This window comes from Stegodyphus dumicola, chromosome 3, assembly GCF_044657685.1.
Source record: "Stegodyphus dumicola isolate Sdum_Otavi_A_Nest chromosome 3, ASM4465768v1".
NCBI lineage: Eukaryota > Metazoa > Arthropoda > Arachnida > Araneae > Eresidae > Stegodyphus > Stegodyphus dumicola.
Genome location: NC_140770.1, coordinates 266,989,898 through 267,061,986, shown reverse-complemented (window position 1 = coordinate 267,061,986; position 72,089 = coordinate 266,989,898). Strand labels below are relative to the sequence as shown.

Below are 72,089 nucleotides of genomic sequence, written 5' to 3'. Positions count from 1 at the left end.
AAGCGGTGAGGAGAGAGAAAATATCTTATAATTGTACCTTCATCATTTTTCGATTTAGGACAAAGGCGCACATGCGGAAAACAAATTCTGTGCTGAAGATTTAAGTTGAGGATTTCAAAGAAGTTTCCAGAGCAGTACAATGAGATTCACATGGTAATTACTTGCTTTACTTGGGAACATCTGTCGCTCTTCAGGACTTCCTATAGTTTCGTTTCATAGTCCCTTTAAATATAAATTTTATGCATTATTTTATCTTTAGTTCAGAAACGTCTCCTTAAGTATTCACGCAAAACATTTTATTATGATACATAGGATTTTATTTATCAGAAATTGCATTTTGACAAAATTTAGCAATCTTGTAAAAGCGTCATTTAAAATGTCTGGTAATAAAATTTTCTTTGATGTAGCCATTCGGGAATACCATAAAACGTACTGCAAACAAATACGATAGTAGGTAAAACAGAAGCTTAGAATTTTCAAATACAATGTGTAATCTTTAAATGTCTTACGAAATTCTTCCTTTTTGATGCATTATCCTCTAAACTTCCACGGGACGCAGACTGATTGTGAATTTTATTACCTGTTCATAAAGACAAAATGCTGACTCAATATCTAACAAAAGCTATGCATGTTTTACGATAGCATATAAACTTCACTTTCTCTTTTTTAAAGGTTACGCTTTCGTTCTTCCTTTCTCAATAGACTTAAAATCTTTTTTATACTTTTTCCCAATCAATTGGATATATCAAGAGGATATCGACATGTCTATGTTTTTGAAAGATTTCCATATAACACCTTAGTGAGTTAAGATGTTTTCCTATTATCGTTTAAGTTGATTTGTTTACTATAGGAAATGCGGTTTCTGGTGAAATTTAAGAGTTAATGTGGTTGAGATTTTGTAAACTGTGTAAGAGTAATTTTTTTATTTATTACTGATATCTTTCCATGTTTATGCTTCAGGTCTTGCAAATTATAGCAGACACATGGTTTATATAAGTCTATCAAAAGTTATAAGGAATTTTCTCCTTCCTTTCAGCATGCCTTCGTGGTGTAACTATACCATATTCGACGCGTTTCCAGAAGTCTAGGTTCGAGTCCCTGGGAGGGTCTTACACATTTTTTCACATCTTCTGCTTCAAAATACCCTAATGGCTCTACGGTGGCGCCCAAATTAAAGGTGGTCGACGATAATTCCTCACCATCAAGATAGCCTTCAAAAGGGGGAGAATGTAAGGTATTTTCTCCCTTCTTTTCGCAATCCTTCATGGATTAATTGGAGGTATACTCGATGTGTATTCGAGAGGTCCAGGCTTCGAATCCCGGGAAGAGCACATTTTTCACACATTTCACTGTACATTTTTCACATCTCCTGCTTCAAAATATCCTAATGGCTCTCCAAATTATTTACAAAATAAAAGAAAAGTGGAGAAAATTACTTTTGCTGTAAAAGGGCGGTAATAGGTTACGAACTGTTTTCTTTGAAATAAAATACTTAAAAATATAAAAAATTTTAGATTTCATCAAAAATCTATTAAAATTTTAGACTGACTACACTACGATAGCATGCTAAAAAGGCGAGACAAATACCTTATAAATTTGGATTGACGTTTCTTATTTCAGTCATATTGTTATGAGCCGTGGTTACTTTCAGCACAAAGTTGTACCGTTATTTTCAAAGTTCTGTAGGAAAAAAAAAAAAAAAAGAAGGTTGTTTTACAACCTTTGTTGCTGTATCTCAGACTTAGTGATAACTTGCTGTACATCTGTTAGACTTACTAAGTAGTGGTACAAAACCAAGTATAACGATATAGATTAGAACTTGTAGAGCATCATTTCATTTCCAACCAGTTATTTTAAGAACCTTTCCTATCAAATCCCATTTCATTTTCATGGCAGAATTCAAATTTCCACCACGACCGGGATTCAAATTAGGTGGAAGAAGGAAGTATTTAAAGGAATGTTTTGGAGGTTAAAATCAGAGAGTGTTCTACCTGCTTGAAAGTCACGTTTCTAGTTTTGATTCTTTAGCGATTAGAATTCTGAGGAGTTGAGTTATTCTTGTTATTAGGCTTATTAACGTCGACTTTGAATCAGAGCCAGTTTGCGCGACAGTGAAACTATCAAGCCGTTAGGCTATACTTGACTTCATCAATTTTTAATTTATTCATTACCTATTGAGTTAAGCCAAAAGTGTTGGCTTTTTTAAGCCCGAGTTGGTGCCGACTGTTAATTGATCACTCAGGAGCGGTTTTCGTCTAGATACACGAGCATAATATCTAAAATTTCTTTTTTAATTACTTTCTAATTGTTCTAAAGAAAAAACATCTTTTCTCGTAGATTTACTAGTTCTTACTCATGTTCTTCGATGATCTCCCAAAACGATACTTGTTTTCTATAGCTACAGAATATTTAATTTTTTCTACATTATACTGCATATGCTGTACAGTAACATGAATTTATTTTCCATACTTCCTACATCACTTCGAGTTTTTCCAGAATAATAATATAATAAGCTAATAATAATTTTATTATTATCTTATTATAAAATTATTAAATTAATTATTATTCATTTATTTTTATTATCTTATTATAATATAATAAGATAATAATAATTTTATTACCTTATTATATTATAATTATTTAATTATTGTATTATAATTATAATATAATAAGATAATAATAATTTTATTACCTTATTATATTATAATTATTTAATTATTGTATTATAATTATAATATAATAAGATAATAATAATTTTATTACCTTATTATATTATAATTATTTAATCATTGTATTATAATAATATATTATATTATAATAAGATAATAAAAATAAATGAATAATAATTAATTTAATAATTTTATAATAAGATAATAATGAATAATTTTATAATAAGATTTTTGAGATCAAATAACGCTTTACTTGTTTCGGTGCTCATTTTCACAAAATATAAAGGATTCGCATAAGCAACTTGTAAAGTAATGATTTGGTTACGCTGTAGGATCTAGTCTTCTTTGTTAATATGCACTGTAACAAGTTCTACTTGAAAGTCTATGTTACAACTTCTCGCAAAATCTCGAAGGTGACGGAATGGTTTGCAGATGAAGGGTGTCAAAGACCCTTCATTTGAACTGAATAGTTTACAGAGGGCACGGACATACGTGTTTACACAGTCACCAAACTCTTGTGGTGAGGAACTTAAAACGTAAAGTAATCATTGAATTCAAAGATAAATAGTAGTGCAAGAATACACAATTCGATTTAACCGAAGGTTTACTTAGAAACCTACACCGGTGATATAATATTTTGGTTGGCAAGGGTAAGAAACCGAGATTCAAAGTTCAACCGCTGGTAGAACTAATAACGTGTGCTCTCAATAGAGAGACCACGCTCTAACTAACCTTTCCGCTGCCTCAGTTTAAATACTCTCTCGTTCATTCTAACTAATTTGTACCCTGGCGAAGAAACGCTAGAGAAATCAGAAGGAACAGGAAAGCCTAACAAATTAAAATAACTATTGTAAAACTGCAATAATTTGGTGATATTTTGGTAATGGAGAGAGTTATGACCACAAATGACTGTACATACCGAAATTGTTCTGATTTTATATTTTATTCAATACAACATTCAAAATATTTTGTTTTCAGCACAACTTTTGTCATAATTTCTTAACCTTGCTTATTACAGAAATCAGCCTTTCATCCCTTGATTTCCATCACTTGGGTCGATAAAATGAGTATCAAGTTCTCTTGGGGACTAAACACCGGGGTCCTGCGACAAGCTGACCACTTGTTCAGAGCATATGCTTACTCACCCCGGGGCCCACGGTCAAGAAAGCAGATTTCGGGGCACTGCAGGCCTTGGCCCATTAGGGTTGTTACGCCAATGAGATTTTTTAGTTTATTACAGAAAAATTTTACACATTTTATGCACGTGCACTAATAACTATAAATTGCCTTCCTTTGAATGCAGGATTTTCTATAGTGTAAATAACAATGCTTTTTATGTGTAACGTGATAAATTCGCATTATCTTCATTCATGTTTTACACATAATATTTTACACCTCATTTTGTGTTTTACAAATCATTAAAAATGCAGACTTTCAGCGACGATTTAGTTTGCCAATGCAAATATTAAAAAAGAATACATCACCAAGAAAGGATATAAGTGTACAGAAAGGATAATTGTAAACTGTAGACGTTCGTATCAGTCCTATTGTGTCATCCATTCTGATGAGATTTAGATGCATTTTTCTATTCTGATATACCTCACGGTGCAATTATGTTACTTTGATAATAAAATGTTAGATGCGATAAAAAGTGAAATTTTAAAAAAAGAATACTTTGTTTTTCACTATTTTATTATTTTTGAATGTCTTAATAAGTATTATTATGTTAATTTATCACTTTGACAGGAAATGTACCTAGGTTCCAGCATTTGAGTTTTCCTGTTATTTTGAAATGTATTACAAGCAATTTGTTAGCAAATTAGTCTAAAATAAATTAGCTTTAATGTTTTATAAATAGGGTATAGATACTTTTTACTCTTTATTATAAAGAAGTTTCTTTAGAATGTAAAGTATTAAGTTTTTAAAAAAATGGAACATCTACTATAAACACAGAAATGCTTCTTTTCCAAAATAGCAAGACATAGTTTCCTCTATAATTTTGATTCAAACGTGTCCAGCCGACATTATCTAATTAGTATGCGTCATACTCACGTGTCTTATTCAAAATTGCTTACTCAAAAAATGCTCTTTTAAAAGTAATTGTCATAATATCTTGGTGCATTCTCATGTGTTTGAAAGTGTTTCGTTTTTACTGTGCAATTTAATATAGTTAAGTTATTAGTTATTCCATACTGACCTGACTTAAATAGAATGCTTTAAACTTACAATTATAAGACATTCCTTCTATAATGCCGTAATTTTAAGATTTATGTATTTGTCGATCTCCAAATTGCATTCAGTTTCTTCACTACGTCATATATTTAGTGCACATTTTTTATACTTAGCCTTATAAGACACATTGCTTCACATTTTCAAACTTAATCCAAGCAAATCTGTTTGTTCTACACAAAACTATATTAAAAGTTCGTTTATTCAGAAAGAAATTATTAGCAAGTAGAAGGGAAGTGCTCATCCACAAAAAAGCAGCGCTCGTTTATGAAAGATATTTGAAGTATGTGTGCAGTCCGAATCACTTTTCATCCTGAAGAAAAAATGAAAAGAGCAATCAGAATTTGTCTGTGCTTTATATCAATGCGTAAAGGTCTGGTTGGAACTGATGTCACAGAAAATCGACCGAGAAAGAAACCACATTCGATACTGCAAACGAAATCTAATGGGCTTAATTAAATGGCAACAGCGGATGCTAATCAGTCTTCGTAAGGCTGCCAACATGGGATAATAAAAGAAGAATTAAAATTGAATTTGCAGGGCGTAAATCAGTAATCAGGCGGAATTCCGCTTTCTCTCTTAAGGCAGGTGAAAATATTCTAATTACATTTCTGTTGATTCAACGAGTATTTGATGGTTTGTTGAAGCATTTTACAACGCAGGCTTTGTTACTTGGAAATTCTGAATAAAACTGCAAATACTAGAACTTGAAAGAAATTTTGTAGAAAATTTTCCATCCTACATTTAATCAAAAGTCTCCGAAGACGAAATATTATATCTATTAAGGTTGTTCACCTCTTTCTCAGAGCACAGAAACAAAGCAAAATAACAAAATTGCCCTCATGCATAAATTTATCACTTTTAAAATTTTACTTTAAGTACATTCCACCATTTTTTCATCTATTTCAAACTAGAACATTGTTCCAAAAGCCCGTTATAAAAGTGCAATGGTGATTAGGAAACATTTCGGAATTCAACTCAAATACTCTTGGCGAAAAAAATGCAGTTGTAGGTTTCATGATACAATGTTAAAGGTGATAGATTAGGAAGGTTCTGATAAATTTCTATTTAATTATTTAGATTTTTATAAAGAAGTAAAAAAAAAATATTAGTAAACAGAGATGAAGGATGCTTTCTCCGTCTGATAAATATTTCGTAGAACTATCTCTGTTTTACCAAAAGAATATTTTAAACCATATACACCTAATGTTCTGTTATTGAAGTATCGGTTATATTGAAGTTGTTGATACGCGACAATTGAAAGTTCTAATAACATAGAATGAATAAACACAGGAATGGAATCTGTTAAGGCATTTACAGAAGAATAAACAAATTTAAACTTTTGCCTACTAGAGTGGATATGATGCACCAAAGTGTTAATCTGTATGCAATAGTTGTAGATTTGTCAACAATTTAAAAGTGTTTAGGCGTGGCTTAGACTAATTTTTTTTACCATAGCAGATATATTTGTTTACATTTAAAACTTAGCAGAATAGTGAATTAAGTTGGTTTCTGCTCGTTCAGTGTCATTTTGTTGATTAGGACCAAAAGGAAATTTTGAGTTTTGTGCACCGAAAAATCTGCTTTCTTGCATGCTGGCTGAATTGCTTGTTTTTGCGTAGAAATTCTTATTTTAATTGCAAAATTTTTTTAAATTGTTTTAAATGTATTTTGTGTTTTATGTTTTTCAATTTTTAATGCAGATATTTTGTGGCTTTATGTACATTTACTTTGCCGCTAAGTGAGAACTGAATTCATTGAATGAGAAAATCTATCTCTAATGAAATTCGAGGAAATAAGTTTAAATGAAGTGCAGGGAAAAATGCGCATAATTTAATATTCCGTACCAGTAAATCACGTGGTGTCTGTATCAGATTTTTTTATTTAGTATGTATTTTTAGAATTTTATTTTATATTAGATATGTGGGTATATCTGGAATGCTTTTCCTAAGAAATATGGCTTAGTGCTTATCTCATTGAAAAGAAGATATATTTATTTGTAAAAGATGCTAACCAAGGTTTATATACTTGATAAAATCTCGCTTCTTCAAGAAACATTTAAAAAGAAAATTTCTTATGAGGACAGTAGAAACCTTCATGTAAAGGGAATGTATTTACTTCTCCCAAAAGGAAGTAATTTTGTCCAAAACTAGGAATGATATGGAGTTTGCAATCTTTGAAATGTTATACGTTTCAGCTTGCTATTTTAGTGATCTTACTAAATTTGGAAACCTACCTAAACTAATTCAGCTTTTTAATTTTTGAGAACTTAACTAATCTAAGTTAACTTCTTACCAAATTTGGCAATTAGCTTTCTTATATTTTTTTAACATGAAAGAAATCTTTTCAACTACCATCAAAAATGTTGAATATGTAATTTGTGAGAATAATAACAGGAAGGCTAAGAGCAGCGGCAAAAAGATATAGAAATGTTATTGAAATTTGGTTTTTGACGGTTTAAAGAAAAACATACCCATGCTCGTGCATGAGATTTTTACATACATCTTCTCAACAAGAAACCGTAAAGGAATAGGTTTTAAAGAAGTGTTTTCTTTCTTATGTTAAATAAACAAAGTTCTCAAAAGAGCAAACAAGCTTAGAGTTTCCAAGTGAGGATTGCAAAAGTTCTTTCTTGCTAAGAAATCTGATAAAATGAGCAACTTTCTTCGTTCGGATGTTATAAATTTCAATAATATATGCCAAAGGCGCTTTCTAAGTACGAGTTCATGATATTATGGGTGGGATATGTAAAACATTTCCCAGTGGTCAAAACACATTCAGGAAAATATATTGTTTCTAATTCTGTAAAAATTAGCTATGAGTTCTTTGACAATAACAACTGAAACGTAAAAATGCTAAATTTATCTCACAGTTTGCAATCTAACGATCCTTAAGGGCATTTAAGATCCTGATGCTGCTGCATGCTCTTTACATATGTGCTTTTGACCACAGACCATAGATATACGCTTTATGACCGAAACGTTTGCACAAGTGCTATGTTGCTGTCTCCGTGAAATTAAGCCCACAGGCACAAGTGGATGTAGAATTTCGGACGCGGCGAATCGGCGAGGAGAAATCGGAGGCAAGAGGGGTGATCGAGAGGTGGAAGATAGGTGAGAGATGTATTACATCTCTCAAGGACTGCAGGAGCGGCAGACCACAGGTGCCATCTTCCTTGATGTAGCTAAGGCCTTTGATCGTGTCTGGCTGGAGGGCCTCATGCACAAAATTATCTCTCTGGGATTCCCAGATTAAATTACAGCCATCACTTACTCCTATCTTAAGGATAGACACTTTGTCGTTCGTGTAAACAACACATACTCAACCTCACGGGCTATGAGGGCTGGGGTCCCGCAAGGGAGCCTTCTTGGGCCCATCTACTATAATATCTACACGAACGACATCCCACAAACACCACACACCACCCTGGCTATGTACGCCGACGACACGGCAATACTCTCAAAAAATACATCTCCTGGTCCAGTTATACAAGCACTCCAATCTCACATCCACACACTCGAGTCCTGGCTCACTGCCTCGAAATTCAAAATCAATGTGGACAAGTCGGAGGCGATCTGGTTTACGAAAAGAGTCAACATTGACTCGGAAGACTCCATCCTCATGTATAACACCCCTGTACAGTGGACTAGGCAAGCCCGATACCTAGGCATTACTTTAGATAGGCGACTCACATGGACCCCACACATCACACAGCTTATTGCCAAGTTCCGTGCTCGTAAACGAACACTTACCCCCTTAATTAGCCGGAACTCCGTTCTCTCTATTGATAATAAGCTGCTCATTTACAAAACCCTTTTGCGTCCCATACTTTCTTATGCCTGCCCTGTTTGGGGATATACCAACCATACCAATATTAATAAACTGCAAGTCTTGCAGAATGTTACGCTTCGACAACTATCCAGAAGCCTTTGGTTTATAAGAAATACGGCCATTCATGAGGAGTTGGAAATACCAACTATTTCAAATTATTTTGCACTCCTTGCAGAAAAATTTTACCAAAATATTCCTAATGTTAACAATAGCTCAATTACTGTACCTCACTATGACTACTCACACGATATTAATAGCAAGCGGCCGCTTGCGATTCTAAGATTTCTAAATTAGTTCAATTTTTATAACCTAATTATGTAAACACCCTCCCTTACTTGAGCTTTGTTTTGTTTTGATTTGATTTCTTCTGATATGACTTGATTTGTACTGACTCGCTGCCTGACTTAATCTCTGTATATAGTGTACATATTTCCTACTTTATGTCTTATGTATGTTTTCCTTATTATGTATTATTTAATTACCTATGGAATATTATGTATTTATGTTTACTCAACTGTGCTATGATGAGTGGTCACACGGACTCTTATTCAGACTAGTGATAGGCAATTTCTTTTTCACTACGCCATTGCACACTTACCTCCGTCTAAGGCATATCAGCTACTGGTGTTTCTTCAGGACTCTTATCATCGGTTCTTGTACGAACTCATAGTGCTCGAATTTTCTATTCAACTGCTCGATGATCAAAGAATCGAAAATCGCACACATCTTATCCCGGGATAGCGTTGTCACGCGGGTACCCACTTTGCGAAAACTCATCGAGTTTGCCTGAGCCGAAGATCTGTAAAAATAGAAGTAATCCAAGAACCTGACTGGACTGGGTGGAAAGAATGTCATGAAATAAGTGTATGTAATAATAAACTAAAACCGATGTTCTAATACAGTGACAATAATGAATGATGCGTTATGCAAGCAATAAAATGCAATTAATCATAAAAGTGAAAGTAAATCAAAAAATTTTATGTGCACTCTATACATGATATGCAACTATCATTGAGGTAGACTTGGGTGACAAAATGCTGGTCACAATCGGTGATTCTGGTCAGCAGCAAGAGCCCTGATAAATTTATCTTTTTTCAGGATTTCGTAACTGAAAATGAGTAATTCAAAATGTTACTTGTAATAGCTTTGTTGAAGAAGTTATGGTTAGTCCTCTTTGACTAGACATTAATTTCTTCCATTTTTAAATCTCTGTGTAAACGTTCGTTGCGATTCAGGTAATCAGAGACAGTAATTATACCAAGAAATTTATTTTGTACAATTTGGAGTTGATGAGTTAGGTTATTAGAAGTAGCGTTCCAGGCGAGAGCGTTTTGTTCTGAGATTCAGATTGTAATAATTTCCTATTACAGGGAAAAACATATTTATAATTCCTAGTGCCTTAATTTGCTAGTGCATAGTGCCTTACTGCAAACACTACTGATGTAATGAGTCCAAGAGAAATTTTGAGTGCTGATAATATCTAAGTATTTAGCTCTATTGACAATAGGAAAAGGCTCATTAAATAAAAATAAGTTTCTAATTTGGGTGAGTTTTACTGAGGATGACAAGTTGAGGTTTACTAGCGTTGATCTTGACTCCACAGCTCGTGTACTAGTCTTCAATGGAGTGAAATTTAGGAATGGACGATTAATTAGCTTTGATAGATTTAATGGCGGTAGCTGTATCATCGCCATCACAAGATAGCATTGAATAATTAATCGTCCATTCCTGGGTGAGAAAAATCTAAGATATAAACAAGATAAAGCACGGGACCATGGATACTGCCTTGCAGAACGCTTGATTGAATTAGCATCGTATCCGAAGTTTCGCTGCCTTGCGCAAAGTAGACATGTGCTTTTGGTTAAGCGGAAAAAAATAATAATTTTGAAACAAAAGCTTTTATACCCATACTACTATAGTCTGCTGCTTTAAAACAGGCACTTCAAAGTCATTGCAAGACTTCCTCTCCCAATTTACAATCGCAACTCGTGTCTTCATTATCGCATAGCATTTATTGTTTTCACATCATCTGAAACTGTAGGTTAAGTCCTTCAGATCAGGACCTTAAGATTTTCATGCAACCTAACACGCTGTTGTCCCACGGTTATAAGTCTATTCGAGAGACGGAAACTAACCTAGAACTTCGTATTTTAAAATAGCAAAGTATAGGACAGTAGAAGAATTTTTTCCCTTTCGATATTCATTTTGAACAAAGTAAGTTTTGGAAAACTGTCCTCACATAGTTCAATGTCTTTTCTTATTGTAAAGCACATGTTTTTGTAAAGTACAAGATATGGAGCTCAAACGTTCGGAACAAAACAGTGGTCGTAATAAATGTTATGGGAAAATGAACAGTGGGAAAACTAAATTATTACCATAACATAGTGGCAAAACCTGCTGTAGTCTACTTCATTTTTATTTCAGGGTAATCACAAATTACTAATATAATGGAACGCAGTAAGTATCATCAAAATAAAGAAAAACATAGATTGAAAAGATTGAAATTAATCACTCTTTGAAAAGGAGAAATCTTGCGATCACGAACCGAGACAACCCATAAATCCACTCCCTTTAACAAATGTAAGGCTCCTGTAAGGCATTTCGAATATTGGGCTCAACATAAGGATTATCATGAAGAATTCGATCCCAAGAAAGACTATTTGATAAATGACGTGTCAAAATAGTTTTTCATTCCGCAAATCTAAAAACGTTTCCATTAGCTCTGTTTCATAACAAAACAGTCAAAATTCCAATATTAAACCTATTCTACCAACTATCAAAAGATACAATTATTTTCCACAATGTAAGATAAAACTGAGATAGAGAAAACAATAACATCTATTTTCAGGTATTAATAAAAATAATTCTACCATTTTTGAAAATTTAACTCTATATTTAACACATCACATTAACAAAGTGCTATATTAATCCTTAAAATTCTTACTCAAAACGAGCAGTAAATATCTTATATACCCCCTTTTAAAAACCACTGGGGTTAAGGGACCCAGCCGCCAAATCCTGGTGGTGAAGAATCATCATCCACCATCATTTTTAGTTCGGGCGCCACTGTAGAGACATTAGGTATTTTTAAAGCAGGAGTACATGAGAAATGAGCAATGCCCTCGCCGGGACTCGAACTTGGACCACTCGAATACGCGCCGACTCTGCTATCGTTACACCGCGAAGGCATACAGAAAAGAGGGACAAAATACACACACAAATTTTTGTATCACTGCAGTCTTCGTGCAAGGCAGTAGCGGCAAGTGGTAAATTCGCAGAATGCTAGTAGTTTGACCTGGGTTCGTTTCCAGCGAACGTACTTGCTGCATGGACGCTTTGCTAACTTTCAGGAGCCAGTTTCCGTCGAAAGTCCTCCACAAAGATATACCTCCACTTCGGCAGACTGCTCCCGCGTGCTTTGCCATAATTAAATTAACTAAACCAAACTCGTCTTTCAAAGCGGTAACTATATTTTTTTTACAGTCTTTACCGTCTCCATTTACAATGTTGCCAAAATTAAAACGAAATAATGGTTTTGGTTTCGAAAAGGAGATAAAAATTTTTGTGTAACACGTTAAAAGTACCTAAGAAAAGTCCTATTTAAAAGCTCGCTATAAACCAGAGTATGTAATCATGCCTCTCAGGCGCTGTAACCGTTATCCGGTATTCGCTTAAAAGAGATTTTCTACACTTATTTTCAGTACTGTATTATAATTTTCAATAATGATTCATTACCATCAAGCTGAAAATATTAATAAATTACGAGTGTCAGAAAACCGCTTGAGTTGTAATTGAGTTCTGAGGTTTATTGGTCATCTATTTAATACCTTCGGTAACTAACCATTTCTTTCATTCCCAGGTGTCACATTATTGTTTTCGCTGTTAGGGATGAGGTGACGATGGAATTTATTGCCTGTTAGCTCCAAGAGCCATCGATTACGTGTAGTATTTACCCTGTCACTCAATAAAGATTGGAGAAGAGCAGTGGCGCCATCTGGGGAGAAACCACAGTATCTTCCTTTCTAATTTCTGGATGGGATTCAAAATTAAAACTTGGAACGATAAAATAGGCAAACGAAAATGAGTATTAGATGTCCGGATAATAATTTCGAATATTTTTGAAACGTTTTGCACCTTATATCTAAATGTTATAATTTTATGAATTAATCCTCATTAATCTAATTTTTAGGAAAAAATTCGAATAAATGAAGGCTATTTATTTGCTATATTATAAAAATGCTAAATTCCTTGAGAGATTTTGAAATATGTAATAACTCATCGTTATAAATTTGAATTAGAAAATTTTCAGTTCTTCATCTGTTTAAAGTAAAATCAATCAAATATTAAAGGTAAGTTAATTTTCTGTCCAAATGCTCTAAAAATTCAATTGTTTGAGGTCCGAAGAAATTTTTTAGCATTTATTTTGTAGCGAATTATATGAAATATGGAGTTATATAATAAATATGGGATATTTTATTAATTACATATTAGACAAATCCTTATATAAGTTATCATTGAGGTATATAGTAAATCACGTGATTTTGATTTATATGATTACATTATTATTAAAAATATAGCAATATAAATAATGATAGATATACTCAGAAAGAAAAATCCATTTCATAGAGTACATAAAAAATTAATATGGAACCTATGTAAGTTCTTTATTAATACATGCATTGCACTCATTTGAGAGATAACTAGCATATACACATACATATATAAATTTTAAATTGCACGGTTTTAATCAAATGTTTTAACAAGCAAAATATATATTTCTAGCTACAATAATGTTCTTGGTTATATGTGTCTAAAGTAAACGCATGACGAACAATTAAATAAAATTTACTGAGATATTGACAGGATTTTTAGGGACAATTAAAGTGACAGCATGTTTTCGAATTAATCATGAAATGCAATGCTTTTAAATTTCTGTTCAATAATTTTGATTAAAAAAAAATATAATCTTTACTCATATCTGACGACGGATACTGTAACAGCCATAGTTATTTTTTTCCCTAGAACATATAATTAAAACTATGTATTTCAAATAATTTTTTTTTTTTTTTTTTACTCCAAAGGGACAATTTGCTCGGAAGGAATATTAATTTCATTTTGGCATTTTGCGTGTTTTCACTATAAGCGGCAAAGCACCTTTCTAAATTGTTGCCACCAAATATTACAGCCCTCTATTATGTTTAAAGAATCTGCATAAATGTATGTATGTTTCTCGCATTGTGATAAAACCGACGGTACCTAGAGCCATCCAATTTTGAATAACGTACGTCTCCACCGAATATGGGCATCTGGAAGCCCAAATTTGAAAGTAGTCTGTAAAGCATTTATGAGTTTTTGATTAACAAACTCAATGATTTCAAAGTGAGGAATGGCAACACTGTACGAAAAAAAAAAAAAAAAAACATTTTTATCTCCAGCGCGGGAGACTGTGTATCAGGAATTCTAAAAATAGGCTCATTTTAAAATTATTTTGCGATATTGCTGTTGAATTGAATTTTAAGGTTTAGGTGTGAAGAACACGATATTTAATAAATAAATGTAACATGCAAAACATAAAAAAGCCCTTTGGGCGTAGTGTAAAATCTGAAAGCTTTCGGATTTTTTTTATTAGTTTTATTTTATTTTATTTCCTAATCGGTAACACATGACAAAAGACGAGAACATCGGACACCTGGTGGCTAATATTGACAAAAAGCCTTCGTCCGGCGCTGTTTTACAGCCACCTTGTTTTCAACGAAAGAAAATATGTAAACTATATTGTACGTATGTTTTGTTCACTTTTCTAATAAACCGATGATTTTCTCAAAAAGACTCAGACATTGGTTTACTAGAAAAGTAGACAAAACACAAATACAATGTAGTTTACATCTGTTCTTTCGTTGAAAACTACGTGCAAAAATCACTTCTATTCTCGCATTAGCATACTAGTGAATTAAGTCAATTTGTGCACCAATTTCTGTGTCTTTTTGTCAATCAAGTGGGACCAAAATTCAGTCTCGTGCATAGAAAATTTTGTCTTCCTGCCTACTGACCAAGTTGCTTGATTTTGCGAAAAACTCTATTTTTAATTGTAATTTTTTTTTTTTTTTTTTTTAACTGTATTTGGTGTTTTAGGTTTTCTGTATTTTGAAACTTCTAATGAAGGTGCTTTGAGTTTTTAATGCATTTTTGCCTTGCCGCGAAGTGGAACTAAATTTATTGAATAAGAAATATATCTCTAATGAAACTCGAGGAAATACGTATAAATGAAATGCTGCAAAAATGTGTATAATTTAATAAGCCGTACACGAAATTCGTATGGTTTCCATATAAGATATTTTGAATGAAGATGAGCACTTTCAGATTTAAAAGAGGAGGTGCTATTATTAATTTATTATTATAAAAGTATATATTTTATATTTTACCTATATACATACATACAGGGTGGTTATAATTAAAGTGACCCTATTCAGACCGCTGTAGAACCCGTTCTGCCTATCGGATTTTGATGAAACTTAGTATATACATTATATGGACTCGGAGCAAAGATTTCTGCAATAAAAAAGTAGTTTAAATTTTGACCACCAGATGGCAATTTTCAAAAATCCCTTATGCAAATTAGTCGAATATCATGCAACTAATCATGCCTTTACAAAAGAAATATCGATCTTTACTGGTAAAATTGTTTTATCAGAAATGCAGCTATAGGTTAGCCTGCAGTGCGTGAATATCGTCGTTTAAAAGGATTGCGAAAAGATGTCGAAGAATGGTTTGAAGAAGATTATGAAATTTGAAGAGACTGAAGACTTGGATGTGCTGCCAGGTAAAAGACGGAAACAGAGTGCGAATGAAACTGTCGAAAAACGTCGCTACTGATATGGTTGAAAGAGCCTCTAATTCCCTCTATCCTTTAGAAAGTGGTCGATCGCTATCAATTAAGTCGTTGATTCCTTGGTTGACAGTACAAAATATCCTGCGATCCATTTTAAAATGATATCCGTATAAGATCCACTTAGTGCAAATGCTGCAACCTCAAGATCTCCAAACACGCTCTGAATTTGCTTGTCGATTTTTGGCGAGAAGGGATGATGATGATGCATGGCTTCTATGGTCAGATGAGGCGCACTTTTCTTAAGATGGAGCTGTGAATAATCAAAATTGCCGCATATGGGGTGCTTCACTCCCTAATGTCCTGCACCAACAACGACTGCATTCTGATTATGTGACTGCATGGTGTGGATTTACTGCTGATTTTATCCTAGGATAGATAGTACTTTGAAACTCTCAATCTTCAAGGTTCTAAAACGTGCTCTGTCGCGAGTGCACGGTACAGCGAACTCCTTCGACAGCAAGTCATTCCTGCTTTACAGGAACGACACTTTTTGCAGACCACTGTCTTCATGCAAGATGGAGCAACTCCCCACATTGAGCGCCGAGTCAAAGAACTGCTTCGTGTTATTTTTGGAGAGAATAGTGTAATACCCACAATTTGTTTCGGATGCCTGACCTCCTCGTTCACCGGACTTAAATCCCTGTAACATCTGGTTGTGGGAATTCCTAAAAGACCATGTTTATGGAGGAGGGATTAGGATTTTACCTGAGTTGAAAGCCAGCATACATGTCATCATGCTGAAATCCCTCGAGAGTTACTTCGCGCTACCACTCAACACGTTATAATGCACTTTCAATACGTAATTGATATCAAGGGAGCACACAATTGAGCACATTCTGTAACTGAATAAAATTTAATGATTTTGGCAGACTTTTCTTCCTTCTTTAGGTGCCACACTTCCTCCATGATGGTCAAATTTTGAACTATATTTTTATAGCAGAAATCGTTTCTCTATGATCATTATAACGTTATAAGGTATTTCTCTCGCTTTCCTAGCGTGCCTTCGTGGTGTAGTGGTTCTGCACGCTGGGCCGGTATTCCAGAGGTCCGTGGTTTGATTCCCGGCGAAGGCGATTGTTCATTTTTCATTTCTCCGGCTTTTCCCATTAACCTATTGTCTCTACAGTGGCTCCCGAACTAAAAAGGTGTTGGATGAGGATTCTCCACACCCAGGATTTGGGGATTGGGTTCCCTAGAAACCCCAGTCGCCCTTTAAAAGGGGCAGTATATAAGGTATTTCTCCTGCCTTCTTGGTGTGCCTTTGTGGTGTGGTGATCTGCATGCTGGGCACGTATTCCAGAGGTTCGCGGTTCGATTTCCGGCGAAGGCGTTGCATATTTTTCATCTTTCCTGCTTCCAAAATGCCTAATGTCTCTACAACAGCACATAAAAGTGTACTGGAGAAAGAGATAATGCCATATAAATCTTGAAGTCTTATTTAGTTCTTTTTCCTCTTGATAACTGGCCTTTATTTGATAACTGTAAAATTTGGGTTTCACTGCCTTATCGAAATATATTTAATGAAATGATTTTTTTAGAAATATTGCAGTAATATATTGTAAAGGTCAATGCAAGAAAGACGCAAAATGCGAAATGCCTCTGCCGGGATTCAAGCACCGAACCTCCCGATTGCCAGCCGAATGTGCTATCCATTTACACTACGAAGGAAAGCGGTGAGGAGAGAGAAAATATCTTATAATTGTACCTTCATCATTTTTCGATTTAGGACAAAGGCGCACATGCGGAAAACAAATTCTGTGCTGAAGATTTAAGTTGAGGATTTCAAAGAAGTTTCCAGAGCAGTACAATGAGATTCACATGGTAATTACTTGCTTTACTTGGGAACATCTGTCGCTCTTCAGGACTTCCTATAGTTTCGTTTCATAGTCCCTTTAAATATAAATTTTATGCATTATTTTATCTTTAGTTCAGAAACGTCTCCTTAAGTATTCACGCAAAACATTTTATTATGATACATAGGATTTTATTTATCAGAAATTGCATTTTGACAAAATTTAGCAATCTTGTAAAAGCGTCATTTAAAATGTCTGGTAATAAAATTTTCTTTGATGTAGCCATTCGGGAATACCATAAAACGTACTGCAAACAAATACGATAGTAGGTAAAACAGAAGCTTAGAATTTTCAAATACAATGTGTAATCTTTAAATGTCTTACGAAATTCTTCCTTTTTGATGCATTATCCTCTAAACTTCCACGGGACGCAGACTGATTGTGAATTTTATTACCTGTTCATAAAGACAAAATGCTGACTCAATATCTAACAAAAGCTATGCATGTTTTACGATAGCATATAAACTTCACTTTCTCTTTTTTAAAGGTTACGCTTTCGTTCTTCCTTTCTCAATAGACTTAAAATCTTTTTTATACTTTTTCCCAATCAATTGGATATATCAAGAGGATATCGACATGTCTATGTTTTTGAAAGATTTCCATATAACACCTTAGTGAGTTAAGATGTTTTCCTATTATCGTTTAAGTTGATTTGTTTACTATAGGAAATGCGGTTTCTGGTGAAATTTAAGAGTTAATGTGGTTGAGATTTTGTAAACTGTGTAAGAGTAATTTTTTTATTTATTACTGATATCTTTCCATGTTTATGCTTCAGGTCTTGCAAATTATAGCAGACACATGGTTTATATAAGTCTATCAAAAGTTATAAGGAATTTTCTCCTTCCTTTCAGCATGCCTTCGTGGTGTAACTATACCATATTCGACGCGTTTCCAGAAGTCTAGGTTCGAGTCCCTGGGAGGGTCTTACACATTTTTTCACATCTTCTGCTTCAAAATACCCTAATGGCTCTACGGTGGCGCCCAAATTAAAGGTGGTCGACGATAATTCCTCACCATCAAGATAGCCTTCAAAAGGGGGAGAATGTAAGGTATTTTCTCCCTTCTTTTCGCAATCCTTCATGGATTAATTGGAGGTATACTCGATGTGTATTCGAGAGGTCCAGGCTTCGAATCCCGGGAAGAGCACATTTTTCACACATTTCACTGTACATTTTTCACATCTCCTGCTTCAAAATATCCTAATGGCTCTCCAAATTATTTACAAAATAAAAGAAAAGTGGAGAAAATTACTTTTGCTGTAAAAGGGCGGTAATAGGTTACGAACTGTTTTCTTTGAAATAAAATACTTAAAAATATAAAAAATTTTAGATTTCATCAAAAATCTATTAAAATTTTAGACTGACTACACTACGATAGCATGCTAAAAAGGCGAGACAAATACCTTATAAATTTGGATTGACGTTTCTTATTTCAGTCATATTGTTATGAGCCGTGGTTACTTTCAGCACAAAGTTGTACCGTTATTTTCAAAGTTCTGTAGGAAAAAAAAAAAAAAAAGAAGGTTGTTTTACAACCTTTGTTGCTGTATCTCAGACTTAGTGATAACTTGCTGTACATCTGTTAGACTTACTAAGTAGTGGTACAAAACCAAGTATAACGATATAGATTAGAACTTGTAGAGCATCATTTCATTTCCAACCAGTTATTTTAAGAACCTTTCCTATCAAATCCCATTTCATTTTCATGGCAGAATTCAAATTTCCACCACGACCGGGATTCAAATTAGGTGGAAGAAGGAAGTATTTAAAGGAATGTTTTGGAGGTTAAAATCAGAGAGTGTTCTACCTGCTTGAAAGTCACGTTTCTAGTTTTGATTCTTTAGCGATTAGAATTCTGAGGAGTTGAGTTATTCTTGTTATTAGGCTTATTAACGTCGACTTTGAATCAGAGCCAGTTTGCGCGACAGTGAAACTATCAAGCCGTTAGGCTATACTTGACTTCATCAATTTTTAATTTATTCATTACCTATTGAGTTAAGCCAAAAGTGTTGGCTTTTTTAAGCCCGAGTTGGTGCCGACTGTTAATTGATCACTCAGGAGCGGTTTTCGTCTAGATACACGAGCATAATATCTAAAATTTCTTTTTTAATTACTTTCTAATTGTTCTAAAGAAAAAACATCTTTTCTCGTAGATTTACTAGTTCTTACTCATGTTCTTCGATGATCTCCCAAAACGATACTTGTTTTCTATAGCTACAGAATATTTAATTTTTTCTACATTATACTGCATATGCTGTACAGTAACATGAATTTATTTTCCATACTTCCTACATCACTTCGAGTTTTTCCAGAATAATAATATAATAAGCTAATAATAATTTTATTATTATCTTATTATAAAATTATTAAATTAATTATTATTCATTTATTTTTATTATCTTATTATAATATAATAAGATAATAATAATTTTATTACCTTATTATATTATAATTATTTAATTATTGTATTATAATTATAATATAATAAGATAATAATAATTTTATTACCTTATTATATTATAATTATTTAATTATTGTATTATAATTATAATATAATAAGATAATAATAATTTTATTACCTTATTATATTATAATTATTTAATCATTGTATTATAATAATATATTATATTATAATAAGATAATAAAAATAAATGAATAATAATTAATTTAATAATTTTATAATAAGATAATAATGAATAATTTTATAATAAGATTTTTGAGATCAAATAACGCTTTACTTGTTTCGGTGCTCATTTTCACAAAATATAAAGGATTCGCATAAGCAACTTGTAAAGTAATGATTTGGTTACGCTGTAGGATCTAGTCTTCTTTGTTAATATGCACTGTAACAAGTTCTACTTGAAAGTCTATGTTACAACTTCTCGCAAAATCTCGAAGGTGACGGAATGGTTTGCAGATGAAGGGTGTCAAAGACCCTTCATTTGAACTGAATAGTTTACAGAGGGCACGGACATACGTGTTTACACAGTCACCAAACTCTTGTGGTGAGGAACTTAAAACGTAAAGTAATCATTGAATTCAAAGATAAATAGTAGTGCAAGAATACACAATTCGATTTAACCGAAGGTTTACTTAGAAACCTACACCGGTGATATAATATTTTGGTTGGCAAGGGTAAGAAACCGAGATTCAAAGTTCAACCGCTGGTAGAACTAATAACGTGTGCTCTCAATAGAGAGACCACGCTCTAACTAACCTTTCCGCTGCCTCAGTTTAAATACTCTCTCGTTCATTCTAACTAATTTGTACCCTGGCGAAGAAACGCTAGAGAAATCAGAAGGAACAGGAAAGCCTAACAAATTAAAATAACTATTGTAAAACTGCAATAATTTGGTGATATTTTGGTAATGGAGAGAGTTATGACCACAAATGACTGTACATACCGAAATTGTTCTGATTTTATATTTTATTCAATACAACATTCAAAATATTTTGTTTTCAGCACAACTTTTGTCATAATTTCTTAACCTTGCTTATTACAGAAATCAGCCTTTCATCCCTTGATTTCCATCACTTGGGTCGATAAAATGAGTATCAAGTTCTCTTGGGGACTAAACACCGGGGTCCTGCGACAAGCTGACCACTTGTTCAGAGCATATGCTTACTCACCCCGGGGCCCACGGTCAAGAAAGCAGATTTCGGGGCACTGCAGGCCTTGGCCCATTAGGGTTGTTACGCCAATGAGATTTTTTAGTTTATTACAGAAAAATTTTACACATTTTATGCACGTGCACTAATAACTATAAATTGCCTTCCTTTGAATGCAGGATTTTCTATAGTGTAAATAACAATGCTTTTTATGTGTAACGTGATAAATTCGCATTATCTTCATTCATGTTTTACACATAATATTTTACACCTCATTTTGTGTTTTACAAATCATTAAAAATGCAGACTTTCAGCGACGATTTAGTTTGCCAATGCAAATATTAAAAAAGAATACATCACCAAGAAAGGATATAAGTGTACAGAAAGGATAATTGTAAACTGTAGACGTTCGTATCAGTCCTATTGTGTCATCCATTCTGATGAGATTTAGATGCATTTTTCTATTCTGATATACCTCACGGTGCAATTATGTTACTTTGATAATAAAATGTTAGATGCGATAAAAAGTGAAATTTTAAAAAAAGAATACTTTGTTTTTCACTATTTTATTATTTTTGAATGTCTTAATAAGTATTATTATGTTAATTTATCACTTTGACAGGAAATGTACCTAGGTTCCAGCATTTGAGTTTTCCTGTTATTTTGAAATGTATTACAAGCAATTTGTTAGCAAATTAGTCTAAAATAAATTAGCTTTAATGTTTTATAAATAGGGTATAGATACTTTTTACTCTTTATTATAAAGAAGTTTCTTTAGAATGTAAAGTATTAAGTTTTTAAAAAAATGGAACATCTACTATAAACACAGAAATGCTTCTTTTCCAAAATAGCAAGACATAGTTTCCTCTATAATTTTGATTCAAACGTGTCCAGCCGACATTATCTAATTAGTATGCGTCATACTCACGTGTCTTATTCAAAATTGCTTACTCAAAAAATGCTCTTTTAAAAGTAATTGTCATAATATCTTGGTGCATTCTCATGTGTTTGAAAGTGTTTCGTTTTTACTGTGCAATTTAATATAGTTAAGTTATTAGTTATTCCATACTGACCTGACTTAAATAGAATGCTTTAAACTTACAATTATAAGACATTCCTTCTATAATGCCGTAATTTTAAGATTTATGTATTTGTCGATCTCCAAATTGCATTCAGTTTCTTCACTACGTCATATATTTAGTGCACATTTTTTATACTTAGCCTTATAAGACACATTGCTTCACATTTTCAAACTTAATCCAAGCAAATCTGTTTGTTCTACACAAAACTATATTAAAAGTTCGTTTATTCAGAAAGAAATTATTAGCAAGTAGAAGGGAAGTGCTCATCCACAAAAAAGCAGCGCTCGTTTATGAAAGATATTTGAAGTATGTGTGCAGTCCGAATCACTTTTCATCCTGAAGAAAAAATGAAAAGAGCAATCAGAATTTGTCTGTGCTTTATATCAATGCGTAAAGGTCTGGTTGGAACTGATGTCACAGAAAATCGACCGAGAAAGAAACCACATTCGATACTGCAAACGAAATCTAATGGGCTTAATTAAATGGCAACAGCGGATGCTAATCAGTCTTCGTAAGGCTGCCAACATGGGATAATAAAAGAAGAATTAAAATTGAATTTGCAGGGCGTAAATCAGTAATCAGGCGGAATTCCGCTTTCTCTCTTAAGGCAGGTGAAAATATTCTAATTACATTTCTGTTGATTCAACGAGTATTTGATGGTTTGTTGAAGCATTTTACAACGCAGGCTTTGTTACTTGGAAATTCTGAATAAAACTGCAAATACTAGAACTTGAAAGAAATTTTGTAGAAAATTTTCCATCCTACATTTAATCAAAAGTCTCCGAAGACGAAATATTATATCTATTAAGGTTGTTCACCTCTTTCTCAGAGCACAGAAACAAAGCAAAATAACAAAATTGCCCTCATGCATAAATTTATCACTTTTAAAATTTTACTTTAAGTACATTCCACCATTTTTTCATCTATTTCAAACTAGAACATTGTTCCAAAAGCCCGTTATAAAAGTGCAATGGTGATTAGGAAACATTTCGGAATTCAACTCAAATACTCTTGGCGAAAAAAATGCAGTTGTAGGTTTCATGATACAATGTTAAAGGTGATAGATTAGGAAGGTTCTGATAAATTTCTATTTAATTATTTAGATTTTTATAAAGAAGTAAAAAAAAAATATTAGTAAACAGAGATGAAGGATGCTTTCTCCGTCTGATAAATATTTCGTAGAACTATCTCTGTTTTACCAAAAGAATATTTTAAACCATATACACCTAATGTTCTGTTATTGAAGTATCGGTTATATTGAAGTTGTTGATACGCGAGCAAATGTTGTGGTAAATCACGCATGTCTGCTCCATCAAGGTGTATGGTAATACCTAATGCAAAACGTTAATCAGTGCTGCATATACTGGCCTGCAAAAACTTTGTGAAAATTGGATCTGTTTTTCTGTAATCTGGAACACCGTATAACTTATTGAGGGGTAAAATTATTTTTCCCTTTGAATTTTTTTTTCATTATTTTTACTGAACCTAAATAAATTTCGTGCATAAATTCGACATTTGTAATTTCCTGCCTCAATAATTTAATTATTGGGAATATATTCTTGTTGATGAATAAATTCATCTTAATTGCAGAATATCTGAGTTCTAAAGAATTATTCCGTAGTTTTCTCTTAAAAATTAAGCAATATGTTCTTGTTTCCGAATAAGCTTATAGCTTGGTTCAATACTAATTTAATTTCATCATCATCCTGTAGATTTCGCATTGCGAAAACAGACGATATGGTCCACTACTAAACTGTCCCCTTCTGTGCATTTCGAACCAGAATAAAGTGAAAGTAGTCAGATAGTTACGAGATCATACGTTTCTGTCAATCCAATAATAGAAAAGAGTTATTTTCGTAATATCCTAATATTCTACAAATTGGAAAAGAAAGAGAAAAATTGAACTTTTTTTCTTTTAATGTAAAGCAATGAGGAAAACTCATTTGTTCGTGCACTGGTTTCCGGTGTTTTGCTTTGACTTTGTTTCAACAGTTTGCACAAGTACTTTTTGCAAATGCCAGCAACTGCAACTGTTCCGTCTTCCATGATTTAAAGAGATTCTTACTGCTAGACATTTGAATAAACCTACCCTATAATTTCCCATAGAATAACAACTATTATATTATTTAACATTGTACTGATTTTATCTGTAGAAGCTACAGCTTTGCCTAGCTAGGGTTGCTCTATTCTTATCAAGCAAGAGATTTAAACGAGAAATAAAGTATGCATCTCTTCGGATTACGCCTTTCTATAATTACCAAAGGATGTGTGGTCCCTGGTGATTTGAATTCATTGGGTTAACAATGAATTGCTCAATTTCAAGGTAATTAACGAACTGGGATACTTATCGAAACCCCCACGGTCCTCGATAAGAATGCCTTAATTTTGATGAACATTTGGAGCTGAAACTTTTGAGAAGTACATGACTTCGGGGAAAAGTGAACTATATGTGCCACTAATGAAAAACGCATGAATTTTTATTATGAACTTACTGTAGGTATACCTTTATTTTAAACCTTTCAAATTTGGGTTCATTAGATGTATTCTAAACTCTGAGAAGAGCGGGGAAAAGCATAGAAGATGAAGCTAGAACTTATATTTTTAGGATTTTATACTTAGCGTGTTCTTATGCTTATATGCAAAATTCTACTAACTCTTGTTTTACCTGGTTTAAGAAATGAAGATTGGTTTTTACCGTAAAGTTTAGATTAACCTCTACACGATTTTGAATAACTATGTTTAGATTTTTATTTAGGCTAAAATAACACGCCCAATATTGATTATTGGAAAAGTCAAACAACAAGATTCAGCGTAATATTTGTAAATTTTGCAGGACTAGTTCAAGAACTAGACTCCTATCAATAAAATTCCCAGTTCCATACTAAAGACCCTATTTCGGTTATGAACTCCTGGGGTATTTACAGGATTTCTTGCCATTGTGGTTTAATTTACATTGGTCAAACTAAGAGAGCCTTAAAACGTCGCGTTAAGGAACATGAGGAAACATATGTTAAGCAAACGGAAACACAGAAATCCATTGTTGCCCAGCACTGTTGGTCGGAAAATCACACTTTCCATTTTTGTTTTGCAGCCAAAATTAATCAAAACCATCTTCCATTGGTGAATTAGATTTTATAGAGGCCTTTCATATTAAAGAAAAAAAATTGTTCTAGTTAATGTTGAACATAGAAAATGCCGTTGTTCTCAAAAAATATTTATTACAAAGTAATACGTTGAGATACACGCAGAGTTACAAAAAGAGAAAAATACAAAGCAAAGTTACATGCGACATGCAGATTTACAACCAGATATAAGCAGAGAGTGAAAACCAAGTTCCAAGTTACACTTATGCCGAGATTATCAAGCATTCTGCTTGATGTGTTCCGGCTGTAATCAGATGTTTGCTCTTTGGGCGCTGAAAAGAGAATAAGTTTGAAGTGTGAGTCCAGAAGGGCAGGAGCTAATGGCGAAGGGACGTGACCAGTTGTCACGTGGGCTGCAAGCTGACTTATCATTAGTTGCGAGTCTTCTGAGGAATACCTCGATAAAATTGCAATTAAATACATTACAAAACATATATGAAAGTAGAAATAGTAAAATTAATTATATAAATCAGTCTTCTAAATTATTTACATATGCATATTAGTCCAAGTACGTCAGGAGATAAACACAAGGCACGGGAAGGAAGAGCTCGTAATCTAAGATGAGGCTCAGAGGCTTGCTGCTTGAGTTTGGTGTCACTGAAAGTAGATACTATCGTGATCATTATTTAATAGACACTAATTAAGTGGGAAAGTCTTGATTTTCCTTAATCAGGTAAGCAGCATAAGGCCTGAGAAATCTATCTTCGGCAAGTATCTCGTAGTGAAACAAGTTAAAGTTCATAAGATGTTCACAATTTACCGCACCATTGAAGAAACTTGCATTAATCTTGCGAATAAATTGATTTAATGGTTCAATTTTCATGTCTGTATGCAATACTTCGTTTCTGACATAATAGTGGGCATTTGTGCTAATCCTAAGGAACTTGTTCTTCACTTTCTGGAGTTTCTCTATATCTTTTTCAGTGGCAGCAACCCAGGCTGGCGCCGCATATGTCATAATTGGTCTGATGGTACTAAGATAAATTAGTCTTTTCTTATACAGATCCAATTTTGAAAATTTTCCTATAATTGGGTAGAGACATTTCATGACTCTTAGTGCATGGTTACGAACATTCTCAGTATGGGCAGTCCAGGTAAGTCGATTATTGATAGTTATGCCAAGATATTTCGCTTTATTGACAATTGGCACTGGTTCGTTAAACAGTAACAGTTCCTTTTTAAGGGTGGTATTCCTCTTTCTTTTTCTGACAATGAGGAGTTGGGATTTTTGTGCATTAATCCGGACTTTCCAGCGTTTGCACTAGTTTTCAATGTAAGGGACGTTTTCCTATAGTTTTTTAATTGCATGATTAAGATTCGCTGACTTCACCGCGACAGCAGTGTCGTCAGCATAGCATGCAAGTATTGCATTATTATTGCAGTGGATTTTCGGGAAATCTGCGACGTAGAACGAGTAGAGTATCGGACCTAAAACTGATCCCTGAGGAATACCGCTCAGCATGATTCTTTTAGTAGAGAGGGAGTTTCCAACGGAGACTTTAAAATTCCTATTTGATATGAAAGAAAGTAGCACAAGAATGAGTTCTCTTTCAAAATCAAGATCGATCAATTTGCAAACTAGCCCCTCATGCCAAACGCGGTCGAAAGCCTTCGCCACGTCTAGCATGAGGACAACTGTATTCAAATTATTGTGAAGTGCTTGCCCCACAAAGTCAGTAATTCTTACTAATTGTTTGGTGGTCGATAGATGTTCACGGAAACCAAATTACTCCGCTGGTAGCTTTTGAAGATGCAATTTCATACGGGCAAGTAAAATTCTTTCGTAAAGTTTAGAAAGTCCAGGCAGGAGGCTGATAGGTCGGAAACCATCTGTTTGCATATGATCTTTCCCTTGTTTGGGGATCATAATAATTTTGGCCGTCTTCCATTGTTGTGGAAAGCAAGAGTGAGTCATGCAAGCGTTAAAGATAGAAGTAATCTTGCATATAACATTGATAGGCAGGTTTTTCATGGCAGTGTTTGTGATGCCGTCAAGCCCCGGGGCTTTTTTGGTCTTCAATTTTTTAATGAGGGACTGAACTTCGGATGGAGTTGCAAGCTTCATTAAATTATTAGCTGTATGTGAATTAAGCCAGTCCTTCACTTTGGAGAGCGTGTGCAGTTCAAAATCAGCATCGACGGGCCAGCATTTTGGCGAAAATTGATCTTCTAGGTGAGAAGCAAACATAGCTGCCTTTTCTTGGTCTGAAGTCACAACCTTATTATTGAAGTGCAGTGGTCGGTTACTGGTGTACGTAGTTTTTACATTTTTGATGAAATTCCAAAATGTACCATTTTTGGCATCCAAATTCAGCATTTTTTCTTGCCATAATTCCTTCTTATATTGTTTAATATGTTTCTGTATTTCTTTACTGATCTTATTAATTTCCCTCTTGACTGGTGGAGACCAGGTCACGTGATAACGTTTGCTTAACCTATTTCGCTGCTGCATTAGCGAACGAATATTTGAGGGAAATTTATAATAAAGTTTCTCTCTATCATTAATTATATCACTTGCCTCTACAGTGGCGGAGAGTGAAAACGTTTACAGAGGTCATATATATAACTTTACAACAGATCATGGTTTAACTAATCATAAACAAGACACAATAAAACAACCAATCAAAAATAACATAAAGAATGGGATTAAGTTCCGGAATAGTTCGGACCTGACCGAAAGCTAATGCATCGGATGTGACAGAAAGCTATACTTACTTTTAACCAGTAAGAATGAGATTACAAATATCTCAACAGTTAACGACCCAATTCCAGTCCATATTTACCTTCAGCTTTTAAAGAAATGTTTAAAAGAATTATGTTTTAGTTTTCTTATTTCATCAATAGATGGCGTCAGCAGCTTTAACTTCTTTCCAATCAATCTTATCTTGTCACCATTTCTTATCTCGTCATTTGTACTTAGGCAGCTGCAAATGCTTTATATCAATAAAGGTGACAAAATGGGAAAATAAACATTTAAAAGACCGTCGTTTGTTGAACAAACATATTATTACGAATTTTGCATATATTTAAATAATTTTAGTGAAATTATATGTAAAATTCTGCTGACTCTTGTATAATGTAGCATAAAAAGCCTTAACAGATTGAAGCTTCTCCGAAAAATAAAGTTACAAGGGCAAGTCCATTACCCATTAAGGTAAATGGGCTTTTTTTGGCGATGGTTCTGGCGAATAAATTTTGTCGTGAGATTTCGAGAGGAACTGCCAGATTCTTGACATTTTGGTCCGTTTCCTGTGCTATTGTAATTGGTCTGATTCCCACATGTAACAGTAATTGTATCTAGACCTACATGTAACTGTATATGCATAGCGGCAATAATTACTTTTTTACTTCCTTGTACGAAGTAAAAAGGAAATATTATAATCGCGAAAAATTACGGGTATCATATTTTAATGAAAATATCCATTTTGACCGCTACCGAATGCAATTTAACGATGTTTTTGCGTGACATCCGAATAAGGACTAAATAAAGAACTCTTCCTCCCAAAAAAAAAATTGTAAAAATGATTTAAAATGAATTCTGAAGAGAAGTTTTCATGGTCTATGCGTACGGACGTATGTATGTATATATCTCGCATAACTCGAAAACGAGTAGCCTCAGAACGTTGAAATTTTGTATATAGGACTGCTATAACATGTAGATGTGCACCTCGTATTTTGGTTGCAATCGGCCGCACCAAACGTTTATAAATATATTTATATATGTATCCACTCTGTTACTCGGCTCAGTGATCTCAGTTTCTTTGTTCTTATATGTTTTTAAATTGTGCATTTTTTGCCTCAAAAATGATTGAATTATGCTGTTCTTATCTTCCGGTTGAGGTTTTCATGCCTGTAGTAAACCTGCATGCAATATTTGTATAATTATCAACAATTTAAAAGTTGCTTAAGTGCGGCTAAGCCTAATTATTTTTGCCATGGTGGCCATGTTTGTTTACATTTGAAACTAAGCAGAATAGTGGATTTGTTGCCGATGTAGAGAAACTAAGCTTCGCAACAACAAAGATAACGCCTTTTTTATTATTGCGAATTAAATCATGCTTAATCCATTTTGGAATTTATTCGAGGAAATAAGTGTTTAAGATTTACTTCGTAATTTTTAATATATATATTTTTATGTATTTTTGCCTTGTCGAAAGGAGAGAACGGAATTAATTGAATGAGAATTACTGAATTGTCTGTAAAAAACTTTTTTTTTTTTGGTTTAAATTTTTTTATACATCGTTTTAGATTTATTATAGTATTTGAATAGAACATGTGGAAATTATTAGACAATTCGTCAGATGGTATAAAATTTGCGCATTGTGAGTTATAATATCTAGCACTTCGTAACCGAGGGGTAATAATGCCTCTGGACTCAGTTTTTGAGTGGGACGAGATCGCGAACCGCAGTCGAACTCTAATTTTTACACTGGGACTTGTAAATATTTCATTTATCTCATCTTATTAATCGGATTTTTACTTTTATTTTAATATGCATTGTGTATTTTTAAGTTTCTTTATTTTTAATCATGATATTTTTTCAAATATCTACTGAATTAATTACGATGTACTGCTGTTTATCTATTGGCTCCTCTAGATCAGATGACTTCTTCCAAGACATTGCTTATCTCACAATATAGGCCTATATTGCTTTATCTATTGACATTTTGCCAAAGAAGTTACTCCGAATTTTCTGGAAATTACGAACATAAACCTAGGACCTTTTACCACGAAGTGATATATAGAAGTTAATGTCGAAAGACTGCAAACTTCTTACATGCCTGAGGATCTGTTATCTGTTATAAAATGAATGAGATTTAATGCTGCTAAGTGATCCTAGCGCCAGAGTACCTCTACAGTAAACAAATATAGTGAATTTTAAAGACTGCATTTATACTTTTGTGGTTTATGCACTATTGACGAAGTAGATTTAATTCAATCCAATACGTTTAAATGAAATGCAGGGGAAATGCGTATAATTTAACACTTCGGACAAGGAAGTCATGTGGTGTACACATCAGATTGTTTTCTTAAATGATAACTACTCATTGTCTCCATCATATTGAGAAGAGCTGTACGAGTACTTTTTGGAGTTGCAGATATGTAAACTATTTCTTTTAGGGACATAAGTTTTATCAAGCAGTCATCGGTTCTGTGTGCATTCAATTCATTACGGACCCCAACACTCGTTAGCATATGCATATAATCTAAAAGTAGAAATGTGGTCACATTAAATATTTTTGAACGTTTTGGATAGTTTGTTTAAAGCGACACAGATAATAAATGAAGAAAACTTTTTCATCTGTGTAATTAAGCACGTATCCACACATACATATATACAATAATGCAAACTTAACAATATTCATGGCGTAGAATGTTGAAGCATACTGAAAAGCAAACCTAGCAGCCGAGGCAGTCATCTTTTTTATTTCAATTGACATTTGCGGCCATAATTCACATGCAACTCTAATTCATATTTCTGATATTTTTGCGATACGAAGAGAGCAGCGAAGTAGCGTCTTAGCGAGCAAAGAGATGGAAATAAAGTGCGTAGTTATACAATGTGCAAGCTCATTAAAAGAAAGTTTCAGTTTAAGTTCCGAATGAGCTACATCGTAAACGCTAAGCAAAATATATAATATGGATTGATCTAGAAATGACGCAGTCCAGCAGTATTTTTAGAACATAGAAATGGAATACTCAAATTAAAAATGAGGAATTGAGAGGCTATTGCTAATGTAATTTGTAATTTTGATTTGTATATTTTTTATATTACACACACACATGCACACAAACATATTGTTACGAAATGTACAAGCGCGGTAAGATGCTTCCCCGCAAAGCGGTTTTAAGGTTGCCACAAAATGGCAAGGGAAGTCAGGGTTGCAATATTTGACGAGAAATCGCCCACTTGGCGACATTTGACGAAAAAATTGGCGATATACCATGGACGGTTGGAGAACCTTCTGGAACGAATTCTTATTGGTTTAGCCCAGAATGTTCTCGAACACAAGCCGAAAGCTATATAAACCCTGTTAGTCCGCAGTCAGTTAGTGAGTATGTGCCTCGTCGAGTGCGAGATAGTGTCTCGAATTAGTCAGTCCGTACGAAATCGATCGTGTTGACAGCCGGGCAGCGAGTGCCGAGTGTGTCGTCGAGTGCACCGAAGGAGTCTCTTAGTGTATCGCGGTTAGTGCATCGTCGAGTGCACCGAAGGAGTCTCTTAGTGTATCGCGGTTAGTGCATCGAGAGAGCGTGTTGAGCTCCAGGAACGACTGAACCGAAGAGTCGAGAGCCGTGCTCTGTGTGTCGTCGAGTGCATCTCGAGTTGTAGCGTGGAGAGTCTCGAGAGTACGTGGAGTTCCGAGAACGACCGAACAGAGTCGGGAGTTGTACTTTGGTGCTTTGCACTGAAGCTGTCTCCACCGTCATTGCCTGAAAGTGTGAAGGTTGTGTTGCTGATTGTTTATAGATCTACGACTACTGTAAAAGTGTTTAGAAGCTGTCCTGATTAATATTGGCCAATAAAGTGTGTTTAGATACTTCATCAAGTGTTGTCGTTATTCAGTCCAAATCCACACGAACCCCGTACGAACGTGAAGGCAGAAAATAACGTAACAACTGGTGTCAGAAAAGAAAAACGCAACAATATATATATATATATATATAGTTGAAATAATAAGAAAACTTACCATATACCATCTCCAAGGAGCACAAATTCAATTTAAAACCATGAAGGAAAAAATGTTAGTCAGAATTTAAATTAATATTTTAAATAGTAATTTCAAATTCTTGTTTAAAAATTTGCTAAGAAAAATCCTAAATCGCAAAAGTACTGAAACCAAAAATAATTTCTAAAGATTAAGATTAATTCTAAAGTCATAGGCTTTTTAATATACTTTTAATTGCTTTATTTTGAAAAAAATATATATCTATGTATATTATATACATATATGGTGATGATCATTTTGAAATGTCGCTAGTGCTTATAACACATGTTAAAGTACACGAAAAGGATCCGTAAGGAAGAATAAACTTCGATGTAGGAGAGTTGCAAGAAGACGCAGTCATAACAGTTTTAAATATTACTCCTTTTATTGCAGTTAATCATCCTGCTTATTCCAGAACATTTACATTTCTTATACTTTTGCAGTAAGAAGCGAGCTGCGCGGCAGCAGGCTATGAAGGCAACTAGGCTATGAAGCAAGAGCGAAGTGAATTAATTGTGTTCAGAAAGAAATATTCATTTAGAATGGGTTAGTTTTTATTTCAGTACAACTTGATAGTTAATAAAGCTTTAATCAGTCATATATACTTGTATATCATCCCTTCCATTTTGCCATCTTTCTGGTAAATTCATGACTCCGCATTCATAGAACTTCTGGTCTTTAGCAGCAAAAACCTCAACCAGGTGCTGTATGAGGTCATCATTATGACTGAAATTTTATCATTTAAGAAGTTTTCGAATTTCGTTGATCATTTAAGAAGGTTTTCATTATTACTGAAATTTTATCATTTAAGAAGTTTTTTTTTTTTTTAAACTTCGAAATAAATGATAATCCAATGGTGCGAAAATTGGGCCATGAAGAGGGATGTGACATCATTATCCAAACCAAGCTCCAGTAATTTCGTACGTGTTGCTAAGGATGTATGAAGCGTCGCATTTTTTTATCGTGGTGAAACACGATTCCTTTGTCATTTGCAAATACTAGCCTTTTCTCTTGTATTGCTTCTTTTAGTTTCATAAGTTGTTGGCGGTAAACATGAGTTGATCTTTTGGAAGCGGATCTTGGAAGTAGTTCAAAATACACTAGAGACCTTTATATTGAGTTGGAGCATAAGGCGCCAAAGGGAAGCCAAGCTTCAAGAAGAAGAAGAAGAAGACCTTTGTAATCGTGCTACCAAATTGGTAGCACGATCTTTTTCTGATGTAATTTAGCTTTCGATTTAACTTGTGCTGATTCATGATACTTGGATCATGATCATTTTAGATTTATGTTATTGTATACGATCCAATTTTCATCATGAGAGATAATTCATTTCAAAAAAAGGTAGAGAGCATTACCTTGGAAATGCGTATAACAAAATATTGATTCCGTGCGTCCTTTTGTCAAGGAAACTTCGTTCAATTCATGTGGAAGCCATATTATAGAGATTCTTAAGGAGTTGAAGACATCTTATGTGATTTTCAGTTGCTGTATCTGATAGATTTAACCTTTTAGTACTCTCTCGTATAGTTATAAAAAGATTCGTTCAATTATGGTTTTAATTTTGTCATCATCAACATCATCAGAAGGTCGATGTAAACGTTGGCCAATTTCAAGTTAAAAATCTCCAGAATGACATTATATAAACCAATTTTGATATATGCTTTCCATTAAGCAATAACCACCATAAACTTTACATATCTCATAATGAGCCTCAGCCGCTTTATTGCCTTTACGAAAATTAATTAAAATATGTCCAAAATGTTTATTTTTGCAATCTAGGTCAAAACTGACAGTAAACTGAACGGTCTAATAACAAAATGAACACAAAGCTATCTATTTGTTCAAACCGAAATTAATGTGTCATTTGCAGAAAAACTGGAGTATTTCAGCAATATTTCCCCGTACATTGTTTTCACCATGTTCATATTTTTTTAATCTACTGATAACGGTCTCTTTACCCTAAAAACCAAATGCTGTGATTTCCAACCATGTTGTTATCTTTCCTGTACTAATCCATACATTCACTTCAATTTACTATTTCTCTTAAGGTATATTTTAATTTTATAACAGTTATTTTAATTTGGAAAGTCTTTCCTAACAATTCTTGTTGCCTCTTATAAATCCCTACAAGAATGAGTTTTAGAATCGCGGTGAATTCAAGTGAGTTAGAAGAAGTATTTAAGGAATGTTCAACTGACTTCGAGACACGGCTAAGAATTCTAGTAGCCCGTGTTTGACTAGTAGCCCGTGGGCTAAGTCTCTTTTGAAGCTATTCTGCTCGGCCGCATTATTACGTGATATTACTTCTGATATTCGCTAGCTAGTTTAAATTTAGGACCAACTACGTTAGATACTTGTCTTTAGCTTCGGCTAAGTCTCCCTTTTAGTTAGTTATAATTTAGTTTCTTATTTCTTAATCTGAATTAAAGCTCGAGTAGAGGCTTTGTTGTAAGCCCGAAAAAGGGACCGACAGTTATTCTTACTTGAGTGAAATAAAGGGTACTTTAACCCTTCTAGAGTGTACATCTTTAATTATTTGAAAATTAGGCTGTAAGTCACTACACATTTCAATAGGTTCCTCAACAGTTATCTTAGACAAAAGAAATGAGGAACTCTACATGGGAATAATAGTAACGGAATAAAAATAATTAATGTAAAGGAAGATTATTATAGGCATAATTATAGCATTTTTGGCTAAAATATAATATTTCCAAATACTTGAACGCGCGCTTTTTTTTTCTAATTACAGTTAGAGGTTATATTTTAAACATTTGATATTCAAAATGAATATATTACAATACAAGACTAATGTTCTTATAAAAAAAAAGTCTTGAATTTTCACATATGATTAACTGTATTATTTCAAACTATATCATTGGTATTATAATGATAATCCAGTAACTAGCATTTTCATGCATAGAAAAAAAAAGTAAAAACAAAAGGTACTGAAATAAAATATTTCTACTGAAGTCAAATTTATTGAAACTTAACTATATGTTTGATTTAAATTTTCTAAAATCTAAAACATTTCATTATATTTTAAAAACATATCATTATGTTTTAAAACAACGTCCCTAACAATATTAAAACTTTTCTTTTACCTTCCTTAGTAAATAATAAAACACATTTGTCACATCCTGCATTTAGGTAAATATCAAAGTTCTTGGTTTATACATAGACCGGAACTTTATTTCTAGGGATGTTCGAAGTGGAAGGTTTCTCTCATCATCTCCCTTTCTTCTTTGGTTTGAGTCTTTCTAACGAATTTAGTGAAAGAGTTTTGCAGTTCCAAAATGTCATGTTCTCCACATAGGTATCGAAAGTAGTCCGATTTGCGTAAAAGTTTAAGCATCACATGGCGAGCTTCAGGACTGCAAGAATCATGAATTTCCTTCAACAACCAGTGGACGGCTAGAGATGTTTTTCTGCAAAGAAATATCATGCAAAAGTGAATAGAATATAATTAGGAAATATGGCTAACACAGTACATAATCTTTCAAAGATTTAAGTACCTATCAAAGAGCAATACCTTTGCATTTGTTGTCGATTATAGATAATTGAGATAAATTGGTCTCTGTGAAGAAAGTAAAATTCTCATACATTACACAACTAAATAACACCATTTAAAAATACGTTATTCTAATACAGACAAAAACCATGTGAAAAACATGTGAGCTGAGTATCTCTTCAAGTGAATTTAAATGTGTACATATATATGTGAGTTGTTTAGTGTTCTCAAGCTGAACGAGCTGATAATTATTGCTCACATTTTAAGTTTATGAAATTAAACTGAGTTTGCAATAAATTTAAAAGTGTTCTGCAGTGGGACAAGCAAAAGCGAAGAAGAATTTTGGGTCATTTGGCTTAGATTCATAAATCAGATGTTTTGGAATCTTATGTGAATGAAAAAAGTTAAAACTTGTGTGTTTACGTAGCTGCGGTTTGCATTAACTACTTGTATTTATAATTATCAACCTATAAAAGATAGCAAAAGATTTTTAAAATAATTAGAATAATAATTAGACTTATTATGAAACAAAATTATGCAATTTATATGCCGATAATGATTGTTTTGCTGCATGTAAAGGAGGAAGTCTGTCTTAACAGGAGCAGGTTCTCTAAATTAGCAAATCGAAGCTTAAAATTCTAACCTATGAAATTTGTTTTACTTATTTATTTTATATTTAACATAAAAGTGTGTGAGTGAAACTCTTACAAGCATTCTCGATTTTCCGCTTTTTCATGATCACTTCTTTCCTGGAATGGACTTTCAGTTGAAGCTTCTGTCTTCTCTCTATAAGCATTATATGTATCATTGGCTTCTTCCAAGTAGAAGGAAAAATAATCATCCACTACTTTCCTTATGCACTCATCGTTGGCAGCGTAATCTACACGAAAAGGTGAAATAAAAGAATGAACCCAACAAGCACTGAAATTACCAAAAACATAACAACATACAACAAGATTTTAAAATAGGATATAGCGTGTTAAAAATTATTTTATATAATTTTTCGCTCCAAAATAAGTAATTTTAAAATGCAGGCTATAAAATCCAAAGAGATAAATAAGAAGATAATTTTAAGCTGTTTATTTTGTACCAAACTGACTAAGTTATAGAATTACGAACTTTATTTTCTAGTTTTAATATTTTGCAGATACTTATGAAAATTATTATTTAGATAGGTTGGTGAATTATGCTATGAATTATATTATTTACAGACTATTATTAATAGACTAGATTAAAGATATAATAAAAACTATGCACATTGGTTTTAAATTGCTTAGTTTGGCAAGAAATGCATAAATGTAATTCAAAAATTGAATATAAAGAATCGAAAGTTAAATGTGAAGAATTTCTTTTTTGTCTAATGGCAGCTCCAATGAGAACTGGTAATTTACCAGACTTCATACATGATAACGAACGAAGTTTTAGGGTTGTTATTAATTTTTACTTCCTTGAAGGAAGTAAAGGAAGAATTGTAATTTCGAAAAATTTCAGATATCATATTTCAACGAAAATACCTATTTTGCCTACTTTCGAATTGATGTGAACAATTTATTTTTGAGTGACACATTTATACGTACGGATATACGAAGGAAATCTATTTTTTCGAAAACACAGATTGTAAAATGGAATCAGAAGGGACCTTTTCGGGGCGTCTGTACATGCATATGTACGTAGGTAGGTATCTGGCATAACTCAAAAATGATTAGCTGCAAAGTGTTGAAATTTTGTATATAGGACTGCTACAACATATAGTATTGCACCTAGACATTTTGTTGCAATCGGCTTCCCAAAATGTACACATATCCACCCAACCTTTTGCTGGCTTGGTGAGGTCTGATTTTTACTCTTAAATTTTGGTAAATTGTGCATTTTGTGATTTGAAAGTGGTTGAATTTTGTTGTTCTTACGTTCCGGTTAAGGGTTTTATACATTTACTTAATCTGCATGCAGTTGTTTTCGAATTATCAACAATTTAGAAGTGGCGCTAGGCCTAACGGGGCCGCCATTTGTTTGAGACTCTTAGTAAAATAGTGAATTAAGTTAGTTTTGTGCATCAACTTTATTGCTGTTCTACCCAGTGGGACAAGCAAAAGTTAACTTTCAGTTTTGTGAACGGAAAATGTGGACTTCCTGTCTGTTGGCCGAACTGCCTACTTTAACGTAGAATCTCTAATTTAAAATGTAAAAAAATAACTGTATTTAATCGTCTTTTTAACTTTGATTTTATTCAAAGCTAGTCTGTTGTAGAGAAATTTATAATGGGGGTCTAGAAAAGTGTCGTTGGCCACTTATTTCAATTTACACTAAACATTAAAACACCTCTCCAGGATATTTTCCCAGGTATTAAGAGGTATTCCGAAGTCTGTCTTTTTTTACTAAAACGGTTTTAATTTTAAACTCCAAAAACGCAAAAATTATCAACAAAATATTCCATACCACTCTTTAATGAAACATTTTCACAAAAAAAAAATATATATACCGAAGTGGGAGTAATATTACTCAAAATACAATCGCCATTTCGTCCATAGAAACGTCAAGAAAATGTAAATTCATAGAAGGTTCAAAAAGTTAGTAAACGACCTTTTTTGATTGTAGAAAGGATAAAAAAACTGGAAGGCAAATTAAGCACGATCAACAGCATCCAAAACGATCGACGTCAAACGATCGATGTCAAAAACTATCGACTCAAGTTTATCTTTATTTCTATCTCTACATAAAATAAAAGAAAGAGTCTGTGTGTCTTTCGTTCGTGTTGCGCGTAAGGTAGTAGAGCCAGGGATACGAAATGTGGTATATAGGTGCATCTAGAGAAGAGCCAATGCATCTCGAAGCGATTTTTTCAAAATTAGAATCAATTTTTTTTTAAATTTTATTTTTTTTTTTTTTTTTTGGATTTTATCGCATCATTTTGAATCGTTTCATTCTTTTAGAAATGTAGTTTTGGGAACCGTTTTTCATTCAATTGTATGCAGGCCTGCTTGCTGTTGATAATCAGCACTGTTGCCACTTGGAGAAATGAGGGCGATCACTCTGTGCAGTTTTTAAATTTAATGTTTCTCTTGGATACTGGACGTTCGTTAAGAGAAGGCAACGGGAAGTTGGTTAATTTATTGATTAGGATAATTAATATTTGTATTAGGGAATATTGCTTATTTTGCTGTTATTTTGTTATATGTAATAATTTTTTTTTATGAAGTTGTTCTGCAAAGTAAAATTCTGCGCAGTTTTTAAAATTTAACGTTCGGTATTCCCCTCAGGCATTTTTTCGGTACATATAAAAGCCAGACGAAGACTGGCAGCGTAATTCTAACGTAAGAGGAATTAAGTTAAGAAACGATTGAATACGTATTCTCGTTATTTATTCTCTATAATTTTTATAATTACTGTGGTACAATTAAGCGTACCACAGAGATTGTTTTAATTTTCTAATTGTTATTTTAATTTTGAAACCCTTTCCTTTAAATTCTTGCTTTCTACCTACAACTCCCTGCCGGAATGAGATTTCAGTATCGCGTTTTATGTAAATCAAGCAGAACCAGTATTTATGGGGGAAGTTCATTCTCTTCCGTAAAAGAGCTCAGAAGTTAGTAGAAGGTTAGTACGAGCCACGTAATTACTTTAAACCTATCTTATTACGAACGCCGTAGTTTTACGTGCCGTGTAGTATTTGCAGGTGAGGTTTAATTACGGACAATCTCGTTTACTTATATTTGAATAACTTAGGCTTAAGTTTAACTAGCTAGAATTAGTTTTCTTTTGTCTTAAGTTAAAACCCAAGTGGGGGTTTTCCTGTAAGCCCGAGAAGGTGCCATCTGTCAATGTATCTTTGAATGAATAAAAGGGCATTTTAACGCATCTTTGTTCTTATATTTTATACTTTCGAGGAAACTAGTGAATTGTCGCTAGACACTCCTATAAAAGTTCTTGTGGCCAAGAACACGTAAATTAACTAGAACTCTATCGTACAAAAGAAGGAGATTAAAAACGAAATCAGTAACTCGGGATGCAGTGGGCTATATCTATTATTATGAAGGAAAAAAAATCTGATGTGTACAGCACATGACTTTCTTGTACGGAATATTAAATCAAGCGCATTTTTTCTTGCATTTCATTTAAACTTATTGGATTGAATTAAATCTATTTCGCCGACAGCGCATAAACCATCACAGAATAAATCCATCACAGCTCTCTATTTAAAATTCATTGTATTTCTTTACAATAGCGACACTCTGGCGCTAGGTTCATTTAACAGCGTTACATTTCAGTCATTTTATAACTCGGAATGCAAAAATTTATATCATCTGAAAAATTATCAAATCATTGCCACATGTTCTATTCAAATATTATAACAAATCTAAATCGATTAAGAAAAAAAAAAAAAAAAAAAAAGAAAAAAAAAAAAAAAAAGAAACTGTTCTTCACGGACGGTTCAATATTTCTCATTCAATTAATTCAGTTCTCACTTCACGACAAGGCAAAAGAACATAAAAACTCAAAATATTTATATTAAAAATTACGAAATAAATCTTAAACACTTATTTCCTAGAATAAATTCCAGACTGAATTAAGTGTGATTTAATTCGCAATTAGAAAAGAAGGCATTATCTTTGTTTTTGCGAAGCTTAGGTTCTCTAGATTGGCAACATATGCACTATTCTTCTAAGTTTCAAATGTAAACAAATATGGCCACCATGGCAAAAATAATTAGGCTTAGCCGCACTTAAACAACTTTTAAATTGTTGATAATTCTACAAATATTGCATGCAGCTTTACTACAGGCATAAAAATCTCAACCGGAAGATAAGAACAACATAATTCAATCATTTTTAAAGCAACAAATACGCAATTTTTTAAGGAAATAAGAATAAAGAAACTGAGATCACCGAGAAACAGAGCTGATATATATATGTCATAATAAGAGCAAAAGGAAAGAACGGAACACTGTAGATGCGTGATTAGACCCATATTGAAGAAGAATTTGATTGCGTAGTATGCTACTAATGCTAACTTGGTAATATCTAAAGAACTTGGCAGTCGAAGCAGTTTTAATTCCATTTTTATTTCCAATTGGTATTTGTGGCCACAATCACTTGGCACTCTAGTCGTGCCTTTCCACAGAAGATTTACATTTTTGATATTGTTGAGATAGAAAGCAGGCCAGCGAAATTACATCTTAGCAGAGTAGAGGGCAAAAGCTGAAGTGCGTAGTTATGAAAGATGGAAGCACGCGAAGAGAAAAGTTTCGGTTTACAATTCGGTGATTGGTTGTCAAGAGGCATCTGGTATTAACGGTTACGTAAGATCGCATGATTAATCTGAATGACGCAATGCAGATAAGTTAATACTATTTTAGAATAGAGAGGAAGAATTAATGTTTTATAGTTTAATCTATAATTTTGATTCATATATTTTTATCTTAAATTAATAACTGTAATGTTTTCAGTTATTCCAACACATCGTGGGCGAATGGTGAGGCTATTCCATTACACGTTCTGGCAGATGGTTGACGAAGCTGGGATGATTGAAGTACGGAGAAAAATGACGACTCAGGACTTTTCACTTTTAACAGCAAGCATATCTTTATTTTAATTTATAGCAGATGACTTTTTCCAGATGAAGTTAATCAAATAACTTATTCAGTAATTGAACTATTAGATACGACTGACTTTAAACTTTAATACATCATAACGTTCTAACAAAGAAAGAGGAGCATAGCGGAAGCGTTAGCAGGACGAAGGCGAGAAGGCATCTGTCTAGGAGAACTTATGACTCAGCATTTATATGAATGGTTATGTAACAGAGTAGCTTCTAGAAAAATGTAGAAAACTTATGACGCAGCATTTATATGAGGAGGTTATGTAATAGGCGTGAATGTTCTAGCAGGTACTGGGTTAGGGGACGATCCTGAATTGCAGAAAATTAATTAAAGGTTGCTGGTTCGCAAAGAGCAAAGCCATCGTATTTTTTTTATATTTTACATATATATATATATATATTATATATCTACATATATTTATATGCATTTCTGAGAATCTGTCTTACCTTTGTGAAGGCTCGATTCTGAATCACAGAGATCGAGCAATACTCCATGCAAATTCTTATAACCATGAGGCTGGAAAAAAATTCCACGTCCTTTTTCAGCACATGTCCTGTCATAATGTCCCAGGCACTCTACGTAATCAATGTATCGTCTGAAAAAAAGAAAATAGTTATATAACAAAGAAACTGTATAAAATAATAGTTACCATAAACATGAAGAAAAAACAACTGATTCTTCAAACTTCTCTAAAATATGAAATTTGTAATGATGTTATACACTTGTGTAAATGTTTCCATGCATTTGTGTTGTCTTGTTATGATTCTTGTTATGTTTGAGAAATTCAGATTTTTATTGCAAGGGGCTTTGTCCCTGAAGAACTATTGTTTTCGTTTTGCGATTTTGCGTCGGACTTTTATAAATCTTGGTTCACTTATCAAACTGTTGCCACTAAATGTTAGAATCCTGCATTATATTTGAAGAAATTAAATAATGAAAAATCTGCATTAAATGCACGTATATTTCTCGCATTGTCATAAAACAACGGTACGTAAACATCGAATTTTGAATGTCTTAATCCTACTGCGAATAAGGGCATATCGAAGCCCAAATTTGAAATTTGGAATTTGTTTTATTATCGATTTCATATTTTGTAAAACTTTAACGAATTTTTGATTAACAAACTCAAGATTTTCAAAACAAAAAATGGCAACGTTGTACAGAAAAAATATTTTTATTTCCAGCGCCGGAAATTCTAATGATATATGCTCAATTTAAAACTATTCTGCGATATTGCTCTTGAGCTGAGTTTTATAGTTTATGCGCGAAGAACGTGATATTTAATAAATAAAGATAGCAAACAAAATGTAAAGTCTGGAACCTTTCAGATTCTTTTTTTAAGAATTTTTAATTTATATAAACAAATTAATGAGATTATGAAACGTATAAAACTTCCTTAATAGTTTACAATTTTCAGTAAATTTTTTATCATTTGCTTTATTAATTGATGTGTTTAAAAAGTTACAGCTAAAAATGAGGAACCTTAAGAACTGGTAAGCGAATTATAGCTTAGTTCAGTAGACAGAGAGCACAACTCAAGAAAGGTTAAATACCCTTTATTATTGAAAATAAATTTAATAGTCGACTCCTTCTGGGAGTTTACAGCAGAGCCTCTACTCGGGCATGAACTCAGGTATACTAAGAAATAAAATTTAACTAAAAAGACATAGCCGAAGTTATCAAAATTCTACTAGAGTTGGCCTTTCAACGCTAACTAACGGCGAAGCTATCAAAGGCCTCAAATACGGCCGAGCGTACAAAACAGCTTAGAGAGAGAGTAGCCTAAAAGGCGAACGCGCGCTGCTCAGAATCTCTGGCTCTCTAACGAAGTCAATAGAACTTCAAAGTTAAATACTTTCTCCTTCTTATTTGCATCTAACCGCGATTCTGAAAACAGGTTCTGGCCGGAAGTTGTAAGCTGAAAGTAAGAATGGACAAGAAAGTGGCATTACCTCAAAATTAACTGTTAGCAAACTTAGGATAAACCTTACACCCTTACCAGTTCGTTAATATTTCTGATTTAAGTGATCGGAAGAATTTTGAATTTTGTCGTCTTTGACAACAAAATGAATAATGAGTTAATTTATGGAAAAATATTGCTGTAATTTGGTGATTCTTAAAAGCACCTTGATTTTTACATATTTTTACATATATAGCCTAGTTTTGACAGCTTGTATGATTCAGAAACAGAATGTCACACCCTTAACCGTTTGCGACACAGTGTGCCCGGTCTGGACACACCTAAAAATTTCCTTCTGTACGCACAGAAAAATTGAATGAAAAAGGATTTATAGGTTACTATAGGTTACTCTGAGTCTTCTTTATTTATAGTAGATGGCAGCTCAACACAAACCAGTCCATATATTTTAGCCATGTTTATTTCTTTAAGAACCTCATTTTTCAAAGAAATCTTCCAGATTTTTTTAGGGTATAAAAGGAATGGTTTGAAAAGAAATGTCTGTGTTATTTTTTTGGCTGTATGCTAATCTCCTTATTCTATATTAGTTTTAAATTTTTACCTTGATATCTTGCCTAAAATCAAACGGCGAACCCTAGGTGTGCCCAGACCGGGCTCACCGATCATCTAGAACAACTGAGAGTCTGTATTCTTTGTTTCTCTGTATCTCATCGGTCAGTTCATTGACAGCAATGCTCATTTCAGAACTCGTTTCTAAGCTCTATTCAATCAGTGTGCCACTTTGGCACCTCCACAGAATTAAAACGATAAGCGCTATCTTCACAAAATTTTACTTGTGTACTCCTCTAGGCCTAATTGGACTGCCTACCCTTTTTTTTTTTTTTTTTTTTTTTATATCAGGACTCCGACTTTAAAAGGTTGCGTGCCGGAAAGGGTTAAACGCCTGATAATCAACTTTACGTATTTTAAGCTTACATTTTCAAGTGCGCTCTGCTCTAGATATTTCTGATGTGTTGGAAAAAAGATTTCAAAATTATTTTCTGCTTACAGATATTTATTTGGCAGTGTCTTCGAAGATAATGGAGTTATCAAAGGCTCACCCTTATGAACTGAAATCAGCGCAATTCTCCAAAACTTCAATAATGAACAGTCTTCAATAATCAACATTTCTTACAGCCTCCTTCATCGAGATATTCAGTACAGCTTAGAGTCTTCATTCATACCAGGACTCGGATTCGACGAGTCGTTAATTAGTTAATCGGATGTTCAGAGACCATTATTTGGCTTTGAATTCCTTTCGTCTTTATTTCATACTTCCCATTCAAAATGAACAAAAATCGGATACATTAATCCGTTTCCTATTTTCCGATTATTCCAAAAAATGAAGAACATTTATGAAAGAGAAAAATTATAACGTAGGTGCTTCACAACACATTCCAGTACAGATAAATTTACATACTTACGGACAGAGTTCCATGAGTTCCTCAACATCTTTAGCAATCGTCACATTTACGTTGTTACTTCGGCATACAAATGCCGGATTTTTAAAACATAGTTCATCCAAACCTAGTATACCTGTAGTAAAAGAAAGGAAGAGTATTCATAAGAGGAATGCTTTTTTTTTACATTACTTTAAAAGTACTGTCTTCTGATTACATCATAAATTATGCAAATGGGATCGTAACGAAAGTATTTATGAAAAAGGTAGAATCATCCAGTCGGGAATTAGGATCATTTTTATGCTTCCATTTCCCTCTTTAATTAAGTAACAAGCATAGTTATTACTCATCAACTATTTTGTTAAAAATCTAGAAAGTAATATTGATGCATGCCTTAGTAAATCAACAAAAGGTATGTTTTTTAAACTTTTTAAAGTGCACCATTTTTCACTTCACTTTACTACTGATAGGTCTAAGCGCTTCTGCAGAGTGTACAAAGAAATTTGCCTTGTATTTATCAGATAATAATGCATTTTGAATCCATAACAATAAACTCATAAGATTCTATGTATGTAAAATGTACTATGTACTAAGAATGTACTATGTTCATTTTTGCTTCTGACTACTTTCACATTTGAGTCCCCTTCGGATAATCTATTAATGAAACTCATATAACTAATAGTTAAAATTTTGGTTATTTATAATATTCCTTTCATGAGTACTTATTAATTAAACAGAAACGTAATAAATATTTGTCCTTAAATTATTTATTATTTAATTTTTAATCTTTGTCGATGGCAAGATCTGACGAAGTAAAATAAATTCGCTAAGTAAAATGATTTATAACAATTACTTTCTAATCTGATTTCCTCAGATTATGAAAAGATTTAAATATTAATACTTGTATTAATGTCGTTGGAGAAAAATAATTGATATTAATTGTTTATATTCAGATAAGATCAAAAATGAGATCGCAAAAATGTTCAGTTATAATAGTTCTCCCTTTAATATCTATTCAAACAGCATTTTTAAAAATAGATCGTACTACCAGCTAGTGATCTTCACAGGTGTTATCTAAAATTTAATTACATTTTTTTTTCATAACACGACTCGCACTTGAAATATTCCTGAAAACTTATAAACTTGGTCCTCCAGGAATAAAAAAGTAATCATAGAGATTCACCAGAACGTACATTTGGCCAGAACCGTTCACGCCCAACAAATCATTCTTGATAACAGTTAGGGGTGTGTTTCCAATGGAATTCGCCGTTCAGCTTAAAGAAAGGAATATTCAGCATATGTTATCTTGTCCGTGTCTTGAAACTATTGATGGACATTTTCTTTCGAGAACTGAGCGTTTTTCTAGGATTACATGTTGCAGAATGAAAACGCCCTAGCGGAAGAGGGGGGAGATTTTTAAAATTTGATCTCTGATGGCAAGAAAAACTCTTAGCTATAGTAGAACTCCTAATATACAAAGTTATAGGTAACTTCTTGTAATTCGTGTTAAATTTATAGCTTCGTAAGCGTTGAATATGGAAACACCGTGATTGTTACTCACCATTTACGGTATTATTGTAATTTGTGTTAATTATTTCTTGATTGAAGTTCACTAATAATATGTGTTATCTGAATAAAAAAGAAAAACACTAAACTAAGAATATATATTCATTGATACGTCCTGGTGATTTTTTTTTACTGTTCCAATGACAATTACTATAAAACCGCCCTTTTGGACAGGTCCAGGTTATGTAGTATGTCATGATCACAAACACATGTATAAGGAAAATCAAGTAAATAGGTAGCAAAATCAAATAGCAAAATCAAGGCTTTAAATCTTTAAGGCTTCCCCAGCGCATTATCCGGTCATGCAAGCTGACATTCTAAGAGGGAATAAACAAGTTAAAGCAATATCTTAAGATCACCCCAAATGCATCTATTCTTGGCCAGTGAGCTTTTACTCACTGGCCAAGAATAGATGCATTTGTGAATTATTTTCCATCCGCGAGGATTAATTTCAAATTTTCATGATGTTCTTGAAGATTCAGAGAATGGTCAACAACTGCGTAGACATGTTTATTGCCTTTAGCAAAAGAACTGTATAACGTCTTCTTTTAAAATAGTAAATATAATGTCAAAATTTTAAAAACATATAATAAAATCTTGACCTAGTGCAAATACATTCAAGTTTGCTTATCAAATTTTCTTTCAAATAAGTTTAAATTACATGATATAATTACAGTTATCATATATTAAAGTGATAAAAACTATATTTTACAAAAGTTTAAATAAAAAAAAAATCGCATAGCTATGTTACTTTTATACCATCTTTGAATTTAGCAACGAAAACTGCATTAAAATAAACTAAATTTCCAGAAATAATATTTGTTTATGTTCTGCAAGGTGTGAAACAAAAAAAATCGTGACTGGTCCAATAAATCATTGTATTTACAGAATCAGTTCTCCGTGAAATTATTACCTTCAAAGTAAGTCCCTTCACCATTCACACACTTCTGTATTCGGTGCTGCCATTGCTTGTAACAGTTCTGGAACGATGTTTTTGGAAAACCCTTCAAGAGATTCTCCGTTTTTGCCTGAACTTCTTCAGCTGAGGTAAAATGGGTACCCTTTAAGTAAGATTTAACTTTATGAAATAAAAAAGTCCCATGGAGCCAAAGCAGATGAATAAGGAGGATTCCCCATAACAGTAATGTTTTTGCTGGTCAGAAACTGCTCGATCGATAGGGCCGTGTGAGCGGGTGCATTGTCCTGGTTCAACAACCATCCATCACTCCACAATTGTAGCGTTTTTTTTTCACGAAATCTTTTTGGTACTTCAATGTAGTAGTATTGATTAACAGTTTGACTAGTGGCAGCCCATTCAGTCATGACGAAATTACTGGGCGCCCAAGTGGAAGTCCAGCATGTTCATCATCTTCCACACTGCCCCTTTACCCTGAAAACCGCTTATGCCATTCAAACATTCAGACAAAGTTTCATCTTCATAAGCCTCGGTTAATACTTCACAAGAAACTTGATATTCATTCGCTGTTCGGTTTTTATATTAGATAATTTTCCGGTAGAATGCAGTTGCACGTGCTCACTCAATGACGCAGTACTCCCCGCTGGAGTGATCGATTAAGACGAAACTGGCCGCGTGGATAGAGGAGGTGTGTGGCATGACGTCACCCAAACGGTTGTTGCCAACTCCACTCTGTTTTAAAGCTACACAATTAGTCTTTTTTTGTGTGTCACACCTCGTATGTTATTCCGATCTCGTCCTGTGTTTCCTGAGCCAAGTATAGTTTATCTTGCTATTAATTTATAACTGAAATTTTTAATTTATTCGTTGCCTTAAATAATATAAAGCATAAAATGTTATAAATTTTAGAAGAATTTTCATAATGTTAATTTTATTAATTAAGATACAATAACATGCCGAACAAATATTAATTTAGAAGTCAAACACAAAAATGAGCGTTATATTTTCAAACTTTCACAGGACTAGTTTCGATGGTTTCACCGAACCATCATCCTTAGCTGCAAAAGCGCAAATGAACAGGTAAGATATAATAATTAGATAAGATAAAATAAGAAAGCTTGTACAGGAGATAAGCTCTTGGCGCCATCTGTTGATGAAACACGAACTAAAACATAATTTCTTTAAAGGCTGAAAGCAAAAGATGGATTGGAACTAAGGTCCTTAACTAGAATAGAAAGGTTTTTTTGAATGTGAAGTGCCTCTAGAAAATCCAGTTCACCAATGGAAGATGTTTTTGAGTAATTTTGGCAGCAGAAAAATTGAAAGTATGATTTTCGGACCAACAATGTTGGGCAACAGAAGACTTCTGTGTTTCCTTTTTTCTAACATATGCCTCATGTTCCTTAACGCGAAGTTTTAAGGCTCTCTTAGTTTGGCCAATGTAAATGAAACCACACCTTCAAGGAATCCTATAAATACCCCAGGAATTCATATCCGGAATGGGGTCCTTGAGTATTGAACTCGGAATTTTATTGATGGGAGAATAAACGAACCGAAAGTTAAATTTCTGCAAAATACGTGCATTTTTATAGCTAATTGATGGAAAGAAGGGAATGACAACATAATTTTTATAATCTCCTAAAACAAGAGTGTGCCTTTTGGTGTGTTGAGATGAGAATTTCTTAACTGCTTGATTAATAATGTTGGGTGAAAAACCCCTGTCAATAGTTATTGCTTTTAAAAAATTTAGCTCTTCATGAAGGGATAGTTTGGAGGAGCAAACTTGAAGAGCACGGAAAACATGGGAATAAAATGAAGCTAACTTTTGTTTAGTCGGATGACATAGATACCGGGTTCGGTAAAACCATCGAAACTAGTTCTGTGAAAATTTGAAAATATAACGCTGATTTTTGTTTTTTGACTTCTAAAAAAAAGTTAATTTTATTATTTTATGTCAATAAAAATGAATTTCATGCTTTAAATTTAGTTTATTATTAATATATCATGCATTTGTTTTGCGAAAATAATAACGATTTGTTTCCTTAATTCTGATAAAAAAGTAAATGAATTAAAGAACAATTTCTGTTTAATTTTAGGCTCTACCTGATTAAAGTTCAATGCCATTTCTTAATTTTATCAAAGAAGCCACATTTTATATTTTATTTTATAGAAATAATTTTTTAACCCTATAACCTTTGCTGAAATGAAATTAATAATAAAATGAAAATTCCCTCAGTTTCGTTAGAATAAACACACATTCGAATTGCGGGGGGGGGGTAGGGAAGCCAACCAGATTTCCAAATTTTTGATAGGCTCTTTGTTGCTATTTTTGATAGCTCTTGGCCTACTTAGTTGGAGTATTTAGACTTTTGCTGTATACATAATATTGCTGGGCATAATCCTCACCGTTATTACTGTAAACGACATTTGTGTTTAAAAATTTTGCGATGATTTTTTTTCGGGGGGGGGGTTGAAACTCCTCTAATTCAGTCTTTCTGTTTTTACATCTTGTTGCGCCTACTCTACGGAATGATGGATTGGAATTATGAGAAATGTTATCATCCTTCTTGTCATAAAAACCTTTAGTTTATTTTCCCGAATTAAAAATAAATGTTTGTTCAGCGATTTCAAAGCGTCATACCTACTTCTAAATATTTTTTTTGTGGCTTATTTTTAATGGTATGCAGTTAACATCTTAAAACTTTACATCAAATAAACTATCAGTGAATCTCCAGATGAAAGCTACTTTGAAAAACATTTTAACGGAAACTTGATCACATATTAATTGTTGTTACACCTAAGAAGCAGCAGAACAGCAGCAGGACATTCAGTAAAAGAATAAACAGTTATTTTTTAAAAGCAGCAAAGTCCTCGCTCGTACAGATTGGGCAACATCAATTTGGGGGACAATTCCAGAAACGAACCCACACCAATGGGCAAGTGGTAAGATCGCTGAAAACTGGTTGTTTGTCCCAAGATCAGATCCCGACGAACAAACTGGCTGCATGGAAAGTTCCCATAATTTCCTTTGTGTAACTTGAGCCAATTTCCGTGAAGAAATTCTTCCCCATAGTCAAACAACCCTTGAGTTGTCCTGTATTTATCAAGTAGGCAAAGCAACTGAAGTCAGCCTCTTCCATTTTACAGTATCAATGAAAATACCTCAAAATTCCTGGATAAATAGTGTCTGCAACAGAGATCATCACTGATGGACGTCTGTTTGTTTCCCTTATGGATATTTTACTTTTGAAGGATACTATATTTATACTTGCACATTCTAGTAATATTAGGATCTTTGCTAGCTTGTCACTAATACTTTGTTCTTATCGGCTTCATAGTCGATGAGAGCAAAGCGTTAATGACAAGCTAGGCACATAGGATGATGGCAGATAGGCACATAAGGCCATCATCATCCTTATGGCACATAGGATGATAAACTAGTTGTATGTATGGTTGTATAGATGTCTGTCGCGTCAAGAGTTTTTCACAAATACTATTGCATTTTCAGAAATGTGCGCATTGAGCATTTTGAAGCGTGTGAAAAAATTAAAATTACCTACAGTACGTTAAAAAATTAATGTGGAATATATTATGTGAGTAATTCACATGTTATGAATTTTTTAAACCTTAAATAATGACCTATCTTATTTCATCTTATGTTAAACTAATAATAAGTATAGATATTTATTGTAACAATAATTGTATAGAATGAAATAAGGATCTACAGTGTCTATATATATAACTATCATTATATACGTAATATGTTACGTATATAATGATATACGTATATAGTTATATATATATAACTATCATTATATACGTAAATTTGAAGTCAATGTATTTGACTTCAAATTTACGTATATAATGATATTACACGTATTATTTCCTGAAGGTTCATTTGAGGAAAATTTTATATCATGTAATTTAAATTTTTGTAAAATGAAGCATATATGACATTGTTTACTCCCTTTTCTGTAACCCTATATTTGTGCACTTTTTTTGATTTGCTAGAGCCAAATCATCTTTCATGTTTATATATCGCAAAGTAATTACTTTGCGTTGGCTATCAAATGGCGCTACTGAAAAATAAAATTTGAACTAGGATAATAATTTCTTTCCTCAGAATCTAGAAACTGATTTCCCGTGAGATATTATTGATTTTTAAGCTTCTCTTCCCCGAATCTAAAAACGTTTCTGAGAAATTTTCCGGAAATATAAAAAATTTTCGTTAAATTTTTATTTCATGCAAAAAAACATCCAGAAGTTCTTAGAAAAGAGAACAAGAGAAGTCATCGTAATTTCAAATTCTAAGAATGAAACAAAATGTGATTTTTTTCTATAACGTAGAAAAACTTCTGTTTACAAAAAGAATATTTTTCTAATTTATTTCGACGTTTATATAGGAATATGACAAGGCTGCTGAGTTTAAGCACATAAACCTATGAGTTTGGGCACACATCAGAAGCTAATGACAATGTCTGTAAACAAAGAACTGACGATGTTTCTAGAAAAACACGCAAAAAATATTACTAAATCTTAACAAAAAAGAAGATAAAATGTTCTTGAAGAAATTATAATCAAATTAGTTGGATTAACTGCAGTTGCACCTGGCAAGGAATAATTGCATGATATAGGTATTTATGCTCAGAACGTTTACTTTCCTCTCTCTGTGTGTATATATATGTGATGCACCAGGTTTTGTCCAGAATAAAAGATTGGTGAAGAATCATAGATTAAATTATCAGACGATAAGTTTAAAAAACAGGATCCATTTATTATTATTCATCAGAAATAGCAATTACAAAATCAGATATCCGGAGTAAATAAAAAGAATTACTAATAACTTTTTGTATGAAGTTTACTGCATCGTGACATTTAAGAAAAAGCCCCCGATATTCTTTTGCGAGTCCTTTTATAGCCTCTGGAAAGGCGGAGCTTCCAAGAAATGACGTCAGCCTCGTCAGCCAATCCAGTTCGCTTTAAATATTTCCAGAACATTCTATAACTGTACGTGTAGAAAAGGCGGGAAAAGCAACTTGACTACGGGGCTGCGGATTTAATTCCACGTACTTTCAGATAAGAGAAAGTCGCCATTAAAAATGAAAAGAACATACAGTTAGAATTTTAAGTGTATTCTTGACTATGGAATTTTATTATTACATATATATATATAATAAAAAAGAAAGTATGAGTATGTGATTTTGTAGAAATATAGAATTTGTGGCTTTAATACAGGGTGTTTCGAAACTCGGCAAAAATTTAAGAGGTGACAAAGATGCCTATTAGAAGTACTTCACGAATAAAGGTGCATTCATACGTGAGTAACACATGTGAGCTGAAATCAGGCTGCGCTGCTAGCTGTTGCAAAAACCAACGTGCAAACTCGACACCTGGCGCAAAATCTGCAAGTATCAAGGTTTGCATTTTCTGTACATGGTGGGGTATAATCCTTCGTCTCGTAATTCTCGCCACCCAATTGAGTGGGGCACATTTGTGGCACGGGAAATCTCCAGCGTACCAATATCCGGACACTCTTACAGTCTTTGCAGAATGTTCTTTAAACCAGGGCTTTTCAACCGGTCCTAGGCGTACACCTGGTGGTACGCAAGAGAAAAGTAGGTGGTACGCAAAGAAGCAAAGTATTCTTTAGCTATTAAATTCAAAATTTAAAACCCGAACATCCTGATTGAGGTTTTTCTCTAACACTTGTAAATTTATGCGATCTGATCTTTGTTCAAGAGTGCTGGTGGTAGTAGTACTTTGTAGTGGTGGTACTAAAGGTTTTCAATTTTTGTTTAGATGATATGCGTTAGTCAAAAGGTTAAGAACCTTTTGAAGTCCGTACAATCCTGACACACCCTGTATCATGCATGCCGTTAACAAAGGATCTCATTTCATACAGGCACCGATGCAATTGCTGGAAGGGTTTTTCGGTCTGGCATTTGTCTTCCAGGGAAACGCTGCCTGTACAGACTTTCGGTTTTCACAGCATTCTGATTCTCAAGACCATGCATAAAATGCATGTCCGCCTTTTCCTGATTCCTGCACGTCGACATCTTTCTGAAATCCGCGCTAGAAATGACTATTGGTAAGAAAATTACCATCGCGCCTTACGCTTTCCATTACAGCGCCGTCTAGCGGTTCACCGCTTGCTTTCCGGCTATACTGTGTATGGTCAAAATTGCTTTTTTAGATATTTTCTATCACCCCTTATATTTTTACCTATTCATTTCGAAACACCCTGTATAAAGCGTGCCTAGCGTACACTCTGTAGAAAACGTACCTAGCACTAGCAAATTTTAAACATAAGTAATCATGCATCCGAACATATGAACCTCGAAGTCTGAATTTTGAATTTGTTTACTTATTTATATTCTATTTTGATCAAATTTTATGACTTTTACATTTAAAACGATTCATTAAATGAATATATATAATACCTTATAGAAGTACGGAAGAATGAAATACAAACAAAAACTGGTTTTAAGCAGAGCTTGTTTGTTACAAAGTTTTTATTGAGTAAAATGGAAGTTTTTCTTATAAATATTTTATGTTTTATTTTCTGTAGTTTTCTAACATTATTTTAGATATGTTCTTTTGCTTTTCAGAGCTTTAAAGCGTCTTTTTATTTAAAATAAAAAATATGAAACAGTTTATTTCTTTCGGTCGGATCTTCTCAACAATATTTGTATTGTTTTTGGTACGGAATTCTATTTTACAATATATATTAGCAGTACTGATTCTAGATCAAGTATCGTTTTTCTTTAGTGTTATTGAAGAGCTTAATGATAAGGACACCGCAAGGGTGCAAATTAAATAGGTAAATGAGAGTATTGCAACGGTTCAAACGAGAATGTTAGACAGAGCGTGATTTCGCTAGTGTAGCGCACGTTACTTATTTTGTCCTCTAGCTGTTAATCTTAGTAGCACGTACGCATTCTGGTCGATTAGTTAGTATAAGGCCGGTGAAAGTTTCAGAGTCAGCCTGTTAATAAATTAAATTGTGTAGTCTAGCAGTACTTTTGAATTTATTGTTAGATATCAAAACTAATGTATTCCTAAGACGCTTCTGTATGGCCATGTACAATTACGTAAAATTCTTCAATAAACTCCCAAGGTGGCCTCATGAGGCTCCTGGGAGTTGCTGCCACTAGATAGGGGAGGGCGCGGGACATATGCCTGTTTACCTCTGTTAAACATCAGGCGTCCCCGTCCTCCGTCACCTGTCACCTGTTCTCACCGCAAGTATTCTGGCGCTGTTGTAAGCACGAAGTCTCTGGATTTCTGTTGAAGTATTGTGATAAATAAAAAATCTGATGTGTACACCACATGACTTCCTTGTACGGAATATTAAATTATACGCATTTTTTTCTTGAATTTCATTTAAATTGATTGGATTGAATTAAATCTACTTCGTCGCACAGCGCATAAACCACAATAGAATAAATGCTCTCTTTAAAATTAGCTATATTTGTTTACTATAACGACACTGTGAATGCACAAAATTTATATCATTTGAAGAATTATCGCTGCCACATGTTCTATTCAAATACTATAATAAAGCTAAAACGATGTGTGAAAGAAATTAAGCAAACAAAACAGAAAAGAAATAGTTTTTCACAGACGATTTAGTATTTCTCATTCAATTAATTCAGCTCTCAGTTCGCGACAAAGCAAAAATACATAAAAACTCAAAATATCTGCATTAAAAATTACGAAGTAAATCTTAAACACTTATTTCCTCGAAAAAATTCCAGAAAGGATTAAGCATGATTTAATTCGCAATAATAAATGAAGGCGTTATTTTTGTGTTGCGAAACTTAGTCTCTCTAGATTGGCAACAAATCTAGAATTCTGCTGTTTCAAATGTAAACAAATATGTCCGCCATGTTATATAAAACTTAACCGCACTTAAACAGCTTTTAAATTGTTGGTAATTGTGCAAATATTGCTTCCAGAATTACGAGAGGCATAAAAACCTTAACCGGAAGATAAAAACAACATAATTCAATCATTTTTAAAGCAAAAAATGTACAATTTACAAACATATAAGAGTAAAGATACTGAGATCACTGAGCCGGGTAACAGAGTGGATATATATATAAATATATTTATATACGTTTGATGTTGCCGATTGCAACCAAAATACGAGGGTGCACATCTACATGTTATAGCAGTCCCTATATACAAAATTTCAACGTTCTGAGGCTACTTGTTTTTGAGTTATGCGAGATACGTACATACGCACGTACGTACATACGTTCGTACAGACGCCACGAAAAATTCTCTTCAGAATTAAATTTAAAGCAGTTTTATAATTTTTTTGGAGGAAAAGTGTCTTATATTCTGTCCTTATGCACAGATATCACGCAAAAACATCGTTAAATTGCATTCGATAGCGGTCAAAATGGATATTTTCGTTGAAATATGTTGCCTGAAACTTTTCGCGATTACAATACTTCCTTTTTACTTCGTACAAGGAAGTAGAAAGGGCTTTTTACACCCTTTCCCTGTTATATTTATCGTTACACCTGTGCGAGAATTCGCCAGGTTGAACTTTGAAATTTAGACACATTGTATGATAGCTAAAAAAGACAGATCTTATAGAACATAATGACTAATAAATTGTTTCCTTAAGCATTATTGACGCGGGTCTAGATAACACTAAAGATAAACTCAATTTCCCTGCAATGGCAAAATTTATTCTGAGGAAATCCAAGATTCCAATCCAGATTTATGAGATTAATATTCAAGTGAATGAAAATGGCAAGCTTCAAAATGCGTATGGGCTTGTACTTTGACTTGCAGTGTGAAAACTTGTATGAATTAGGGACATAATAGATGAAAGTATATGGACGTATATGAGTATACTCAAGGGCAAAATTACAGAGAAACTAAATTCCTATCATGGCCTTTGCTTTCAGAAGGACAATGAGCTCAAGCACGAATCTTGTATTGCCCATATAATGGCAACTTTATTATATAACTTGCAGTTGACAAATCGCCGATGAAATTCCCTACTTTTTAGTGGAATTTTAATCCCTTCAAAATGCAGGGAAAGAGTTTGATAATATAAGTCTTCCAGATGGAAAAGTGACTCTAACTGGAGTACCTAAGACCCGGCTTGAATTCCTGAGACGGCATCAATGCATATTGTCTGCCCCTTCATAGGAATCAACGGTGGTCACCTGCTAGTAGAGTCTGCAATAAAATGGCTACCGCTTCTCGCCATAGCAATGGCCAAAGCTCAAAATGGCTAGTGCCCGCCATAAAAAATGTTTGAAAATATAATGTATTAATATAAGGTGTAGGACACAAAGCAACGGAAAAGATGTTTTCTTTAAAAAAGGCGAACTTTTCATTTGAGGTGAACAAAAATGAATGTATGTTATATTCAAGATTTTTAGCGCTATAGCTAAAAACACAGTTCCCACGTAAAATATTAATTGGAGTCTGTGGATAAAAATCTTTTTCAAAAAGGTCAGTTTTACCGCTATATGTTTTCATTAACATGGAACTTTCGCTATTTCTTAATGTTTAACCTAGATTGTATGTTACATTACATTTTTGTCACATACAATTTATTTATAATTCCATCAAACAAATAAAAAATTCATAACAAATAAACTACGCAATAGATACCAGATTTTATTGTACCAAAATAGAGACAAAATAATTTACGTATTTCATAACTGCTCATTACGTCAACATTTGTTGATACAGAATTCATCCGTATTGCTCACGGCTCATATATCACAGTTGGCCATCAGTGGTGTGATAACGAATACTCTGAAGATTAATGGAAACTAGAATTAAACCATCACAGGAAAGTTACATTGAATCACATCCGGGCACAAGGGGACTATTACGTCCTCTACTAATAGTTTTGCGAGCCCTATGATATATTTTTGCAAATAACCTCAATCATAATTTTTGTTCTAATGTGATGACTATCTGGCTTGGGGAATAAGGCAATTTTCATTTAAGTACGGCATCAGCCACTTTACAATATGTCCAAATAAATTATCCCATAAACGTATGGATGTCTGCGAAACCAACAGTTGCGAACACTAAACTGAAATTAGAGGAATATGTTGTAAAATCTTAATGAGTTCCTTTTGATTTGAGTGTAACAAAATTTTGTTTTGGATACGTAGCTTATTTGTTGTGGAATTTTAAAAATGTTTCACGGAATAATGAACAGTTCTGAAATGGTGAATGTAATTGATTGCATAAAAAGACAATTTGAATATGTTAAATAGCTACTGCACCAATGTTCTATTTCTGAGAGAGAAAACCTATGTTTTGTTACCATACTTTGCCTAAAAATCATGGGCACCAATGCTGTGTTACAACTTCCTCTTAGGGAGGAAACTAATGGAGAAACAGACAGGTGAAACCGCAACTAATTAAATATCAACTGAGAAACTAAACTCTTAAGAGTTTGCTAATTACCAGACTTTTAGTGATCGTATAAGTGAATTTTTAATGCATTGCGTTGTGAAAATGCATCCGGGACCGCGCCGTGAGAGGATCGAATAAATAACATGTAAAATCAATATATATATATATAAGAAAAACACATAAAGGATATAAATAAAACATAAGTAATAGGTTTCCAGATTAAATACCAGTTTATTCAAATTCCTCACAATTAAAAATTAATCTTATCCTAATCAGGGAGTCAAACTTCTTATTTTTGTTAGTTTCAATTTACTTATTTTAGACACAGGTGAATTCTTCAATTTGTCATTTTTTTTTTGTTACATTTAAATTCATGATTTGCAAATCTATTACATGACTCTTTTAATTTAACGGGTACCCGTGCTATAATTTCTAAGAGGTTAAGGAAAACATATTATTTGAAATTCATGTTCTAAGGAAGATTACACAAACAACTTAAATTATAACATCCTAATTCATATAAAGACCTTAAGGTTTGTCTCGGTCAATTAAGAAGGGGAAAGGGAAACAATTGAAAGCCTGAGAATTAATTTAAGATTCGACGTTGTTATTTTACATTCCAAGGAAATCGTTGAAACCTTACTTAAAGTTCAAACACAAAAAAATAGAACTTATCTTGTAAGGACGTCTTGAAGTGGAGGACTCATATCCTAATAAGCGTTGACTTCGGCGGCGCTGATTTTTACGGTCACAAATGGAAGTTTCAGAGGACATCGTCCTGTCCTGGCACTATTGGCGAAACACACACGCAGGTAACTGGTTTTCATAACGACGAAGGTATTTTCACTCTGGAAAACAGAAACAGGAGCACTGCTGCCCAGCACGGCTGTCCGCCTGGTCTTGAAAGTGTTAAGTCACTCGCCCGGGTTCACTTTCGCCTTTTAACCAGAACGCGGCAGGGGCGCATGTTTGCAGCTCCCGGCCGGAAACGTCTCTCTAGGCAATTACAGCTCGCCTTCACTCGTTCATCCCAAGAGCAAGCTCGAAGTTACAATCTTAGCCCAAAAGTAAGCAAGTCCACCCGGTAAGTGATTCCAAGAGTAAGAAGAGTAAGTGAGTAAAGTCTCTCGCCTCTTAGTCAAAACGCGGCCGGGGAGCATCTCTCTTCGTAAATTCCATCGTTTCGAAAGCTCAACCCCAGAGCAAGTTTCATCAAGGACGTCAGAGTGACGTCCAAGGTAAGCTCCGCAACCAAGTCTCGCCAAGTCTCGCACGAAAAGAGATTCAAACTCGAATTTTCTTCCTCTCCTTCACCTACGCGGGCTCCCACTATTTCTTCAATTATCGCCCCCTTTATTTGGGCAAAATTTGCGTTTTCAACCCCTGAATGCGGAAATAAGGGTGATCGCGCATGCGCGCCCTTCTTCGCTTAGCCAACAATCGGACCCTCAATCGCCAAAACCTGAATGACTTACATCGAAAATTAAGTGGCAACCTCTGACCCTTCTGTCACGTACTTCCTGTCCTAAGGTCAACTGCACAATGAAATCTCTTCTAGAACATTCTAAAGGACAAAGCGCGCGAAATCATGACTTAGCAAAATTGCCTCCCTTTCCCTGCTTCTTTTCACAATGAATCAAAGCTTGTACAAAAATTGCAAATAAAAGAAAAATAAATAATATTCTTTTAAACTAAATAATATTCCCAGAAGCATCTGTTTTTCCCAAAAATTAAAGCATTAAAATAAATAATTCAGAATCAAATAAAATTAAGATTTCCATAAATCAGAAAATCATTCACCTAGTTTTTATAACGCGATCAGAAATTCTCTACACAACAAATATCAAGTACCGTATTTATGCTTGTATAAGACGCTCCTATGTATACGACAAGCCTTGATCTTGGCACCCGAAAATTGTAAAACATTGTAAGGATCTTAAGTTTTACTAACGTTTATTTTATTTTAAATCTTTACTATCACTTCTTATTTTCTACTTCCGGCCAGAATTATAAGCGTGAAGGAGTTTATGCAAAGTTGTCTGGCGAACGCCAAGTATTTAAGTGTGGCCTTTTTGCCAAGCAGAAGAGAGGAAGCCGTGAGTTCGAAGCAGGCCGCTTACCTTAGAAGTTACGCAGTTGCTACTTTGCCTTCCAGGCCAGAGGTTTTAATCCTCTTGATAAATTAAACGTATTGTAGTGTTCACAGTCTCTGTGCTACATACGCTTTCTGTTATTATAAGGCCAATCTTATTCTAAAGTTAAATTAGAGTTTAGTTTTATTTTGATATCTTTTAAGTTAGACCCCGAGTGGAGGGTCATTGTATTCCGAAGTACGGAAGTCATTGTATATAAAGAAAAAAATAAAGGGTTTTGTATACCCTTCGTCTGTATCCTGTCCAGCAGGAAGTCCCACCTATACCTACGAAAATTTCAAGACTGCCCTACTAAAAGCCTTCCCTGTTGTAAGGGATCGTGCGAAATTAGAAACAGAACTTTTCAGTATATATCAACAAAGAATGGAAAACCTCTCCAGGTTTATTTTAAGAAAAATTCACGTTTTCAAGCTCTTGTATGGAAACCGTCCGGATCCTGAAATAATTCAAGTGATTTTGCCGAGGTTACTACCCCAAGTGCAAGACTTTATTGAATTGAGAAATCCGACTACACTGGAAAAATTATTTGAGCTAGCAATCCAGTTTGAAAGTAGAAGAACGGCGGACGTCGAAAGAAGACGCCAATATCAACAGCGAAACCAATTTGGTACGCCAAGACTACAGCAAACTCAAGCACATGGCTACGGAGAAAAAGCGAATCAGTGGGCAAGGAAACCCGAGTATTCAAAAACAGCCGGCGAACGTCGACAGTTCAATAGCAACCCAGGAAAAAAGTCTCAAGGCCAGTGGAGAAAGAAGGAAAGCACCGAAAGGAAAAATAATTTAAACTAAAACGGATTTCTGCTGACGAGAGGGTGCGGAAATCCGAAGGCCACGAAAACCCCTCTTCCTACAAGTTAAATACAGTAATGGTGAAAAATTTAACTCTTCCGAAGATTGAAGTCTTGGTAAATAATATCCCGGCCACCGCACTCCTGGATACCGGCGCGCAGTGTTCCTGTGTGGCAGAAGTCTTTTTTAGAAAGTATTTTCGCAAATACCGCATATATAATGCGGATAATACAACAGTATTAGCGGCGCAAGGAGAACAATGTAAGTGCGTAGGTAAAGTACCTTTGTACATCCGTATCAAGGACGAACAAGTAAAGGTGATGTTTTTTATAGTAAAGAATTTGCAAGCACACTTAATACTAGGAATAGACTTTCTTTCAGACGCACAAGCTACACTGGATTTTAATGAAGCGTCTCTTAAGCTGACGATGAAGCCAGTGCGTGTAGAAAAGGTTGAACCGCCAAGGGTAAATCTCGACCACCTGCCTAATGACGAGCAAGATAGAATCCGACAAGTGGTAAGTGAATTTGCTTCCTTATTTAGTGATATTCCAGGATTTACCCAGGTTACTAACCATAGTATTGACACCGGAGATGCATTGCCGGTTCGTCAAAAACCATACCGGTATGATAAGAATAAGGAAAAAATTATAGAATGGCATATTACCGATATGCTACGTAAAAAGATCGTAACGCCTATCTCAAGTAGTTATGCTAGTCCGGTGGTTTTATGTAAGAAAAATAATGATTATCCTTTGGAGCATCCAAAAAGGTGGAGATTCGCTATTGATTACCGTAAATTAAATTCCATAACGAAATATCCGGTATATCCGTTACCGATTATAGAAGAAATTTTAAGGAACATAAAATCAACCAAATTTATGACAACTTTAGACTTAACGAATGGTTATTTTCAAATAGGGATCAGGCCTGAGGACGTGCCTAAGACTGCTTTTATAACCAAGTCTGGCACTTATGCATTTTTGCGAATGCCGTTTGGCCTTTCAGGCGCCCCAGCAACATTTCAGCGATGCATGGACATTGTGTTAAGACCTGTTCTCGGAAAGTCCACATTTATCTATTTAGACGATATCATTATTACTAGTGATAATCTAGACCAACATGTACAGGATTTAAGACAGGTGTTTTCTTTATTAAATGAGGCCGGTCTAAAAGTTAATGTCGAAAAATGCAAATTTGCAGCCCCTGAATTAAAATATTTAGGTTACAAAATATCGCAAAAAGGGATCGAGACAGAAGAATCAAAAATAATCGCGGTACAAAAGTATCCCACTCCAAACACGGCAAAGAAGCTCTCTTCTTTTCTAGGACTTTGTTCATATTATAGGTCCTTTATAAAAGATTTTGCGGCTATCGCTGAGCCATTGTTAAAATTAAAAAGGAAAAAGGCAAGATTCTCGTGGACGGCCGAAGCCAATAGTGCTTTCGAAAAATTAAAACAAGCATTAACGCAAGCCCCTGTGTTGAAATTTCCTGAAAAGGATGAAAATTTAGAAATTTCAGCGGATGCTTCGGATTATGCGGTAGGAGCGGTACTTTCGCAAAATCAGCAGCCAGTAGCATTTTTTAGCCGAACTTTAAATCAAACACAAAGAAACTATTCCGCGACCGAGAGAGAGGCACTTGCAGTTCTGTTAGCAGTGCAAAAGTTCCGAGTCTATTTTGGAAAGGCGCCGATAACAGTATATTCTGATCATGCGGCGGTAACTAGATTGTACTCTGGAAAAAATTTATCCCCAAGGTTAATAAGATGGGCACTCAAGCTGCAAGAATATAATCTGGTAATCAAGCATACCCCCGGAAAGGAAAATATCGTAGCAGATGCCCTGTCACGAATTAAATTAGACGAACAGGGTAATACCGTAAAAGTTGCAATGCTGACAGCGTGTACAATAAATTCCCGAGAAACTGTAATAACCGAACTGGGTAAGGATCCTGAGTTTGGAAGTATTTATGAGTATTTGAAGGATCCTGAAAATTTTAGCCACCAAGATATTGTGGCGATAAGAAATAGGGCGGCCCATTACGAACTAATAGATGGTCTATTATTTTATACAAAAACTACGAATTCCAACAACGAATTTCGACCTGTTATCCCAGCTAGTCTTAGATTAAATATCCTGCAAGAGCTCCATGACAGCCCTTTAGCTTCTCATGCTGGTATTCGAAAAACTACTCAACGCGTACGCGAGGCAGTCTACTTTCCTGAACTGCAAAAGTTAACAAGGGCGTATGTCCAGTCCTGCCCAACATGTCAAGCCGTTAATTATATTAATTTCCGCCCGGCCGGGTTTCTAAATAGTATTAAATCCGAATTTCCAAATGAAATAATCGGTATCGATTTATTGGGCCCTTTCCCAAAAAGTCAGTTAAACAAAAGTCGCTATCTCCTTGTTATAGTTGATCATTTTAGTAAATGGACCGAAATTGTTCCCTTAAAACGAGCCTCCGCGAAATTAGTTACCGATTCTATTTTAAATAAATATATTTTAAAATACGGGGCGCCCCTAAAAGTTATATCGGATAATGGTCCTCAATTTGTAAGTAATATATTTGAAGACATGTGCCAAAAACTGGGCATACGTCATTTAAAAATGGTCCCGTATCGGCCGCAATCAAATATAGCGGAACGGGTCAACAGAAATATAGTGAAAATTATCCGTAGTTATGTTAAAAATTTTCATAAAAGCTGGGATAACTATGTCAATGAATTTGCTTTCGCCCTTAGGACCGCAAAACATGATACAACGGGCAAAACTCCTGCTGAGTTATTTCTAGGCAGAAAGATTATAACACCGTTAGATAAATTATTTTATGTGCAACAAAGAGCCCCAGAATTTAAAATGGGTGATATAGAAAAACTAATTAAGGAAGCAAAGAAGAATACGGAAGTAGCACAAAGAAAACAGAAGCTCTATTATGATTTGAAACGACGGGGAGTAACTTATAAAGTAGGGGATGAAGTACTAAAAATTAAGCATTCACTTTCTTCAGCACCAGAAGATAAAACTGCCAAATTTTTCCCACGCTTTGAAGGACCATATGTTATAGAAAAAATAACTCACGCTGTTGTAGTATTAAAGGCAAGAAATGGCGAAACCTGTTCCGCAAACATTGACCAGATAAAACCATTCTATGACCGTAATAAAATGCAAATCTTTTCAGATCTTTTGCAGGATCCGGTACGGCAGACACCGCAGGTACAAGTTCCAGAGGTGGGAAAACGACAAGTACAAGGGCAAGCCAATGAGAGACAGAAGCAAGTGAAAAGAAAATTGCCCCGCGGAAAAATTGAAGGTACAAAGAAAAAGAAGTCGTTCCACCGTCCAAAAAACAGAGTTCACGAACACCCCCAGAATGAAGAAGGGAGAAGGACGACGTATGTGGAAAAGACCGGGAGAAAGGACGGCAACTATAACCCGGCTGTGAAACGGAAGATTGACTCATCCGACAGAACTCTCCGCAGCAAAAGTCGCCGAACTGCGGAAGGGCCATCAGCGGCGGAGGAAAAAGTACAAGAAAAATTTGAACGGCCAACAACGAGGTCCAAGCAGGATCACGACAGAAGTTTCCCGGTTCCACCAAGACCAGCTGCCTTCAAGCGGCCAAGACCACAAGCAGAGGACAGAAGGAAGATGTTCAAGGGTGGCCGTAGTGGTGAAAAACGGAAGCTTCCAGAGGAAAGCACTGAAGGGCGAGCCCGTACAAGAAGGAGGATCAACCAAGCAACGGTCTGCAGCACCTTTAAAGACTGGGCCCAGAAAAGGATGTCTGAATATTACAAAGATAAGTAAAATTTTGTGTTACTTTACAAACTTAAGTTAATCTTTCATTCTTACTGCAAGTGGCAGATTTGAAGAAGTTTTACCTCATGCGAGGTCTACCTTTATCGCCAAAAGGGCGAGAAATGAGTTGTGACCGATTTTCTTATTATGTTTTTCAATTACTCGCGCGTAAAACTAAAGTTGATGTATAATAGCGTTGTATAAAGACTTAAATTGTATAAATTTTATTTAAAACATTCTAACAAGAAAGAAGTTTTAGTCTGAAAGACTTTTTGAAATGTAGTATTATTTCAATGTAGAAAGAATTGGCACTTGCTTTGAAAAGAATAGAAGTTAACAATGTACTACTAATGTATGTTTTCAAATGTGTAAAATTAACGGCATCTTCATATGTTCTTGTATACATGTGAACTGTTATTTTGAATGTTTAGAAATACCGTGATATGGTAAAAGTGAAAGTAATGTTAAAAAATTTTGTTATTCGTGTGACTGTAAAGATTAAATCATGCTGAATATGTGTTAAAGGTTGAATGATGTAGTTAGGCTCTCTGACGCTACACTTTAGAGTTAGCCTCTTTCAGAATAGTACCTCAGGGTCTAGAGTTGAAATTAGGGTGTGTTAAGAGGTCTCGTATGTTGAATTTTAACACGTTAGTGTTTTGATTGTAGGAGGAAGTGTTGAACACATAGACAGAAACACATTCGTGTTTGGTGTTTTTACAACACATGTCAGAGAGCACGGGGAGAGATAATTAAAATAGTCATGAATGAAATAAGAATGTTAAGAAAAGTATATTCTATATGTTATTTACAATGTCATTCTGTAACATTTCATTAAACTAGTTTTCCTTCCAGATCTCTGGAAGGAACCAGAATTGAATAAAGCTCCTGTTTTGATGCAGTACAGATGAAAAAGAAAAAAGATTGTTGTATATTCCGGGAGCTGCTATTGTAACAAATTTCTTTCTTTTAAAATTTTCTAGTTTCTAGCTAAGTTATGTTTGTAAAAGTTTGGCCTCGCGTTAGTTTCTAGAGCTAAAAGTTTTCAACAAGGTCGTTTTAGACCTCAGTTTCAAACTAATTAACTCTGGCGGGAAGTATGTAAGGATCTTAAGTTTTACTAACGTTTATTTTATTTTAAATCTTTACTATCACTTCTTATTTTCTACTTCCGGCCAGAATTATAAGCGTGAAGGAGTTTATGCAAAGTTGTCTGGCGAACGCCAAGTATTTAAGTGTGGCCTTTTTGCCAAGCAGAAGAGAGGAAGCCGTGAGTTCGAAGCAGGCCGCTTACCTTAGAAGTTACGCAGTTGCTACTTTGCCTTCCAGGCCAGAGGTTTTAATCCTCTTGATAAATTAAACGTATTGTAGTGTTCACAGTCTCTGTGCTACATACGCTTTCTGTTATTATAAGGCCAATCTTATTCTAAAGTTAAATTAGAGTTTAGTTTTATTTTGATATCTTTTAAGTTAGACCCCGAGTGGAGGGTCATTGTATTCCGAAGTACGGAAGTCATTGTATATAAAGAAAAAAATAAAGGGTTTTGTATACCCTTCGTCTGTATCCTGTCCACTTACTACAATTAGTGAACATAGCTTTAGTAAGCTCTCTGTTCTAGTCAGGTCATTGTATGTTTCCGAAGAAAGTAGAAGAAACTTTGAACCTGATAACATAAAGGATTATTTGGTTGACGGACTGGTTTTATTAGCCTGCTGCATTAGAATTTAATAGGGAAAAACATTGCATAAAGTTATTGAAATCAACTCATCATCATTGTAAAAATTACCATCCATTATCTGGACTTCATCTGTGTACCTCCTAAAAGAAACAATAACCTAAGGTGCATTAAAGCCCAAATGCATTATATCATTCCATCTTTATTGTAGACAGTCTTTTAGCAGGATGATTCTTTTGTGGTTCTCTATTGAAGTTAGAGATGACTTAGTACACAGTCAAGAAAAAGCCTTTTTTATAGGATCTCGAAACGATATCATTTAAAAAATTTTAATCGGCACCAGTTTTTTTTATGTAACAAAATTTTCACACCTCCTTGTTCATTCTGTTGGGCACCGTTATACGAGACACACCCAGGTTTTAGATGCGAAAGTTTTAAAAAAGGGCGATTCATACATAGGGAAATACAAGAATTAAAATGGACAGATAAAGAAACCGACATATTAAGGATTCAGCAGATAGTTGTTATGTAGTTGCTCAAAAGGGTGTGATCATGGATTAGGCAGCTAATGACTGCGTAAGATTTGCAGCGGTGGTGCATGAACTGGCTAACTTAGAAAAGATATTAGGCATTTTACGCACATTTCAGAAGCTATTGATCAACTGGCCACTAGATATACGTCAGATTCCATGCTATTTTAGTAACGTGCCCTTAGAGGGAGAAATACTTTCGCATCGAATCTATTAATCGGGATGGCAGGTAACAGGTGACAGGTGTGTTGAAATGATCCGCCCCTACCGATCTAATGTAGGACGTAAGTAATTAACTTAATAATATAGGACCATAAGGGGGCCACCAGTGGCCGAGCCATTAACATTGGTAGCTCTGCCCGGGTCTCGAATCCCGACGAGCGCGCTGACTCCATGGGCGTTTTCTTGGCTTTCTCCCATGTATAACGTGTATAAGAGTCTTAGGAAGTCCTTCAGAAAGGCGTCCCTCTCTTTAGGCAGATAGCCCGTGAGTGCTTTCCCATAATTAAGTAAACAAATAGAAATGGACCACAAGGACTATTTTAAACTTGCTTATGTAGGGCGCAAGTAGGTTCTGAAGGGAGCTGATATTTTATCGTATTAGAACAAATTCCCTGTAAAAGACTGAAGAACATGGAAGTTTTAGAAAGTTATCTTGGAGAAAGAATCCATATGTGGTGAATTCCAAAGGATTAAGCAGGATGTGTTAAAATACCAGCCTAAACTACTAAAATACCAGCCTAACTACTACTATACAAGTCTAGGACTACTAAAATAGCATCTTAAACAGCATGGAGAATATTTATTGGTAGGCATGAGATCTCTTTCTATGTGGATTATCTTGCACTGCAAGGTGAGCATTGTGGATGTCAAACATAACTGAACTTGCAAACATAGTTTTATAACTAAATAACAGTGAGAAAAGTCAAGATTTTCTTCAGCCTGTATACTAGTGGTATACAGGCTGAATCCTGTATACCGCTAGTATACAGGCTAGCGGTATACAATAACTCATGATCTTTTTATATTTCGCATCGAATCCCGATTAATAGATTCGATGCGAAAGTATTTCTCCCTCTAAGGGCACGTTACTAAAATAGCATGGAATCTGACGTATATCTAGTGGCCAGTTGATCAATAGCTTCTGAAATGTGCGTAAAATGCCTAATATCTTTTCTAAGTTAGCCAGTTCATGCACCACCGCTGCAAATCTTACGCAGTCATTAGCTGCCTAATCCATGATCACACCCTTTTGAGCAACTACATAACAACTATCTGCTGAATCCTTAATATGTCGGTTTCTTTATCTGTCCATTTTAATTCTTGTATTTCCCTATGTATGAATCGCCCTTTTTTAAAACTTTCGCATCTAAAACCTGGGTGTGTCTCGTATAACGGTGCCCAACAGAATGAACAAGGAGGTGTGAAAATTTTGTTACATAAAAAAAAAAACTGGTGCCGATTAAAATTTTTTAAATGATATCGTTTCGAGATCCTATAAAAAAGCCTGTATACAAACATAGTTTTATAACTAAATAACAGTGAGAAAAGTCAAGATTTTCTTCAGCCTGTATACCATTTAACTCGCACAGGATGATCACCCGCGGCTCTAACATTTGCATCCTCTACAAATGATATGAATGCATTTCTTTCACATTTAAATTCCTCCAGCTGGTTGACTCACATTCTCTGCAAATCTAGCAACTCTCGCATTTGTGACAGGCTTAGTCTCAATTGTACGCGCTAGAGTTTCTTCTACTGCAGGATGTTTGCGATACCTTTCCCAGTTTACATCATGCCTGCAAGCATGGTGACGATCCACTGTCGCAAAGCTGCCCGTTAATACTCTAGAATGTTTTATGATTTGTCAGCTGTCTATTCTGGAATCCTTCTTTGTACATGTTTTTAGCAGTTGAACAATTTCCGTCAGCAGTCCTACAGATATAATGAATCTTGGCTAGCTCCACCTCGTATAGCAATGCATACTATTCGAAATTTACACTAGAAACGGCGATTACTCTAGCGGCACATGATTCCAATTACAAAAGTAATTAAGTAAAGACAATATTCATGTTACGGCATGTTTAAATTGAAAAATGCAATTTTGAAGAAATTTCGAAATCTGTCTTTAATTAACGATCCTAAGTTATATTTACTAAACGCGTAAGTTTATACAAAAAGCCTTTAACTCCAATACGATCAAAAATCGATCAATCATTTTTTTGTTTATTTTTTGATATCATGTTTAGGAATCAGACACAGATTGAAGAGCTAAGTGTCTATATTTGTATGTAACTAAAATGGAAATATTGATTTAAAGAAAAAAAGAGTTCTTGAAGTTAATGGATTAAGTCACGGGCAGTACAGTGTAAAATTTAATAAAAAGTGTTGACTGACATAAATATTTTCATAAAAGAGATCTTATTCATGGAATTGTATAGAATTCGTGCTTAGGAAACACTAGTAGGCATCAGTATAGGCATGCAACCAACTCGTAATATTATTTGTAAAAATTTATAAAAACTACTTCTAATTTAATGAATTTTTTTGTGTAATTATCAGATTATGATTCTAAAATAAAAGGATTGCACAATATTAATAGTATTCTGTTTTCAGTATTTAAAAACATTACATTTACTTGAGTTAAATTTCTTTCTTCGAACCTATCATATGTAATTATGAATTGAATAAAGTTACGGACCTGTAAATCATAAGAGAATATCATTAAATGACTTGATGGTATTAGAGGATGAAAACACAACCTTCAGTTATCTCAATTTACTTTTAAACCTATCTCTCAAGACAAGCTCGAAACGACGGCAAAAATCTAAAATTTTATATTACATTTCTTCGTCTTTCTTCTTTATCTTCACAAAATTTGAATTGAGTATGTATCCTGTTGCTAAAATAACTCATGATCTTTTTATACTATGTATGCACCTAAATTGTATAGAGATGAAAAATGATAAAATTGTTCTTGCAAATCTAGTTTTTATGTATTATGTGCTATATCTTCGTATATACGAATATCGTATAATCATACCCTGTGGAGTTTTATGCATCCAAGTTCTAAAACTGTGCATACGAGGGTGGTTTCGGAATTCGTATAACCATTCCAAGAAATCTGTGTAACTCCTTGGGAAATTGCTGGAAAACTCTTGAAAACTAGCTCCTTCAGAAAGTGAATTACGGAAATTTTATTACGGAAATTCAGAAAGTTAACTCACGCAACTGCTAAAATAAAATAGCTGTACAAATACCAATGCATTATGAGTCCATAACTGAGAATTAAACTTAAACAAATAATAAACAATAAACGCTTCTTACCCGTTATGCCGAGGAATAACGCAAAACATAAAATCCTCATTTTCAACAAAACCAATGTCGCACTTATATTCAGAGTGAACTCGAAATCGATGTTTTAAAATGGACTAACTCTTCATTAGACTTAAAGGAAGTTGTTTTATCGCTTTAATGGCTTCCGGGAAAAGCGGAAAACACTCATTACGTAAATGAGATTATTTTATTGAAGTTCATATACATTATGTTACTTTAAATGAATGTATCAAGACTATTAAAGAAATTTGATTCAAAAAAATGCATTAAAACTCCCGTTATCCAAAATAATTATGATAACAGTCCATTTGAATATTAGAAATATTTGGATAATTGGGTTATTAGGCTATTCAAATCCTGGAGATGTTACCTATAAGCAAATAAGAATACCTTAATTGATTTGTTTATGTATTTATTTCATTGTGTTTAAAGAAAAACTACAGTCAAAAAAGCATTACTTCGCATTTTATACTGAAGAAAGACAATGAGATTTAAATTTCACACAAAATGTATGTCTTGTATACTCCAAGACTAATAAAAAATAAGAATATTGTAACATAACCATTTCTTGATTGAATAAGGATTGACAAGATGTGGAAACATTTCTTTAAGTTTTGTAAAGCACTTGTCAATAACCAATAAATGACTCAACTATATACGTAAAGATCTTTCACACATTACATAATGGTTTTTACCTAAATGCTTAACTATGTATTTATCGAACATTGTAGACTAAGTTACATGTCTTTTAAATTAAGATAACTTAATGACTTCTTGAAATGAATAATTTTTTAATGGAAACGAGTTTTTAATTCTCGATCACAAAATTCCACAGCTTTAAAATATGTTGATAGGAATAAATTAGCTATTTACAATAGGGGTAATCCCAAAACTCGTAAGTGTTTTCTTTGAAGGTTAAGTTACGTTCTTTGGATATAACAAAGCACACGATGGCTATCTCCGGAAGTGTAGGGATGGCTTTGTGGAAAAACATTTATTAATGTTATTTAAGTTTATTTATTAATATTATTTATTTTTTGTATTAAAAGTGCGTTTTATAAGCCAGAATATACAGGATGAACTGTTTTAAGCTGGCAGTCATCGAGCTTCAATTCTCTGATGTAATCAGCTGTCATTAATACAGTTCGGTTTAAACCTAAATTAAAATTCCAGGTTTAAACGGATAACAATAAAAATGCTTTTAAAGAAGGACTGCTATAACCATAATTTAATCCAGTTTGTTTTATTCCATTACAGGAGGCAACAACCACTCCGTATATTCTACACAGTGTTTCCGAAATATTATTTTTTTTTCCTAAATCCTATTACTGATGAGAATAGAAGTCATTTAATTAAACGTAATGTTGCTCTAATATAAATGTCGTCGTAAATTTTATTAATTGCGTAGAGGTTTGATTAATTACAGATGACAGCAGGAAACAGTTTCGGGAGGAAAGCTATTAAGTAATTAAATATTGAATTAAATGAATATCGCCGAATTCCTCTCTTCATTTATAGGACACATATTCAGCTCTCGCGTTTTCGCTTATCATTTTCTCTTGCTGGTTTCACAGAGTTGTTAATTTGCCTTATCTTTTTCGAATTTTATTTCCAATTCTGAATGGAATGGATGTACACTAGTGTACAAAACTTAAGAAATAAATTCATTTTTCAACATGCAACCATGAAATTATTGAAGATTGCTTTTGCGATTATTTCAATGACACACCAACTCAGCGGAAAAGTGATGCATATACAAATATCAGCAAAATGGCATCAAAGTGTACGCTAGAGCACGCAAACAGGAGTAAGTTCTAGCAGTGCAAGAAAAAATGAAGACTGGAAGGCGCATTTCCAGGCATTCTTTCTGCAATTGAAAGTGAGACTGTACGTGCAGTACACTCACTTTCAATTGAGAGTGTACAAAACATTTTGCTACAACAAAACATCAGATCGTTACTATAATGAAGTTATCCTCCCCCACGTCCATCTTTTCTGAGCTGCCATTTGACCGGACTTTGTTTTTTATGGATGACAATGCACGGCTATACAGGACTCATTCTGTTGAGAAGCTTCTGGAAAGTGATGATATCCAGTTCATGGATTGGCCAACGTGATTCTCTGATTTAAATCCCGTTGACCGCGTGTGGAATAGTTTAAGGAGATGCATAACGGCACGATCTTGTCCGCCGGAGAACATCAAGCAACTGAAGCAAATGCTTTTTGAAGAATAGGAACTATTACCCCCAGAACTGTTAGATAATATGATGTTGAGTATCGGCAGACGGTGCAACACAACCACTGCGGTTGGAGGATGTCATATCCCTTACCAAGGCTCTTTGATCTGTTGTTTTCTGTCTTAAACAGACGGTGTTTTGTACTAAAGCCATTCTGTCGATAAAGCCTATTTTTTATTCCTTTCGTCGTGTATTATG

At 34.0% G+C, this 72,089-nt stretch overlaps 1 protein-coding gene across 1 annotated transcript; it reads right to left on the bottom strand.

The window, feature by feature from the left end:
• Window positions 1-34,972: 34,972 nt before the first annotated feature.
• LOC118188766 (uncharacterized) lies at window positions 34,973-69,782 on the bottom strand. The gene is made up of 5 exons (XM_085814111.1): window positions 69,646-69,782; window positions 44,500-44,611; window positions 41,565-41,713; window positions 36,231-36,402; window positions 34,973-35,439 (listed from the first exon to the last, which is right to left on the bottom strand). The coding sequence occupies exons 1-5, from the start codon at window positions 69,683-69,685 to the stop codon at window positions 35,208-35,210; spliced, it is 705 nt and encodes a 234-aa protein (XP_085670237.1). The 5' UTR covers window positions 69,686-69,782; the 3' UTR covers window positions 34,973-35,207.
• Window positions 69,783-72,089: the final 2,307 nt, after the last annotated feature.

Coding starts and splice junctions, on each gene's coding strand:
- LOC118188766 (XM_085814111.1), bottom strand. CDS start 69,685: ATGAGGATTTTATGTTTTGCGTTATTCCTCGGCATAACGG. Junction 36,403..41,564: donor AGAATCGAGCCTTCACAAAG/GTAAGACAGATT, acceptor CTTTTCGTGTAG/ATTACGCTGCCAACGATGAG. Junction 35,440..36,230: donor GCGGAAAATCGAGAATGCTT/GTAAGAGTTTCA, acceptor ATTTCTTTGCAG/AAAAACATCTCTAGCCGTCC.